We start from the raw sequence: 62335 nt of genomic DNA, 5'->3' as shown, positions 1-62335 counted from the left end.
CAAAGTTGGTTGTTCACGTCTTTCCAGGAACCCGTCCATTTCATCTAAATTGTTGTGTTCATTAGCGTAAAGTTGTTCATAGTATCCTGTTATTACCTCCTTTATTTCTGTGAGGTCAGTAGTTATGTCTCCTCTTCCATTTCTGATCTTATTTTTTTGCATCCTCTCTCTTCTTCTTTTTTTCAATCTTGCTAAGGGCCCATCAATCTTATTGATTTTCTCATAGAACCAACCTCTGGTCTTATTGATTTTCTCTATTGTTTTCATGTTTTCAATTTCATTTATTTCTGCTCTAATCTTTGTTATTTCTTTCCTTTTGCTTGCTTTGGGGTTAGTTTGCTGTTCTTTCTCCAATTCTTCCAAGTGGACAGTTCATTCCTGAATTTTTGCCTTTTCTTCTTTTCTGACATAGGCATTTAGGGCAATAAATTTCCCTCCTAGCACTGCCTTTGCTGCATCCCATAGGTTTTGATACGTTGTGTTTTTGTTTCCATTCGCCTCGAGATATTTACTAATTTCTCTTGCAATTTCTTCCTTGACCCACTCATTGTTTAAGAGTGTGTTGTTGAGCCTCCAAGTATTTGTGAATTTTCTGGCACTCTGCCTATTATTGATTTCCAACTTCATTCCTTTATGATCCGAGAAAGTGTTGTGTATGATTTCAATCTTTTTAAATTTGTTAAGACTTGCTTTGTGACCCAGCATATAGTCTATCTTTGAGAATGATCCATGAGCACTTGAGAAAAAGGTGTATCCTGCTGTTGTGGGATGCAATGTCCTTTAAATGTCTGTTAAGTCTAGCACATTTATTGTAATATTCAAGTTCTCTGCTTCTTTATCGATCCTCTGTCTAGATGTACTGTCCATTGATGAGAGTGGTGAATTGAATTCTCCAACTATTATGGTATATATGTCTATTTCCCTTTTCAGTGTTTGCAGTGTATTCCTCACATATTTTGGGGCGTTCTGGTTTGGTGCATAAATATTTATAATTGTTATGTCTTCTTGTTTAATTGTTCCTTTTATTAGTAGATAGTGTCTTTCTTTGTCTCTTTAACTGTTTTACATTTGAAGTCTTACTTGTTGGATATTAGTATAGCTACTCCTGCTCTTTTCTGGTTGTTATTTGCATGAAATATCTTTTCCCAACCTTTCACTTTCAACCTATGTTTATCTTTGGGTCTAAAATATGTTTCCTGTAGACAGCATATAGAAGGATCCTGTTTTTTAATCCATTCCGCCAGTCTATGTCTTTTGATTGGGGAATTCAGTCCATTAACATTTAGCGTTATTACTGTTTGGATAATATTTTCCTCTTCCATTTTGTCTTTTGTATTATATATCATATCTGATTTTCCTTCTTTCTACACTCTTCTCCATACCTCTCTTTTCTGTCTTTTCGTATCTGACTCTAGTGCTCCCTTTAGTATTTCTTGCAGAACTGGTCTCTTGGTCACAAATTCTCTCAGTGACTTTTTGTCTGAAAATGTTTTAATTTCTCCCTCATTTTTGAAGGACAATTTTGCTGGATATAGAAATCTTGGTTGGCAGTTTTTCTCTTTTAGTAATTTAAATATATCATCCCACTGTCTTCTTGCTTCCATAGTTTCTGCTGAGAAATCTACACATAGTCTTATTGGGTTTCCCTTGTATGTGATGGATTGTTTTTCTCTTGCTGCTTTCAAGATCCTCTCTTTCTCTTTGACCTCTGACATTCTAACTAGTAAGTGTCTTGGAGAATACCTATGGGTCTAATCTCTTTGGGGTGCGCTGCACTTCTTGGATCTGTAATTTTAGGTCTTTCATAAGAGTTGGGAAATTTTCAGTGATAATTTCTTCCATTATTTTTTCTCCTCCTTTTCCCTTCTCTTCTCCTTCTGGGACATCCACAACACATATATTTGTGCACTTCATATTATCCTTCAGTTCCCTGATTCCCTACTCAATCTATAGAATCCCTATAGTTTCTGTTTCTTTTTGTAATTCAGATGTTCCATCCTCCAAATCACTATTTCTATCTTCTGTCTCTTTAAATCTATCATTGTAGGTATCCATTGTTTTTTCTATCTTTTCTACTTTGTCCTTCCATAAGTTCTGTGATTTGTTTTTTCAGTTTTTCTATTTCTTCTTTTTGTTCATCCCATGTCCTGTTCATGTCCTCCCTCAATTTATCGATTTTGTTTTTGAAGAGGTTTTCCATTTCTGTTCGTATATTCAGCATTAGTTTTCTCAGCTCCTCTATCTCATTGGAACTATTGGTTTGTTCCTTTGACTGGGTCATATTTTCAATTTTCTGAGCGTGATCCGTTATATTCTGGCGGTGTCTGGGTATTTAGTCAGATTTCCCTGAGTGTTGGACCCAACAGGTTGAAAGATTTTTCTGTGAAATCTCTGGGTTCTGTTTTCCTTATCCTGCCCAGTAGTTGGCGCTCCTGGCACTAGTTTGTCTGCGGGTCCCACCAGCAAAAGGTGCTGTGGGTCCTTTAACTTTGGAAAACTCTTGCTGTGGGGGAGTTTCGCCAGCCGAAGTGGCTTGGAAGCGTGCCAATCTGAATCCCCCTGCAGGCCTGGGGATCCAAACGCAGGGAGGTTCGCCGGCCGTCACAGCCTGGGAGAGTGCCTGTCTGAATCTCCTAGCCAGTCCTGGGTGCCAAGCGTGGCAAGAGGGTGCCCACCGCCCCCGCCCAGGGGAGTGCACTGTTCCCAGCCGGACCGGGAAGCCACATGTTTGGATGGGACCCCGGCCACTGTTCTCCACGACCTGGTGATCTCCGATTCCATTCTCCCAGTTGGTCCGGGGGGCCACACGTGGTGGGGCACCAGCTGCCGTGGCCCGAGGGGACCGCCTGTCCAATTCTCCCAGCCAGCCCAGGAAGGAGGGAGGGAGGGACTCCGGCCGCCTGCCGCCCTGGCCCGGGGAAGCCCATGCCCCTTGGCGATCTCACCGGAGTGGGCTCTCCCAGCCAGTCAGCCACACCAGAACGGGGTATGCTGTCTTCTTGATCTCTGTCGTGGCTCTGGGAGCTGTTCTGTATAGTTTCTACTCCCCTGGTAGCTGTTCTGGAGGAGGAACTAAGACCTGCATGTCTTACTAAGCCGCCATCTTCTCCAGAAGTCCAAATCATGGCTGCCATGCTGGAGCCCTCAGTTCAATTCTTGGTGCCTGCATGCACATGGTCCAAGTACTCCACGAGCTATGGGTGCCTCCTCCGTCTCCAGGTGATTCTTCATTAATTTATTGGAATCCTTTAAAAAGGAAGCATTTTCTTGGAGAGAGCCACCAGAAGCAGAAGACCCACAAGAACAACCAGAACCTGGGCAACCAGAGACCTTTGGAGATGGAGAAGGAATATGCCCCTGAGAGAGTTTCATGAAATGTGAAGCCGAGAGAGAAAGCTTGGAGACATTGCCATGTTCTTCATGTGTCTTTCCAGTTGAGAGAGAATCCCTGAACTCCATCAATGTTTATTGGATGAAGGTAACCTCCTGTTACTTCCTTAATTTGAACATTTTTATAGATTTGCTTTAATTGGGGCATTTAATGGCCTTAGAAGTTTAAACTTGCAACTTAATAGCTTCCCCCTTTTAAAAGCCATTCTGTTTCTGGTATGTCACATTCCAAATGTTAGCAAACTAGAACACTCCTTAATGTTATTATTATAGTTAATATTTATTTAGAAATTTTATTAGTGAAGTTGTGGATTTATATAACAATCATCCATAAAGTAAAGGATTCCTATACACCTCTATACCATGAGCACTTGCATTGGAGAACAAAATTTGTTACAATTGATGATAATAATTTTGGCCTTCTAATTTTTTAACAATAGTTATTTTAGTTTTAATTGATGAGACATTATTAAAGTTGTGCTAGTCACTATTTTCCATAGTTTACATGGGGGAATTTTCTCTCATATGTTCAATCAATTACTATTTTTTTCATACATGTCTTTATTTTGTTACTCATCAACCCATACATGGATAAAGGGGATGTCAATCGGTGTTTTACAATCATGGTTACAAGATATAACCATACAGTTATACAAACATTATCAATGATCATAGCTACTGGATTACATTCAAACAATTTCAGGGATTTCCTTCTGGTTATTCTAACACACTATAAAAAAGAAATATCTATATAATGAGACATTAGTCATAATCATTTGTTAAATCCATACTTCTCAGCTGCAACTCCTCCTTCTTATCTGATCATTCTAACAATTTTCAAGATGAAAGTGAAAATTCCATATGTGAATCCTTCCAGGTATTTGCATGTTTTAGATGAGGTTAATAGCATTAAAATTAGTTACAAATTAACTTAATGTCAAATAAAAGCGTAGTGTCGAATTTCTTATTTTAAAACAAATTTAAGTTTTACAATATTGTGAAGGTATCCCTTATATTTCATCATCTTCCAAATAATATTTCAAGTACAGTAATAAAAGAAAGAATAGAAAGTAATAATTATATCTATACATACTTATTACACAGACTATTGGTATTCAGCTTCTTATTTAACTTGGCAATGTGACACTTGATCAGATCAGATTTTTTGAACAGGTTATGTTGTAGAAATATGTCAATGTTGTTGCAGATTTGGGGATGTGAAATTCATCTTTTCTAAAAAACTTCCTGATGTATTTTATTAAGAATAAGTGCATTCCCAAACCCAAGTTGAGAAAAGTTCACTGTAAAGTTAATTTATACTTTCAACTTCCATTTTGACAATAGTAGGACATTTGAATACTAACCTCCTTATACCAATGCTTTAAAATTTGCAGACAGATATTTAAAAACAATTGTTCAAGTCACATGCACAGCTCACAGTGTGTCCAGTGACCCCTTTGTAACTTTCAATTTCTACCTATGGAAATGGGAATATGTATCCTATGAAAGTTGCTCCTTGGATGTTAGCAGTAAATAACTTGTTTAAGTTTCACAGGACCAGAGCTAGAGAATAATTTTCCCTCAGGACAGACCTTGTCTGTAACTGACTTTGATGAGACTTTGTACTGGTTTCAACTTTGTATTGTGTTTATATCATTACTGAAATTGTTTAAGGATTTCTGATATTGTGATGGAATTAATGTATTTTGTATATGGGAAAATATCTTTTTGGGACCAGGGGGTAGAATGTGTCCATTTGAAAGAACCTATGTACCTTAGAAAAGCCATGTTTTAAATCTAATCAATCTAATGGGAGCAACCATTTATTCTAATCTCTATTCAGTACTATAGAGTGGTTTGAAACTTGATTTCTTGGCCTCAGAACTGTAAACTAGCAACATATTAAATTCCCATTTTAAAAAGCCATTCCACTTCTGGTGTGCTGCATTCTGGTAGCTAGCAAACTAGAACAGAGTCTTTGATGCAATGAAAATGTGACTCACTCAATAGTGGGCATTTACTTTGAATAGCAAGAGATGTGATTCCACCCATTCTAGGTGGATTTTGATTACCTTACTGGAATCCTTTAAAAGAAGGAGCATTTTGCAGAAAGCTTGATAATGACAAGAGCAACATAGACAAGTGAACAGGAGAGTAACCAGCCAGCAAACTTTGGAGATAAAAGAGAACGCCCCTGGCTGAACTTCATGAAAAAAGAGGCCTGGAGAGGTAGCTAGAAGACATTGGTATGCTCACCATCGACCCTTTCAGTTGAGAGAGAAATCTTGATCTTCATTGGCCTTTCTTGAGTGCTGGTAATCTCTTATTGGTGCCTTAATTTGGATATTTTTATAGATTTACTGTAATTGGGACATTTCCACAGCCTTTGAACTGTAAACTAACAATTTATTAAATTCCCCCTTTTAAAAGCCACTCTGTTTCTGGTATATTCAATTCTGGAAGCTAGTAAACTAGAACAGATTCCTTGATGCAATATGATGGACTAATCTCATCAAAATTAATACCTTCCTTACAAATTCAGTTGGATTTCACCATATATATTTTTGTACTGACATTTCTGCTCATCTAGTGGCCCTAAATCACATATAATAAGATGGAATAGTGATTGCACAGATTCCACACTGGCAAAGAAGAAGGAAGCTTAGGTGAATACCATCCATAACAAGCCTGACCAGAGAGCTGATGCTGAAGTTAAATTAAACTATTACATAATGTAAAATGTACACAGTAGGAAAATCTAGAGAGACTAAAATTTGATTACTTTTAACACATTGATAGCATGGGAAGGAAAGAGAAAGAATTTGTGTCTTTTGGAGTGATCAAAGTATTCTCAACTTCAATTGTTGTGATGGTGGCACAACTATGAATATAGTAAAAAACTAAACTGTCCACTACAATGTTGATTTTAAGGCTATGGAATTATATATCTGAAAAACTAAGGAAATACATTTCAAAAAAATTTGACTCACATCACGATTTCCAAATCCACCTTCTAATCATATCTATGAATTAATGACTTCATTGTTGATAGGTGTTCTAGTTTGCTAGCTGTCAGAATACAATGTATCAGAAATGGAATGGCTTTTAAAAAGGGAAATTTAGAAAGTTGCTAGTTTACAGCTCTAAGGCCAAGAAAATTTTCCAATTAAGACAAGTCTATAGAAATGTCTAATCTAGGGCATCCAGGGAAATGTACCTTGGTTCGGGAGGGCTGATGTTGTTCAGCACTTCTCTGTCTACTAGAAGGGCACAAGGTGAACATGAGCATGTCTGCTGGCTTTCTCTTCAGGCCTCTTGAATCATGAAACTCCCCAGGAGGTATTTTCCTTCTTCATCTCCAAAGGTCACTGGCTGGTGAACTCTCTGCTTCATGCTTCTGCAGCATTCTGAAGTTTCTACAAAATATTTCTTCTTTTATAAGATTCCAGTAAACTAATCAAGACCCATGTAGAAAGGATGGAGACATATCTCCATTTAATCAACCATCAGTGTCTACCTTACAAATTCAGTTGGATTTCACCATGTCTTTTTGTACTGACATTTCTGTTGGTCTAGCAGCCACAATGGATTGAATAACATCATCATGGAGATAACCTAATCAATTTTACCACCTGATCAAGGATTAGAAGAAACGGTTGCTCCCATAAGATTTATTAGAAATAAAACATGGCTTTTCTGGAGTATGTAAATCCTTTCAACTGGCACAACAGGTTTTATATTATGGAGGATCCACACAGAAAGACTTTGGTACCCATGATTCCTCTCAGAGATGAATCTCTTGTACTGTGATATCAATGAGAAAAGATTTTATCTGGGTGTTCCATAAACTCAATGTCGACCAGGATTTAGAAAATGCGAATTTTAAAAGGAACAGTATTAATGGGCCATGTTCTCTCAGAAAATTCTGAAGGAAAATGCTGTTTAGAAGATGATTGCTCTGCCAGAATTCTGGAGAGAATTTTACATTCTAAATAAGACCTTTAGAATGTACAGAACCTGGAAATGTCAGTGGCCTGCAATTGCCTTATAATTTGCCTGTGAAAATCAGAATTAGTGCAATATAAGGATGCAGTGGTGAATGCACCCCTAATGTAGATTCTGTGAACCACTGATTGCCCAGTTTGATTGGTTTGCACAATATGTAAGTATAATAATAAATGCCTAAAAATGATTGGACAGACTAGCCAACCTATAAACTTAAGGAAGGACAGCATAATCAGGAACTAAATCACAATATACATTATTGCAGACAGAAGGATAAGACAAAACTCTGAAATCAATAATACCAAATAAGAATAGAAATGTAAACTCATCAGTTGAAAAGAGCAAAATAATAAACAAAGTCTTCACAGTGTAATCAAGAAATAAGAGTGATAAATTTAATTGTAAATGTATGTAGGCCTGATCAATATAGAAAAGAAATATTGGATCATATAAGCAAATAATGATCAACTTTATTTCCTCAAATTTACGAATTTGGGAGGAACTAGTTGATCCAAAGAAAAATAAATTCCTAATATTAAGTCAAAATGAATGAGAGGAGTGGGTCACAATGGCTCAGCAGGCAGAGTTCTGATGTGAGACCTGGGTTCAATTCCCAATACTTGCCCATACAAAAAAGAAAAAAGAAAAAGAATAAGGGGTCTAACTCATAAATATGAATATAAAAATTGCAATGCAATGTGTGGAGACCTGGGACCAGACTCCTACTCCATATGGAGAGTAAGTTACTGCATGCAGCTGCCTACATGACCCAAACAAAGCTAAAGGTTAATCTATCTCCTCAGGGTATAAAATAATGTACAGATGGTATTGTAAACCACTTATCTTGTAAAATATAACCTTCTTCCAGGATATGTTATTAAGAAATCTCCAAACTCCTGCAGCATAAGACCCAGATAAAATTCAATACTCGTAACATATGGAAAGGCTTGTTATAAACTCTTATAGGTTGAAAATGTGGACACCCATATTTGCATGATGCTTGTGTTTATTTCCCAAAGAGCTGGGAATGTTCTCCTGTTTGTAAGTCCTAATGAGATCCATGTTTAACTCAATGCCTGTCGTGATTTTGGTCTGAGTCCATGCTGACCCATGTTCTTCAAGAACTAGATTGGAACACATTGATGGATATATTCTCATTAAGGGTGCATTCACCACTGCAATCTATTTGAGAACAATTTTCATTACTCCAAAATTACCCAAAATGTCCTGTACCATTCATTCTACTTCTATTATGAATCCTTAGCATTGGTGTAGTGCTTTCGTTACTGTGCATGAACACTATCTAAATATTAATTCTAAACCATAGACCATAATTTGCAATATATGCATTTCCCCATACACAACTTTATTATTAACTCCTTGTGATGGTGATGTAAATGCATTGAGTTCATGAAAGAGCATTTTTATATTTGTACTATGAATCGCAGTCATTATCCACCATGGCATTCACTATGTTATATGATCCTATGTTTTGTACTCTAGTTTTCCTTCAAACGATATATATGACTTTAAATTTCTCTCAAACACAATCACAGCAGCATTAGCAAAAGTCTGCTCATGCCCCTGCTATCAGTTCTTCTGAGTACATATCAAGTGTCTTCCATAGAGGCTGTTCTATTTTATGTTCCCACCAACAGGGATTAAGTGGTTCTATTTCTCCAAATCCTCTCCAACACTTGTAGCTTTCTATTTCTTTAATAGTAATCTTCAAAGTACAAGTAAAATGTTATCTCATTGTAGTATTGATTTCAATACCTGGAAGCTAATGATGAGTGTCTTTTCATATGATTTTTCATGATTTGTATTTCTTTCTTGGAAAAAACAGCAATTCAAAAGTTTTGCCCATTTCCGAATCTGGTTGTTCATCTTTTTAATTGTTGAGGTTTAGGTTTTAATTATATGTTCTAGATATTAGTCCATTATCAGATATATGGTTTCTAAATATGTTCTCCCAGGGAGGTTGCTGCCTTTTCAACCTTGTAGAGAGAGTGCAGAACAAATCATGCCAATATCTCTTTCAGGAATAAATATAAACCTGAGAAAAACACAAGGGCAATTGTTTCCCAATGATACACACCACTCAGTTCCATGCCAGCTTGCTTTCTAGAAATTTTCCGTGTGTGTATGTTTGATTCAATGGTGGTGAGGTCTTTGACAAATATATTTACCTCATAAGTCATTTGTTGAAGACTATTATTGCCAGGGCTGAAAACAACAGGATGAGGTGAAAAGGTAATGTAGATTGCATTTTCCCTTAGGTCCTGGACCCGTCTTGATGAAGTAATATCATCAGAACTCAGGGTTTACTTGTAAAGTCAGGTGGCTTTCTCCTTAAGTTCTGAGCTGAATTTTCTGCTGTGTCAGAGAGGCACAAAATCAGGTATAACAGAATGGATTTTGATTGCAGAGGTTCCACTTAGGCTTCTAAGAAAGAATGTTATGTCAGTAATATACAATATCCTGAATGAAGAGCTGATGCTTAAATGAAATTAAATAATTACATTGATATAAAAATCCAAAATAGGAAAATATATAGAGAAAGTACATTAGTGTTAGTGGAATGACAGAGAAATAGGAATGAGTTTTGTGTCTTTTTTGGAGTGAAGAAATATTCTCAAATTGTATGCTGGTGATGATGGGGCAACTTAGAATACAAAAAAAAAAAACTGGGATAGTAGACTTCAAAACTCAGTGTAGACCAGGATTAAGAAATTGTGAGTTTCAAAACTAGCATATTAATGAGCCATGACTACTCAGAAAATTCTGAAAGAGGAAAGCAATTAGGAGACTTGTCTTTCCAGAAAGCTGGAAAATGGCTTACTATTTAAAATAATTCAACTACAGAGCATAGAACCTGAGGCAGTACATAGGTTATTATTGCTTTAAAGTTCTCCTATGAAAATCAGAATTATTGCATTGGGGATATATCTTTCAATATTTTATAATGTTTATATTGCTACTGATAAATTGGCTTTCCCATTCATTTTTGACTAAATATGAGTAACATATTTTGCTGGGGAACATGAAGTTCATCCTAGATACAGAAATATCTAGAAATAAACCAGACCATTATTTATTATATTTGAATAACATTGCTTCTTAATGTTGATCAGGCATTCAAATATTTCCAGGGTAGTCTATGTCTCATATTTCTTGCATTCACATAAATGGTTAGTTTATTGCTTTTTCATATATGTTTACATTTATATTCTTATTGTCCAATGTTTCTTTTAGAGTCCTTTTTTATCCTTTCATTCTAAAAAATTATTGTGGTATTTGGTTATTGCTTATGCTCTTCTTTCCTTAGTTTACAGATTGGCTAATATGTTCAATCATATTTAATCAGTTTTACTGAGATATATTCACGTGTCATACAATCCATCCAAAGTATACAATCAAAGTTTCTCAATATCTTCACATAGTTGTGCATTAATTATCATAATTTAAATTTAGAACACCTCCATTATTCAAAAAAAACCCAAAACATACTGTACATACCATTATTGATCCTTATTAACAAATGCAGTAAATTTGTCACAGATGATGAAAGAATATTAAAATATTGCGGTTATGTATTTCCATAATTTGCAAAAGGTGCAATTTTCCCAAAAAGCACTCTTTTATTAACTCCTTATAATAGTAATTTACATTTGTTCTAGTTCATGAAGAACATTTTTATATTAATATTATAAATCACCATCACCCACCACAGCATTTTCTGGGTTGTATGGTCCCATAGTTTATCCTCTAGCTTTCCTTTTATGACATAAACAGTTCTAAATCTCCACCTTTCAACTACAGAAAGATATATGATTTAGTGTTATTACTTACACTCACCATAATGGCTAAAGCACCTCTATATACATCCTTTCATTTAAATTTAACCTTGTTAAAACTTCCTGGTCCTGTTTCAGCACATCCAGAATAGGATTAAGATTAAGTTTCAGCCAGGATTCTGGGATCCTGGTAGTTCAAATGCTAAAAATATACTCTGTTTTGTACTTACCAGGTCCAGTAATGGTGCAGGGAATGTGAATGTGCTCATTTCATTCTGGATCAACCCCAGGACATGGGCACAAGTACTCTCCCCACAAATTCTAATAAATGTCAATATCTGACAAGATATTGGAGCAATGAAATGTTCAGTATTAGGTACTTAAATTGAGGGGCTTAATTCAAACTTAGGAATTTTGAACATTTATCTGTGCTATCAACCATCAAGCCATATTTTCCTAAAAGTGATGAGGATAGTTCCCTTGTTAACCAGTTTGTTCCTGGCATTTAAAATATAGTATCAGATATCCTAGGCAGTTAATGATACTTTCCAGAAATGAGGAAAGCTATTGGTAATGCTATTTCCATAATACCCAAACACTGAAGCTGTTGTCTACTCCCCAACAGTCTATCCCTCAACAACTATGAAGTCCTGTCCTTCTGAAGGACTTGGCTGAGGTGACTTTGCCTAATGTTTATGACCACATCCTGGTGTTTAAACCAAGAGCCATAGATAAGGGGTCATTAATATAATTCTTATACTACCCACAGTCCTCTATTCTGTATCTTATTTAATAAATTTTTAGGATTTTTATTTTACAGGAGAGGTTTTGCCTCATGAGCTGAACCTGGATTGAACCATGAGACCTTCATCCCTACCTCCATCCTGACCATCCTCACTTCCTCTGTCTCCTCCAGAAGCCTTCAATCCACCATCCCACTACCCCAGTGACATTCAGACATTTCCTAGACCTCTACTACCCTCTTCTACTTCCACCTGACACACCTAGACTTCTATAATTGGACACCACCTTCATCCAATGGACTTTTGACTTCTATCTCTTCACCATCCTTGGATTTACCATTGCAGTAAAGTCAGATCAGTTTTTAGACCTCTCTGCTTCTTGACCTCAAAACCCCCAGTCCCCAACCATCAGGTGTCCACAGCTTCCCCACGACCCCAGGCATCACCTCAACCAAAAAAGCCCTGCCATTTTATCATGGGCCCTTTTTATCACTCACACTGATTTTCCTACCCAACCCTTGCATCATATTGTTCCCATTTTGGTTCCCAAGGACCATGGCCTTTCCCAATACCATTGTCCTTCCCACTGTCTATCTGTGATTTGAGTCACTAATTGCCCCTATCACCTACCAACCCACTTATTATCACTTCATCCCCTAATATTATTATAATTATTATTTATTAGAACGTGCTTATTAGAGAAGATTGTGTTTAAAGAACAATTATGCATAAAATACATGATGCCCATTTATCTCCATACTAAAAACACTTACATTGGTGAGGGGTACTTTTTATAATTGATAATAACACTTATGAAATTCTAATAAATATTGAAGTAGTGATATTTCTTATAATTGCCAAGAGATTATTAAAATAGTACTATTAACTATTTTCCACAATTTACATATGGTTATTTTCCCCATATTCCCAACCAATTATTATTCTTTTCATGCATGTCTGTATTTTATTAGTCATTCACCCATGCAAAGGATAAAGTTGATGCCAATCAAGGTTTTACAATCACAGTCACAAGATGAAAGCTATATAGTTATACAAACACTACCAAAGATAAAGGCTACTAGATTACATTGAAACAATTCCAGGTATTTCCTTCTAGCTATTCCAATACACTAGAAACTAAAAAAGAAATATTTATATAATAACAGAGAATTTGTAATCATTTGTTAAATCCTGATGTTTCACTTGCAACTCCCCCCTCTCATCTAATCATTCTTTCAATTCTCAAGAAGAAAGTTATTCCAGATATGTACACCTTTTTGATTGAATTATTAGCATTAAAAATAGTTACCAGCACATCTAATGTCAAATAACAGTACTCTGAAATTCTAGTTTTTGAAGAAAATATAAGATGTTTTACGAAATTTTGAAACTATCCCTTACATTTCATTGTCTTCCAAGTAACATTTAATGTATAACAATGAAACAAAGAATAGAAAAATTATATATGTGTGTGTGTGTGTCCATATGTTACAGAGTGAAAGTTTTCAGCTTCCTATTAAACTTGACAATGTGACACTTGATCAGATGAGATTTTTTGAGCAGGTTATTTTGCAAAAATCTGTCTCTTTTACTTCTGTATTTATGGGGAGGATATATTCATCCTTTCTAGAAACACTTCCTGATGTATTTTATTAAGAACAAATGCATTCTCAAACCTAAATTTATGAAATAATTACATTGTAAAGTTAATTAATACCTTCAACTTCTTTTATGATAGTAGAAAGTCATTTGAACACTAACATCTTTATCTTTTGCCAATTTTTAAAATTTAGAGATAGATATTTTAAAACAACTTTCCAAGTCACATTTCTCACTCTTAAGAGCAAAGCACTATGCAAAAAATCTTACAAACCGAGCACAACCCTGGATATAGTTCTTAGGTCCTGAAGCACAATATTATCAGACACACAGGCTCCTCCCGGAAACTTCCTCATCCTCAAAAGGAAAAACACTATGAGGACATCTGATAGGCCAGATCACAATTTGCAATTTGCATAAATGTCTACTCTGTATATGCCTTTTTTTCCATTCCATATATTGTTTGTGAATTTATCTTCACAAAAACAGGTTGCTATAGATCATTCAACCTATGTCACTCTTCTCTGCATGCTTGCATCAGTCACCTCTCCTGTGAAGTTTCTGTGGGCTTTGAAGCTCCTGTTCTTTCCTTAGGGCCTGTCATTTCTGAGGTTTCTTCCAAATGTTTTTAATGGATTCCAGTAAGCTAATCAAGACCTTAAATGAGTGAAGACTCATCTCTAGCTAATCAAAAGTTAATACCCACAGGGTAGTTCATCAGTGACTCAGTGGCAGAATTCTTACCTGCCATGTTGGAGACCTGGGTTTGAGTCTCAGAGCCTGCCCATCATATTAAAAAAGAAAGTCAATACCTACAATTGGGTGTGTCATATATCTGTGGGCATAATCTAATCAATTTCTAACCAAAAGGATTAAAATAAAAGCAGCTGCTCCCACAAGATGGGATCAAGATTAAAACATGGCTTTTCTGGGATACAAACTTTCTAACTGGCAAGCAAATTATGCTACATCCATTCAATGGATTACCTTTAAATAATAAAAATGAACAGTGATATACCCAAGAGCATGAATGTAAATCATAGACATCATTTGGAGTGAAATTAAACATGTTCCATAATTTTATCCTATATTATTCAATTTAATATGACATTCTGAAAAACATAAACCTATGTTGTGAGAATTCAGATCAGTTTTCAACCTCGGATGTGAGGTTGGGAGAAGATACTGATTTCCAAGAGACAGGAGGAAAACATTTGGGGCCATGCTAAATCTCTATATGTAGATTATGATGATATTACAGGACCATATGCACTTACCAAACTCATACTGCTGAGCACAAAAAAAATGAAGAATTTTATATTATGTAAATAAGCCCAAATATAACATAATTTAACATGGTTGTTATATATTCAGAAATCAAATCAAAATAAGTGTAGAAATAGGGCAATGACTAGTTTGTTAAATTTGCCAGAATGCAATATGCAAGAAATGAATAGCTGTTATAAAAAGGGATTTATTAAGTTACAAATTGACAGTTGTAAAAGACCTTAAAAAATGTCTAAACCAAAGTCCAAGAAAGACCCCTTGACTCCAAACATAGGCTGAATGGCATCCAGAATTTCTCTGTCAGCTGGGAAGGCATATGGCTGGCATCTGAGGTCCTTATTTAGCTTTTCCAGAGCAAAACTCTGGGTTCCAGCTTGCTGAGTTTTTCATGGGAATATGGTCAAGTTTGCTGGCCCTTTTGCTCCTGGCTTTTTTTTTTGGTTTCAGCTCCTGGTCCCAGTGGCCTCCTCTCTGAACTTCTCTCTTTTCTCCAATCATCTCCAAATGTCTGCATCTGTCAGCTCTGAGCAGTCTCTCTCTTTCAGTGAGTTCTCTGAAGACTCTAGTAAACTAATCAAGATCCTTACTGAATGCATGAAGTCACATCTCCATCTATTCAAAAGTTTAACACTGACAGGTGTGTCACATCTCCATGCAACAGACCCGATCAATATGTTCCAACCCTACAATATTAAGATTAAAAAACAAGGCTTTTCTGGGGTACATAAAATTTTGAAACCAGAAAAATGAGCATTCTCTACAATAAAAGTAAATAGGCATTTAAAATTTTTTTCTATAATTTATGAAGTCACTGTGTCTAAAGCCTTCCCTGGGTCATCTGTACGATTTTGAGCCATAGCAGAGCTTTGTTCTCACTGCAAAACTGTGTCCACCAGGGATTATGGTTGTATGTGTCCCTTCTCAACTCTAGTCAGATCCATTGAGGGTACTGGCTCATGCCTGTCTAAGGAATGAATGGGCCCTTTGTCTCTCAGAAAAGGGTTGAGCTGCTTCTCCATTGTATGCCTAATCCAGGGGATTCAGCAGTTGGGCTGGGATGAGCCAGCCTTCATCAGGGAAGCCATAGGTAATTTGTGTGGTGATGGCCTGCAATATTGCACACATATGTCCCCAGAGCTGGCTGAGGCCAGAGAGCTTCTTCCAGGTCATGAGGGAATGTATCTGCTGGGCCCACGTATGCACCAGGTCCTGATAAATGCCCTTGGGCAGAGCTCACAGGAATTATACTAGGCTCCTCCAAAGAAGTGGTGGCTGGTCTTCTGGGGACCAGGATTCGGACCACCTACTGTGGCCAGTGTGTGCTCTGGAGTGTCTTCTCTCACATTCATTTTGGGTTTCCTAGTGCTTGCTGTAGTTGTCAGCATCAGAGGTCCTTCATTTTTTTCCCTTCCCACAGTCATGTTTTCTCAGAGCCCAAACAAGTCCCTGCAGAACAAGCATATGCTTGAGGCAATGACCCCACCTTCATGTACCTCACTATGAACCATATCCAGAGCCCCAGTATTTCCCCTTCCTTCCAGTATACCTCAGCTGCTGGAAAGACACAAGACCCATCTCAGTCTCTGATGCACCCTGGACCTTGATGTCTCCAAACACACTTAAGCCACCCTTACCCTGGATAGATATATCTGCTTGCCTACCTATGTCCTCATGAACTATAAGTAACACCCTACCTGATTGACTGGGCTTACTGTCCTTAGAAATAATTTTTCTCTTCCTGGAGTTGTCTCCATGAGAGCTGCACTCTGATTATGTTGGTAAAGGGAGAGCAGATGAGTGCCTGAAAGTGAAACTCCACAAAACCTGGTTCATCGAACTACAAGTAACTGATGTTGCAAAAAAAAATTACTTGCCACCTTTTCCCCAAAGTCTAGGATCTGAAAGTTCTTGGCTGCCAATAAGATCCCACTTCACTGCCCAGGGGACACTGAGTCCCCTTAGGCCATGGAAGTCCTCATGGCAGAAGAGTAAGATCTTACTTGATAGACTAATGCATCAGATTCTGGCTTTGAGCCTATTTTTCTTAGGATCATTGCTTAGCAAACTTTTCAGGGAATTGAACTTCCCAGTTCATCCCTGTCCCATATTTGTGGGTCATTCTCTTAGGGAGGATATTCATCATTTACTGATGGTAAACTAGGACCATAGTATTCTCTACAAGGATTTCCACATTTTTCAAAGCCCACTGAATACTGTAACACCATTGCCCCAATCACTTTCCCCAAAACAAAACCCAAGCAAACATGTGTGAAATGGTATACATGTCTCCAGCTCTCCTTTCAATTTTATAGAACAACCCAAGACCCTACATTGTCCTTGGATGTGGCTCTCCCTTCACCTGCATGAGTGTACTCTGTTCTCCATCATGTGATTTTTTTCCCTCCATATCTAAGCTCACTTCTTTAAAAAAGCTACATTGGAAAAGGGGATGTTCTGCAACCAGATACATGGAGTGACATTTAGGGTATCCTTCTCCAGTTTCCATGCCTACCTTTGAGCCTGAGGAAAAGGTTCTCCTTCTTAAAGTGTCAAGTCACAATGAAGGGTTGCCTGAAGGACTTGTCTTTTATTAGCTTCTCAGACATCTGGGTGTGGTCTTCTCTGATGGGCTGTAAAGATTTCACACCCCACTTCTTCACTCCCAGTCAGTGGAGCCTCAGGGTTGAGAAGGTTTGGGTTGTGAAGATACTGGAGGCCCAGACACAGACAAAGTCAGGGATATGTGACGTTCTGACATGATTTCAAAAACCAGGATAACAGAAGTGGTAGGCAGGAGAGAAAGGATGTTAGGGACTCATCCAATCTCTTCATTTGTCCAAACCTTACCAGGATTTCTGAAGCTTCCTACACCATGAAATGAGAATTAAGGGTCATCCAATTGGCAGGATGCTGAAAGTAAAGGAGCAAATTTGAAAACTTTCCTCCATATTAGCAGATAATTTAGAGTTATTTTAATCCCCTTGTCTCCAATAATTTCATCCTATACAAGGTATATAAAAATTGATCTTCAAAACATAGGTGTAGATCACAATCCCCAAGCAAGGAGTATGTTTTAATCACCACTACAAGGCTTGGGAATAGATGAGATTCACCCAAAATCAGGAAACACTGGATTTCATACAAGGAACATATGCTAAAAAAATATTTTAGTGACAATAACACCAGCAATGAAGTATGAATAACTGATAGAAACATATTTGTGGTAGTGATGTGTTTATTTATTTTCAAACATTAAAAGTGGAATTCTAAGCATTCACAAATTTAACAAAATTGAAGAGACACTCTGACAGCATTTGGCTAGTTTTGTATCATTCACTCCAAAAATCTGCATTGGCCAGGGGGAATGGAGCAGGAATGATTTAATGCAAATCCTTAGTTTATGTCATTTCTCTCATAAGTAATTCCTATCTTATGAATGATTTTGGTGTCAATCAATTTCTCATTAATAATCATGGTTTTAAATGTCAAAACAATTTCCACTATGCTATTAAAATAAACAAAACCATATATTTTTTCCTGTTGATTAAGGGCCCAAGACTTAAAAATTATGTTACATTACACTCATTTAGTAAACTTTCAAGTTTGGAATAGACTTTCACTTCATCAACAATTTAATGAGTAAATTATCATTTAATACATGTGGATTTTAAATCTTTGATATAGAGAAACAACCACAAATTTTATATGAAACACACTAGGATCATTATACTAAAATCTTAGAGCACACCTAATGAGTCATGTTAATATTTTCATGACTTTAAAGGCTGGTAAACACAGAAGGAGACCCACAATCCCTTTTTTCATTGTCACTATATTGGCAGACATAGCCAGTTTTCTGAGCAATAAAATAATTACTGGAGATTTTCATTAGTGGCTGATGATATAATTACCTATTTGTAAATGTAAGCCAAAATGATAAAACTCTGGTATCACTAAGCTTAGCGTTCAGGACAACTCCTGTGCATAAAAGCGATGTGTCAAAATAAAAGGCATTAACATATATTTCCAAAACATCAAAATATACTTTAGAAGATAGGATATTAAGGACCACAGTCCAAGTTAAATAATTCGGAGTCTAGCTCTAGAATTAAGGTCTGAAGTGGTTTAGGAAGGAAATTATAAACTATTCCACATTGACATGATAGAACATTTAAATAATTTGACAATAACATGTTTTTCTAGTTGGAACAAAAACTGTTTATCTCCCCAAACTAATGTGGAATTCAGTCAATTTCAATAAAAAAGTTTTTTCTGAGAGTATGACAGAGCAGTTGAAAAAATTTCAAAAAGATGCATGTGAAATAGTAGAAACAAATTGAACAAATAACAGTGGGAAAGAAATTCCCTGCCAGTTACCATACTCTAGTCTAACAAACTTTTAAAAAGAAGGTGGTGATGGTAATTATAAAACAATGAAAACAGCCCTGAGAGTGATATACTTACATAGTGAATGTTGAAATATCTGAGGGGACTTTGCATGTGTGAAAGAAATAATGGATTTCTCAATAGTTGTGTATGAAAAGAAGTTTAATTATATTCTACCAGATATCACTTACATACAACAGTTTCACATGTATCATGGAACAAGTATGAAATTGAAGAACATGGTAAAAATCCATCAAAGTTTAGAACTTTGGACTATGTCATGGAGGGATATTTCTTTAAGAAGATTAAAATATAAGGGAGAAATCAAATCTTGTATGCCTGACAAAATGAATGCTAGGAAATGCTGTTGGAAAATGTATTTTAAGGACATCAGAATTTGGAAGAATATATACCCTATGTCTAACTCCCAGAAAAGAATTTTCTCTAGGATATATATGAATTTCTACATACCACAAGTGAAAGAAGGACCTACAGGAGAAGTAATAAAAGGAAAATGGAAAGGCAATTCACAGACCAGTAAACTCATATTCCTGTGACCAGCACGGCTCAGTGTTGGGACTGAAGAGAGGCAACCAGGAATTAAGGGAAAAAAGGCAAGAGACAAAGATATAGTTAAAGCTGGGACGATATGGGACTGATTTCTGATGGAGACTCAAAGACACCAAGAGGCTCAGCACTGTTTATTTCGTAAGGCTGTGAGGTAAAGAAAGTAACAAAGTGTAACTAAAGAACTGAGAAGGGGGAAGTCTCGCTGAACCATCTACTTCCCTGTGCTGGGATGGGTCAAAAGTTACATGTTTCCCAAGGTCTCCTTTCATCTCCAGACTCAAGCAGCTTTGCAATACTTCAGTCTTTTCAGGACATCAGGTGCCTATTACCACAGAAACAGCTTTGCTATATCTCTGCAGTGAGCATTTGTCTGCAGTCTCATCCATGCCTGACATATATGGTGAATGCATTTTATGTTATCTGCTGTGTTGTTAACGATAATATAGATGCTAATTCAGTCATTCCATTTCACTTATGAACAATTGCTAATAATCCCAACAACACACTGGGTCCATGATAAGTGGAATTGGACTCCCTTCTAGAATATGTGGACTTGATTTTGTTTAAACATCTTCAGAAACAAATATGGTCACAGTTCAAAATTTGAAGATGTTAAATTATGGATAGAAATTGACGTCCTCATTTTCCATTCATGAAAAGGACATTACCTGAATATATTGATGGAAGCATTGACAGTGGATTAAAATTACTGGAAACAACAAAACATTGTCACAAATTTAGGTATTAAAAACAAAGAATAATCCAGTGTATCTACAGAAGGAAAACTTTGTCAGATCGAATTTAACAAACAAATGGTGATGAACATGCATCATCAAGGAGGCTTTCCAGATAGTTATTTGCTTGGAAAAGCACTATGTAGAATCATTCACTGTATTTACCTGTGTATATTTACTTTAATCAGGCACAAAATAATTAATAGTATTAAAAGTACAGGCAGATATGTTTCCAAATGTAAAATGAATGGAAAAGAAACTATGGATGACTGTAACAGCCATACACATAGATAATAAATATAGCAGTGCATAGGAAAGTTGAACCCCAATAAAATTATTGTGGCAAATCTTGGGAGAGGATCGTTATATCAAACATGACTGCAGGTTCTTGATTAGGTTGGCACGAATGCAAGAATGTGCTGAAGCATCAAAATTTCCTGCTGGAGAGTGAAACTTCCCCTTTGCCTCACCGTTTCTTGATATTCCTGGAAGCCCCACTGCATCCTGTGGATTTCCTAAGCCTCCACAATCTCAAATTCTGAAGACAGTCAAGAAGAACGCTTTCTCTTACAATTCAGTTCCAGGGTTTATCACTCACAAAATAAGCAAATGGGAAATATCTATACTAGAAAGATTTTTAACATTAGTGAAATCATTAATTGCTTAAACTCTATCTCAGGATAGAATCAGATTCAAAATTTCCAAAGAATTTTCACCAGTGGAATGAGAAGTGCAGATCAACAGAAGACTTCTCAGACTAGTTTTGGAATTTAAAATCATCTTGCATCCACTTAATTGATATGAGATGGAGGAGGGCCAGTGGGCCAGAGAAGGAAATCTGGGAGTAGAGGAATAGGAGAAGATGGCTTGGAATCTTGGTTGTTATGTGGATGGTTCAGATGTTGAAGCATGAAGCAGCATCCTGTGACCTGGAATAGGTTATTAGGTAAATCTCAAATTTAGGATGTGCTCATCCCATGAACACAGTATTTAAATATTGGCATGTTTAGTTTTAGAAGTCAACCCTGAATGCAGTTAGAGTCTACATATGTTATTTATGACAAATTGAAGAAAATTCTCAGCACTCAATATGATGGGAATGTATTCAATAACTTTTTCTAACAAAACATCTTCTAACATATGACATACCTGCTTTCTAACTTTATTTTCAAAATGTTTTAATAAATTATTTTGTCTATATTGGATGTGCAACTTAATTGAAACTGTAAGTCAGGCTCTGAAGCAAAGTGTGGATTCATATTGTTTAGCTTGATGGTCATCACAGGAGGATCATCAAGGACATTGAAGAAAGTAAGAGGGACCAAAGAAGGAAAAATAGAGTGTGGGTTATTAGTCAGATTATTTTTATTTATAAAAATAATTTGGGGTTTTCAAGTCAAAAAATTAACATCCCTCTCATGCATAGTGTTCATTCCCAGTGTATTTTTATTCATGGTTTTTCAGGATAAATTACAATTGAACGTAAAGCTCTCAAAATTAGATTTATGAGATTCACCTGGAGGACTTATAAAACAAGGAATCAAAAGGTTCATCAACAGGGTTTCTGATTGTGTAAATCTGGACCAGGTAAGAAGAATCCTTATTTGAGTTTTTCTCTGGTGCTAGATTTTCAGATACTGGGTCACACTTTGAGAACTAGTGTCTCTTGGCATATTTATTGGTTCTTCTCCAATATGAATGTGGGTCCTAGGGAGAAAATGAAGTCAGACATGTGTCTGTCATTAGTTGTAACAGATTTCTGTGTATGGTGTGCCCATGTCTAGTTAGGTCAGGCAAATGCAGGGCTGCTTTCTCACATATCCCTGCTTTGATGGCTGTGTACAGACCCTGGGCCACAGTGCTCAGAGAAGGATCCATTAGGGATTGTGAGTACAGCCTGGGATGGAACTGTCAGTTTCCCTCCTTGGATCTCCCTGTCTCCTTGTGGAAAACAATTTGAAGTGAACAGTTCTCACAAGGGCTTCATGGAAAGAGGTGGAAAGGGATAGCTCAGAGGCTATGGGATGTGGAATGATGCTCAGACATGCCAGACATGTCTAGAATGTAATTTTTCCCATAAGTTACTTCTTCACACACAGGGGAGCAGTAGGGATAAGCTGCTCCTACGTCTGTGTATTTACAACAAACGACAAGCCTGAAGACTCAAGTGTGTGTACCAAGTGGTCTTTTATCTCAGGAAAATACATTTTAATGAATAAAAACATTTATAAATTTGAACAACAAAGTTTAGAAGTCAAATATATATATGCAATGTATCATATTTATAGTCAGTTTCTTTTCTTTGAATATAACTGAAAAATGTTAATTTACAATGATTTTTAATAACCCAAATACTCAAAATATATGAGACCAAGAGATTATTGCCATAATGGTTTCCACTGACATATTTATGTATAGTCAAAAACTCTCCTCAGATGGAAACTGCTTACAAGATGCAGAAAATTGGTGAGTGCTTTACCCATATTTTCTAAGCTCTTAGTGAGTATTTGCTGCAGTGGAGAAAGCTATTGCTCAGATTCCTTCCCTTATACCTAAATGTTGAAGCTGTCCTTTACTCCCTGACTGTCCATTTCCTTGACACCTATGAAGTCATCACCTTCTGTAATAGGCTTCTACCTACAGGATTTGGATGAGATGAATGTGGTCAACATCAATGACACATCCCAGTGTCTAACCCCAAAAGTCATTGCTAAGGTGTCTATTAATATTACTCTCAACCTACGCACAATCCTCTTCTCTATTTATAATTTAAGGTGGTTTTTATGTTTTGTTTTGTTTTGTTTTGTATAAGCAAGAATTCTTTGCCTCATGAGCTGAATTTGGAGTGATCCATGAAGCATTCACCATTCCATCATCCAACCTGCCCTTCCATACTTTCTTTGTCTCTCCAAGTGTCCTCCACCCTCCACCCCACCAACCCAGTGAGCTTTAGACATTTCCCAGACCTCTAATGTCCTGCCCTACATTCATCTGAGACTCCTTGACTTCTATCATTGGACTGCACCTTAATCCACTGGACTTTATGACTTCCATCCCTGCACTTTCCCTGTTCTCCCCATTACACTGAGGTTAGACCATTTCTCCGACCTCTCTGCCTCTCACCATCAAGCTTTCTAGTTCTCATCCCTCAAGCATCCGCAGCTTCCTAATGATCCACATGCATCACCCAACCCTAAAATCCCTGTTACTTTCTTGTGGGCCATTTATCTCACTCATGCCCAGTTTCCTAATCAGCGCCTTTCATTAGCTTGTTCTCAGTTTGCCTCCCAGTGCCTATTACTTTTCTCAATTCCATTTTCTCTTCCACACTCCACCTGTGCCTTGTGCCAGTACTAATTCTCAGGACCTGTATATTCTGCTGCTTTCCCCCTCTATCCCTCATTTAATTTAATTATTCACAGATATTAAGTCTTTTATGCACTTTAGCACTCCTACTCCTTGCCAAACTTTGCTTATTATCTCAACATCTGTATGACCCCCTGTCTTCCCATGACCTAATATTTTTAGCATTCAACACCTGCAGTTTCCCCAAATTCTTGAACACTGACCCATTCTTACCCTGAAACATGACAGCATACTTTAACCCAAATGTGGCTTTACCTGCTGACATTTAACCCTTTGTTGATTTTCTCTCCCCACCTTCAATCTTTATCCTCCACATACTCAGGCCCTAGGCTTTTCCCTCTTCTCCCTACTCTTCTGCCACTTCCTGATGGCCCTTATTTTAATGCATTTTTATCAAACACTCTTGCATTATTATTCCACCAACACCACAACTTTTTCTCTTAGTACTTAATGCTCATAGTATCTCTACATTTTACACATTGCAATAACTTCCTTGAGAGCTGTTAGACTGTTGGAAATAGTTTAAAAGTTAGTTTTGTAAAAAGCATGGGAATGTCATTATTCTTCCACATATGAACATGCTATTAATATATACATACACACATTGACAGAGTGAGTGTGATTTTATGAATGTGAGTAGGACTTGTGTGAGCTTGTGGGAGTGTGCATTGTCTATAAATTTGAATGTGTATTAATACATTGCATGTAGAAGAGTGTAAGTTTTTGAGGAAATGTGCTGTGATGTATGTTTGCAATTATGTGAGAATATGTGTGCATCTGCAATTGTGCATGCATGAGTGTCTACTCTGTGAGTAAGCATGTAAATGTAAGTATCTGTGATAGGGGTTGTTCTTTTTGAAGGCTCTAATCTTTGACTTCGAGATTTAGAGACATTTGATACTTGACCTGTGTTTATTATGAGTTTATTTCTAGGTAAAACCAAATAAATAATTTGAACTCATGTCAATTGGTTACAAAAAGAATGAGTGTTCATTACTGAAAATTCAGCCAAAAATTAGGCTTGTGAACTTTGATTACTATCCAATGCTCTCAAATTGAGGAACTAGCATCATTTATCTTTTAGTTTAATGAATAACATTAATGAATAACATTAAACTATGAGAATGTGGTGCTTTTATTACTGAGTCCCTTATAAATTTGTTCTTTCTATAGTCATCGAATCTTTACACATTTTATTATTACTTGGTGTTCAATATTGGTAAGGTATATTTTCCTTAAAAATGTCCATATCATATGGATTTTCAAATTAGCTGGCATTGATTGCTAGCTATCATATTCTTCCTTTGACCTGGATTTCTGAAAATGTTTCTCAGGTGCTTTGATTCCATATCTTATGTAGTTACTTAATTGACTGTGAGGCTCAATGATCTAAAGATTAGTAAAACACTCACTTTGAATTAATAAACCGTTTCAGGAAGACAAGCCACACTCAGAGACACACTCCCTGTTGCAATCCCTCACATGTCAGAACTTGGCCTCATTTGCCCCCTCCATAGGAGACCCTGCCTGCCCCCAGGACCTTGGAATTAGAAGAACCTGGACAATACCAGTCTCATGGTATCTAACTACAAAGTTGTAATTAGTTTTGGTAATTAGCAATTGAGTAAAACTTTTTCAGAATGATTCTCAGCTCCCAAGCCTGCATTGTCAAGACTGCATCAGGTGCAATGGTAATTGCAGTTGTGTGGGGAAGTGAGGTCACAGAATCTCAACCATATAACTCAGGAGCTGGTGCTTCCCTTCCACACACATCAGTTGTCATGACTTCACATGGCACCCACTGTACTCACAAATGATAGTACTCAGTGAGTGTTTACTATTTCAGCTTGAGTGGCAGGGTTACAGAAGAAAGAAGCTTATCAGGAAGGTGGAGAAGTGACTATATCAGCAAGCATCCTTCAGAGTTGGAATGGGTCTACTGTCAAAGCCACAGCAGAAGGAAGAACCATATCTCTGGGATGGGCTGAGCTAGTTAAGAGAGATGGGATCCCAGACCAGACACCAGTCCCTTACGGCCCCTAATGGGATTAAATGTAAACCTCACTGGTTGAGATTGCAAGTGATTAGTCTAGGTGACTAAAATCTTTTTTAAATAAAATGTGTTCAAGTCCTATAGTTCTGAAATCAATTGCTATCCAGCCACATTTATAGAAATCATGGAAATACTTTTCAGGAATACAAGAGGTGTGCCTCTAATAACTCTAGTCATGTAATAAACAGGATAAATCTCTGGAAGCATTTCATCCTGAGCAAAAACAGTGGATATGAATGGAAACTGCTGCGGTGCAAATTCTTCTCTCTCTCTGGGAGTATGATGCGCATAATGGAGACAGTAATTATGCATCTACTGAAAACACCTGGAGTCTGTGGATTATGTTTTGTCTATTTTTCTCTGTTGAAGTCAAGGAAACAGAATTTAAGGAAAATAGAACTTCGTATTGTGGGTTTCACACAGCAGCTGCCAGGCTCATACATATCTTCTGATCAATCTTTGATTTAAAAATATTCTAACAGCAATACAAAAATCTACTCTTTCAATTTATGATATGTACCATATTTTAAGGTTTACATATGTATTCATTTAAAAATCTATCAGAAATCTCACTGCATAATTAACAGTTTCAATTAAATTATGCACTAAAGTGCACTTTAACAGTAATTTAGTTCATAACTTCCAATGTTTTGTCTCAATTGGTGTTTTCATGGCACTCAGTATAGAAGAAAACATGAGCTTGTTCCATGATTTCTTTGAGAGACAGCATTTTACTTTTCTTCTTGACATGATTGCAAATGAGTCTTTCTGCTGCTATGGTAACATGGAAACATTGTTTCATTTATAAAGTCCTACTGGCTCCTGGGATTGAGTTTTGTACTACTTTTCTACAGTCTACATTTAGTGAGGATCTCCATTTTATTAAGCTCTCTACATCTTTATTCATAGTCAATATTGGCCTATAGACAATAAATTTATACATAAATGGAAAGTTGCTATAACCTAAATTGCAAAACAACATACCACCAAGACAAAACCCAATCACAAGGTATAAAATGAAAGCTAAATATGGCCTACATTATCAGAAGAACATACCTACCTAGCTTTGTTTCTATAGAATGGTCTTTAAAGGTGCTGTTTCTGCAACAAACAACCAGGTTCAATTCAACACTTTATGTTTAAGCAGCATGGGAATTTTGACTAATAAGTTAAATTTTCTGTATGTATTTTCCTCATCTATCCAACAAAACTTCTAGTAATGCCTGGCTGTGGATTTGTGAAGAACAAAGAAGTTACCTTCTTAGCACAGATACCTACCTTTAAATTTGCTTTTAAATATCATACCTTGAAACTCTTGAAAGCCTCTTAATCAAAGGGTAAATTTAAATATTCTAAGGGAGAATTAAAGTAAGTAGAGAATAGTGGATTTTAAGAGACATACTAATTATAGCATACACCTCCTATTTCCTTGCAGGCTCATCTGACTCTGAAGTTAAATATTAGTCACTGTGAAATTGCAGAATGTCCTCCAGAGATTTGGCAATAGGGATGGTCTTCTTATTCCAGACTACATTTGGAGTCCTTGGAAATTTCTCTCTTCTCTCTCATTATCTCTTCCTTCATTTCACTAGGTGCAGGTTAAGGAACACAGACTTCATTCTCAAGCACCTGATGGTAGCCAATTCCTTAGTTCTGTTGTTCAGAGGATTCCCCCAGGCAATGGTTTCTTTGGAGTGGAACCAATTCTCCAGTGATTATGGATGCAAACTTTTCTATGTTCACAGAGTGGGCAGAGGTGTGTCCATTGGCAGAACCAACCTCTTGAGTATCTTCCAGGCGATGACCATCAGCCCCAGGAACTCCAGGTGGACAGAGGTTAAAGTGAAAGATCCCAAGTTCATCAGCCTCTCCATAACCCTGTGCTGGATTTACATGCTGGTAAATATCATTATTCCTATGTATGTGACCAGCAATTGGAGAAATGATACCATCAAAAAGAAAAAAAAAGATTTTGGGTACTGTTCTGCCAAAGTTCATGACAAAATCAAGGTATTTATCTCTGCAGCGTTGCTATCATTCCCTGATGCTGTATGTTTGGGGCTCATGCTCTGCATCAGCAGTTCCATGGTTTCCATCCTGCACAGGCACAAGCAGCGGGTCCCATACATTCACACGACTAACCTCTCCATCATGTCCTCCCCTGAGTCCAGAGGTATGCAAATCATCATTTTACTGTTGGATACCTTTGTATCATTTTACACCCTCTCCTCCATCTTTCAAGTCTGTCTTTCTATTTTTGCTAATCTCAGCTGGTTGTTAGTGAATATGGGTGCACTATTTGCTATGTGTTTCCCAATTCTCAGCCCCTTTCTTCTGCTGGTCTGAGACTCCAATGTTTCCAGACTCTGCTTTGTCTGGGTAAGGAATATGAAGTCCCCTGCTCTTATCATTAATACATAATGCCTATATTTTTGCATTGATTATTTATTCATTCAGCCATCCCCACAGACTTGGAAGCAGAATTATGAAAACATCACAGTACAATACAGGGCAATCCTCTGCCTCTAAAATATAGCAATAAATAATAATAGAAGATGTAAATGAAATGTTAAATATTATTATGTAAATACTTATAGAATTGAAATTTTAATACTACTTGCAATGGAGTTATTCAGAGTCTGAACAAAAAAGAGTCAGTAGGTTCTAAAACATTCTGTAGATTATGGGTGAAATCTTTGTATGTGCATCTTTCAATCTGATATTGAGCTTCTTCTGAAATTAACTAAGCAGCGCTGTTGACAGAGTTCCTTGAGGAAGGATCACGTGAGAGAGTCATTCAGCAATCTGAAGAAAAACATGTTCTTACATCACATTGAGTTAGCAGGAGTAGAACTGGACAATAACTTCAGGTTCTTTATAAGCATTGAGGATAAAATCATGAAATTCATACCTTGAATACTTAGATAAATTGTAGCCATCTGAAATAAAATTATATGGAGTGGTATTACCATATTTAAGTCATCAACATGCTGAAATATCCAAATTTAACTGCAGTGGGGTAAAGGAAAACATAAAATATGTTTTGATTGATTAAAAAGTAAGCAGTAAATGTTGAGAGTTAAAAAAACAAATGATGTCAAGGATAAATTGAATTAACGTGGTGGGATTTTAGAAAGCAGATATTTCCGTATAATGTAAAGGTGTCAACTGGGCACATTAGGAAGAATGAATTTAAGGTTGTACTCTCAAATCTCTATGGTGAGGAATTAAATGTAAAACTTCATGAAACTAGAAGCAGTGTGGGAATAGCCACTTGGACAGGGTAATGCTATGAATTCCTTTTATGTTGAATTTGTGACTTGGGAATTTTCAAAGGATCAAAATGAATATTTATTGTGTGTAAAAAGGATTTCATTAAAGCTATCTGTATATTTACATTACAATGATTATATGAAAAAGTAATGATTCATATTGAAAAAGAAGAGTTCACCTAATCTAATGAATATTCAATGATATTATAGTACCAAAATAGAGAAACACATTTTTTTCTTTCACATGAGACACATAGAAATATTTTCCATATCAGACCACACAACAAGGTGCACAAAAGGAAAGCATAAATATATATATATGCACACATACACACAGAGAAGCATATATATACACACACTCACATGCACCTACATTTGTCAATGTGTAAATGTTTGGGAGAGTTTATATAGATATGTACATGTATATGTATATTTTGTATGTATGTATCTTTGTGCATAATCAGTGAGAAAATTTGTTCCAGCAAGCAATTGTTTTGGAAGTATTATATATTAAATGTAATGATACTAATTACAGTAACAAGTTAGTTTAAATTTAATGCCTTTTTATCTGACATTCAGACTGTCATGATTTTTGTTTAATTTTTTAATATTATGTATAAGGCAAAATTCATTATCCTACTTTATTCCAAATGTTTGCTATTTATGTTGAAAAATGCCGTTAAGTAAAGTCAGCCAATGATACTACCCAAATGGAACAAATATTCTAAGTATATTTAATGTGGAAATTGATAGTTTTTTGGGTTAGATATATCAACTTGTGTGTTCTTCCTTATTGTTCATCTATTTTGTAATTATTTTTATTAACTTCTGTGATTTGTAAGTTTTAAAAAAATTCTAATTTTTACTCTTTGATTTGGACCTTTTATATTCTGTATCTCAGAATTTTTTTAAACTGGAAATTGCAACATTTTTTAAAAATGTAATCTAATGGTTCTTCTGGGTTGCTTGGATAGAATTATAGCAATGGAAAATAAGAATCAGAAATCAACATTTTTTAAAATAGGATTCTTTAAAAGAGATTAAAGATGTCTTACTAAATTTGATATTGTCTTATATGTTCTATATAATATTTCCAAATACTGTAAAAAGAAAGGAGATTTGAAATTAATAATTGTATTTATACACATTTTCTTATTTCACAGAATAAAGGGATTCAGAATCTTATTGAAATTGTTGATGTGGCCCTTGATCATCTTAGATGCTTTCAGCAGCTTATAATGCAGAAATGTGTCTCTGGTGCTGCTGTAGTTGTGAGGAGGAGAAATTCTTCCTGTCTATAAACTCTTCCTGATGGCTTTTATTAAGAATAAATGCATTCTCAAAGATAAATAAAAAAGCAATAAAGAAATAAATTAGCATGCGATTTCTTTAACACCTTTAAGTTCCATTTTGATTACAGAGGTAAGTATCAACAGTAACCTGCTTTTCTTCCCTGACTTTTAAAATCTGGAGAGAAGGATTTTAAAAATATTTCTAATTTAAATGCACAGAACTTAATGCATAGCCCAAGGCAATTTACCAAAACAAAATCAACACTGGAAATAGCTCCTAGTTCATAAAACAGAATATTGTCAGATGAAGGACCATTCATGTCGCCTCTCTTAGTCCTCCAAAGGAAAACTGCTGTGAGGACATCTAATGGGACAGATCACTCTCATGCATTTACACCTTTTACTTATGGAATCACAGAGAATGACCATTCTCACTTTGGCTTTTTTCATTCTATATGATGTTTTTGAATTTATCTTTATGAATGCATGTTTTATAGATCATTCATTGACATTGGTGTAGGATTTCATTATGTGACACTCTAACAATTTATTTAATCATTCTATTCCCTGCACTTGTGGATAGTTTCAGTTTGGAGCTATTATAAATAATCCTTCTATATAAATTCCAGCACCTTCATGAAAACACAAGTACAAATGACTTCATCCCTGGATATTTTGCTGCATTACAGGGACCGACAGTTTTAGACCTTCCCCAGTCTTCATTTCAGTCTTCCTAGTCTAATCTGCCCTGGCTTCACATCAACAAACACATAGTTCTTAGCTCACTCATGAAGTCCCAAAAAGTACTCTTTACTTTTTTGGTAAAAAAAGTGTCATTACTAAAGACACTTTAAGGTGGAGTATATGTGTGTGTGTGTGTGTTTGTGTGTGTGTGCATGAGAGAAAGAAAGAGAGAGAGAGAGAGAGAGAGAGAGAGGGAGAGAGAGAGAGATACAGAGAGAGATGCAAACTTACCCTATGGCAAATGATGTAATATTCTCATAGTAAGTGATTTTCTTCCACGTTCCTTCTGAGTTGCTCTGGTCATGAGGGTTATTGGCTTATCTCCCTCTGTCCATTCTATGTCAATCTCTGTTGATTCAATCCTCCTATATACCAGTGACCCCTACCCCAATATTTTACATTTTTCTTTACATTTTCTAGAGCAATCCTCTACTAAGCCCCTTTTCCAAACTATGTTTTACACTCATCAAGATTTGATGAATGGATGAGAATTCTCTTCTCTTCAACATAATCAAAGTCTTAAAGTTATTGGTTGGAATGATATATCAAATACAAATTAATATCATGTTGTTTCAAATCATGCCTAATGCTATGCCCAAGAATTTCAAAGAATATACAATTAAACATCATCTAAAAGCAAAAAAAGTTCATCTACAAGAGTTTGTCAGTGCCAGCGGAGAGAGAAGGCTCCTGGGTCAGAGAAAAGGGTCTTTATTAGTCATGGCACAGCAAACAGCAAGAAATTAGCATATGTTTAACTTCCCTTGCCCTCCATGTCCACTGATAAAGATACAGAGAATTACATATAGATATAGGTCCTGCATTGGGTCAAGTCACTGTAGACTAAATCTGAACTTATGAAAACTCCAGTTTTCTCAAGTGGCCTGTTAGCACATGTGCCTTAGGTTTGCTTAGGAAAGCAAACTAGCCTGTACTCTGTCACAGAGTGAGCCTGTGTCTCTGTCTTCCAATTCTATTTTCTGTACAAACATCCCTGAAACAAACATGGCAATGCTTGTCCAGAACAAAACGTGGCAATGCCTCTCCAAGAAGAATGGTAAACCAGAGAGTATCCTATGAACAACTCTATCCCAACTGATTTCTAGACTGTCTGCCTTCTAGAAAATTTCCCCATGAGTGATTAATTTATTAAGCTGTCTGAGGGACTGGGAACAAATACTTACCTCAGGTTCCACTTGATGGAGACCATTATCACCAGGGTTCCAAGCAACAGGATGATGCCAACAGGTAATATAGACCTCAACATTGCCTTTTAGGTTTTAGTCCCAGTCTGATGAATAATGGCATCAGCCATCAGGGACTATGGTCATATAGACCTTATAGTACTCTCTCCTATTTCTGTACTAGTTTCTGTTCCTGCTGGTCCAGAGCCACTAATTCAGGTACAAAAGGATATATTAGTGATTGTACAAATTCCACTTTGGCCTGCCAGGGTAACGTTAAAGTCAATATCATCCATCAAAACCCCAAATATGCTGAAATGAAATGACATGATTCCATTGCTAGTTTTAAAAATCCACAAGAGGAAAATCTAAATAAACTGAATGTAGTTAGTGTTAGCCTAGCGACATAGTGGAAGGGAGGGAGGAGTTAATTTGCCCCTTTTTGGAGTGACAAAAATATTCTCAAATCAGATTCTGTTCATGGTGGCACAGTTCTGTGAATATACTATAAGATCGAATTTAGATCTTTAAATGTTGCTTTATGCTACAGAATTACATCTCTGCAAGCTGTTAAGAAAGTAGATAAACTTTTGGTTCGCTTCTTAAAATCCAAACCCACCATGTGATTGTCAGTATAAATTAGTGATCTCATTATTCACAAATTTCATCTTGTGGCAAATCCACATGGGAAGGCTTTGATATTCCAGATTCCTATATAGATGAGATCCTATCGAGGTAAATGAAGGGCTTTATCTGGATGCCCATGAGCTCAGTGCAGACTAGGAATAAGAAAATGAAATTTCGAATCAATGATATTAATGGGCCATGTCCTCTCAGAAAGTTGTGAAAGAGAAGAGTGATTAAGAGAGACTTGCTCAGACAGAAAGCTGGAGAAATTTTTAATATTTAAAATATGCAATAAAAGACTAAAGAACCTGTGATCTGTATGTGGCTTGTAATTGACTTAAAATTTGTCAATAAAATCAGAATAACTGCAAATTGCAGATATATCTAACACTGCCTGGTGATGTTATATGATATTGATAAATGTTTTAGTTTGCTAAAATGCTGGAAATATATCAGAAATGGAAGGGCTCACACAAAAATAATCCATGAAGTTCTAAGTTTACAGTTCTAAGGCTGTGGAAATGTCTATATTAGGGCACCAACAAGAGGTCACCTTCATTCAAGAAAGGCTGATGCTATCTGGAACACCTGTGTCGGTTAGGCAGTTACATGGTGACATTGGCTAACTTTCTCTCCTCATTTCACAAGGCTTCTCTGGTGGACTTTTCCTTTTGTATCTCCAAAGTTCTATAGCTGTGTGGGTTCCATCAGTACTGAAACATTTTCCAAAATGATTCCCTGTTAAATGACTCCAGTACGCAACCCTACCTTGAATGGGTGGGCATACATCTCCATGGAAGTCACCTAATCAAACTTACCATGCACAGTGGGCTGGGTCACATATCCATAGAAACAACAAAAATCTTCCACCCATAAATACTGAATGAAGTTCAAAGAACTGGCTTTTGGGGGGTTCATAATGGTTTCAATTCAGTGTATTCCACCCTCTGGACCCAAAAAAAGAGATGTTCTTTCTATATACAAAATACATTCATTCATTAAAATACAAGAAAGTCTTAAACCATTTCAGTAAAACTGCAAATATAAAGTCAGAAACTACAAAATATCATCAAAGTCAGCAAAGGCATGATCTGTCCTAAGGCAAAATTCTCTGCCTGTGGACATGTAAAACTCAGAACACATTCTCTACTGTCAACATACAAAGGAGGACAGTTGTAAAATATACATTTCCATTTCCATGAGGAGAAATTGGAAGGACCAAGGGGTCACAGGCCTCAAATAGTTCTGAAAACATATAGGGTAAATTTCATTAGATTTCACAGACTGAGAGTCATTTATCCTCATGGCTTTAGAAAACGGCACTCCCACCCTTTCTAAGGGTATATGCAGATGCCCTGTTCTCTCCAAAATGCAATCTTGGGGAACTTTGTGGAGACCACCTTTTTCTTGGCTTTACCCTCTCCAAGCATTGGAGCATAACTCTGGGTTTTTGCCATCTCCAGGGCACACATTCAATTCCCTCAGAAAAAAATGATGGTAACAAGGCTCTCCAAAATCCCCAAGGGATATTCTCCACCATGTCATGAGGCAGTACAAATTTGAAGTAGAAAAAAAAGGGCGGTGTTATATAGCATTTGATTTATGATGTTAAAAGTTAAACGTTTTCTGGAGGTTTGGGCCACGGTTAAACAGGATTAGAAGTTACTGTAAAACTATACTTTCCTCCCTTCTTTCATCAAAATTTCAATAAAAGATTTTAAAAGTAAATGTAGGGCTGAGGGATAGTGGCTCAGTGGCAGAGTTCTTGCCTGCCATGCCAGAGAACCAGGTTCAATTCCCAGTGCCTGCCCATGCAAAAAAAAAAAAAAAAAAAAAAAAAAAAACAGCAAATGTAAATTGTCCTACCTCCCAAAATAGTAAATGTAAATTGTAGATCCTGGAGGGCAAAGAAATATCAGTGATACTTGGTGCAGAAAGAAATGAAAACAGATAGACAGTGGGCCATGGTGGGTCAGCAGACAGAGTTCTTATCTGCCATGCTGGATACCTGGGTTCAATTCCTGGTGCCTGCCCAGGCAAAAAATAAAAATAAAAATAAAAATAAAAATAAATAAATAAATAACAGATAGACTTGAGATAAGTTTAACCAGATGGATGATGGCCAAACATCACCGAGTCATTACTGGGTTTTACCCATAGTAATTCTCTGTTTATTTGGATTTTTCTCCATGATGAAACCATCAGAACTGTTGTTGTGCCTTATTTATTAGGACTAAACAAAAGTATGAGCCTCAGTGAAATCACAAAATACATCCTTCTTATTCAGACATACTCTTACCTGGCACTGCCAATCTTTGTGCACATCCTCACTGATTATGTCTGCTACAAGCCAGTTGTCATTTTACAGGGCATCAGCTTCATTGTGACCTGGGTGCTGCTCATATTTGGTCAAAGATCAAGAGCCATGCAGGTGCTGGAGGTTACCTATGGCTTAGTCTCCACCACCGAGGTGACTGACTATGCCTACATATACAGAGCGGTCAGCTCAGAACATTACCAGAAAGTGAGCAGCTACTGTAGGAGAATGACATGGGTGGGTGGCCTACATAGTGGCCTTCATGCTGCCCCAGCCCCTGGTATCCCTGGCAAACCTAACATACTTTTACCTCAACATCATTTTCTTGGCAGCTGATTCTGTGACCTTCCTTTTCTGCCTTTTTCTACCAATGCACAAGAGCATGTTCTTTCATTCAAAACCCAGTGAAGAAATTACTCAAAAGTCATCAGGAAAATATGCTGTATTAGAAGAGCCTCATCAGGATCACCAACCAGTGTGCCAAGTGCCTTTCAACATCTCAGGACCTATGGATGATGGCCACTTGAACAGCCCAAAGCCAAAAAATATGGTGTCATGGTCAGGTTCATGTGTCAACTTGGCCAGGTGGTGGTACCCGTTTGTCTGGTTGGCTAAGTGCTGGCCTGTGTGTTGCAATGAGAACATTTCATAGAATTAAATCATAATCATGCCAGCTGCATCCACAGCTGATTCCATTTGTGGTCAGCCAAAGGGGAGTGTCTTCTGCAATGAGTGATGCTCAATCTAATCACTGGAAGCCTTTGAAGGAGAATTCAGAACAGACAGACTCTTCCTTCCTGCTTTGGCCAGTGAGCTTCTCCTGTGGAGTTCATCCAGACCCTCCATTGGAATCTATGGCTTCACAGCCTGCCCTGTGGATTTTGGAATCTGCATTCCCACAGCCACATGAGACACTTTCATAAATTCTATTTATGCCGGTGTTCCCTGTTGATTCTGTTTCTCTGGAGAACCCTAATTAATACATGTAGCTTTGGGAGTTTTTACATAGTTGTTCCAAGGTTTCAGGGAGTGCTACCCCTCAAAGGATCTTTTTACTGGTCCCTCTGGTTGGCTTTATCCATAGCAGGTTTTAACGAGTTCTTGAAGTATGTTCAAATCCTGTGGGACTACAAGCCACCATCTCATTGTAATATAATATATAATGCAGCCATGGAAGCCCTTTCAACATTTGGAGGGGCCCTGACAGCCTTTGCAGGAGTCTATGTGACAGTCAGCTGGAATCTTTTGGGAAAGTTGGCATTGGGGATCTTCTCAGCAGCAGATGTGGATTCTTTATTTCTCATGCATTACATAACTAATACTTGGGTGTGCCAGGCACATCGTTTGATATTCACAGATTTCTTATAACCATAGCAGCATTTCAGATTGCTGCAAATTTCAACATTGAGTGCTACACGTGGGTGTTTGGAATCAACACCTTTGTGCCCTTGACCATCCAGACCATCCTAACTGTGATTGTGGAAGACCAGGGCCTGAGGTTCACAAGCAGTGTTCAATTTTTGGTTTATGGAAGTTGTTTTTGAGTCATTGTTGGAATTTTCCTAATGAGAAGCATTTACGTGGTCTATTCAGCCAAAATACAAAAAGAAAGGATGGTCTTCTCATGATCAGAACCCAAATGGATCACTTGACCCAGCACTTGATATGAGCAAAGTAGCAGTTTTACCCCAGTCACATCTAACATAGTCTCAGAGGATGGGCGACTGATTGAAAACATATGGTGCTGTGCATATGTACTTAGGAATTTTAATGTTTTGTCCTAGATTAACTTATTTTGAAACTGGAGAGCAGATGTTTAATACATGCAGAACGTTTAATAGGTTGAATTTAAGTGTTTGGACATGTACAGAGGTAATGGTAACACATTATGATGTTGAATATAATCAACAGTACTGAATTAAGACTGTGTGGTTGAAAGGGGAAGTTTAAAGTCTAATGTGGAACTAAAAGGAAAGCTCGAGGGTAAAAGATGAGACTCTAACATAGTGAACCCTATGGTGGATGATGATGGCAATTAAATATACTGATACATAAAAATAATCTTTATGAACTAGAAAAATATAAACTACTAACACACGAAACTAGTAATAGAATGATGTAAGGGAAAAAATTTATCTTTTGCCAACTATGGACTGTTTTTAAGAGTAATATTTTAATATTCTTCCTTCAACTTCCATTTTGACAATAGTAGGACATTTGAATACTAACCTCTGATGCAATTAGAAGAACTTGAGGGTGTTTTTGTATAGGCTTCTCTTTCTTTTCACATTCAAACACACTTTCATATGAATGCATTAATAAAGTTTCAATTCCACACAAAATGAATTATCTTTTTCAAAATTTCCTGTAGCCATTGTACATTATTTAATAAATATCAATAGTGAAAGTAGCTTTCCTGACACATGTATATGTATATAATTGCAACCAAACTACGGAGTCAGAACAAGAAAATAATACCCTCTCCTTAACTTTTTTCATCTTTGTCTTCTCCCTCACTGTAGTCTTTACCATAAAATAAAAAAGAAATCTTCCTTTGGTGGGCAGGAGCCTCGGTTTCAGTGCCTTCTTTCTCCAACTTCTTTTCTAACTAACTTTTTCTTAAGCAAATGCAGACTAGTCTCATAAAGGCAGTCTACAGTATCTGGAAAAGCCTTTTTCTGCCAAAGAGAACAAAGATAACACAGCTTATGAAATTTATTTTGAACATAAGATGGGGGAATATCAACTTTGGCCTTAGCAATCTCTTTCTAGGCTATCCCATCAGCACTGGTGACATTTATTCCACAAAATCTCTCAATAATGCTGCTTTTAGCTGTACGGCATTGTCTCCATGTGTACATCCTGACATTGGCCATTCTCTTAGTTAGGATTTCAGTCCACTTGGTTTCCACTGCCTGCAATTTGTTTCCACTTTAGCTTCTACTTCTACCCATGACATGCTCTTGTAGAGCTTTTTCCAAACAATTTATACTCAGCTTTCAGGAATTTCTAGGAACTTAGTATCCACAACCTTTAACTCATGGAGAGACATTTTCTTTAAAATCACTTCTTCAATGACCTTGATTAATTTCTGAGTTTGTGTCTTAGTCTAAGTACTATGAATTTTTTGCTGATTTCTGAGAATTTCAGGACAACATAGAGACTACTTTGAGCACCATATCTCAAACATTTTTACAAACATTTCCATTCAAACCTCCTTTTAGATTATTAATATCAAATCGCTTCTTTGTGCTATAGCATTCTTGTTTAATGGTTGAGCAATGCCCTTATCAGTGTGTAATTTAAATGAGTACTTTCTTTTTTAGATGGTGATTATCAATTTTTCCTCTATGTATCTGTCAGTATACAGCATCTTGTCTGCATTCTCAGTTCCTCTCAGGTTTAGAAACTCTTGCATGTTTTTCTCCAATGACTTATTACCTTTTACCAAAACAGGACAAATTTAATAGAGACACATCTGTTATTTAAATCCTTTAAACCATCCTAAGTCATCTATTTAAGTGCATCTCTATTTTCTGTACTACTCATTTCACCCATGATTTCTGTTTTTTGAGGTTACACAAGTACCCCCATTCTCAGGTCTCTCAGGTATAGTCAGTGTTCAAATTCCTGGTTCTATGAATTTTTTTTTCATTTTTACTTAAATTTGTTTTTATCAGAAGATACTAGTAGGTCTGTAATTTCATCTTCTAGGTTCACAGAGAGTGGAGAATTCTGTTCATGTAATACCACCAGGGGCAAGTCGGTGCTTTCATATGGGTCTTCTTGTACATCAGAAGATAATTCTTTCTTTGCCTTTAAAAATTCTTTCCCCCTAATTTCATTATGCAGTTCTTCTGGCCCATTTTTACAAGGCTTAGTGTCTGAATGTAAGTCTTCTGCCCCAGACATTTTTGCTGACTTTTCTTTGCTCATATCTACATAAACATTGATATTCTTTTGAAATTTTTTTCTTAGCATGTTATCAACATTTCCGAAAGGAAATACACGACAACTGCTTCATCATGTACCCTATAAGCACTATTTCTTTTCTTTTTTATTATGTTTGGAGATGGAAATGGCATTTTCATCACAGATTCTCAATTTTTTCAAAGGAGAAAAAATGAGTTTCTGGAAATGTTTTCTCTTTTCTTTGCTCTTGGTCATTTGAGAATGTATATTTGCAAGGGAAAGTCTCTGAAGCTGTCATGGTCAGATTCATGGGTATACTTGACTAAGTGGTGGTATCTGTTTGTTTGGTTGGGCAAGTGCTGGCTCATCTGTTTTGATGAGGTCGTTTCATAGAATTGAATCATGAGCATGTCAGCTGCATCCACAGCTGATTCCATTTGTGGTCAGCCAAAGGGGAGTGTCTTTTGCAGTGAGTGATGCTTAAGCTAATCACTGGAAGCTTTTTAAGGAGGATTCAGAAGAGACAGGCTTCCTTCCTTCTTCAGATGGTGAGCCTCTCCTGTGGAGTTTCTCCAGACCTTCCATCAGAATCTTCGGCTTCACAGCCTGCCCTTTGGATTTTGGACTCTGCATTCCCACAGTCATGTGAGACACTTTTATAAATTTTGTATTTGTGAGTGTTCCCTGTTGATTCTGTTTCTCTAGAGAACCCTAATATAGAAGCTTTCACTGGAAAGCTTCTGCTGTCTTTCCTCATATACAGAATACTTTTTTCTTTTACTTGTCCAAAACTGGAATGTGTATTTCACATATGCTAGATTTACATTCTATTTTACTCCAATAAACAAATTTTAGTTGTTTTTACCTGGAAGTAATCTCTAGGTTCGTCAGATGGATGTTCTTATTCACAATTCAAATTATGTGAGTTTGAAAGGCTTCTCCTGCAAACATCCAAAGTTGTCACCATCCTTCCTCCAACCTAGAAGTGCTGTGGCTATCTTTATAACGTTTCCATCTCATTCATTCTTTAACAACCAGGCATTTTAATTTAGGACAATACTAAACTCTGTTTCCTTAATAAAACACATCATGTATGCCTTACATATTTATGTTACAAAAACGATCTTGGAAACTGTCCCTAAGCTGACAACCTACATAACATGATTACTGTCAAAATAAGTCTTGTCAGAATAAAGACATATTTTCTTTAAATGCAAACACATTTTTTATCAAAATTATCAATTTTTATCATACAAATATCTAGTAGATATAATACAAGTTTAGGTGATCAAGAGACCTGTAAATGTTAAGGAGGAATATATTCAAAACTGCATGACTTTTTTTTGTACTAAGCTCCAGTTAGAATTTTAAATGCATTATATAAATCTTTGGATCATTTTAAGATTAGGAATTAATTTCTGACATCCCTGAGCACTGCTCTTAATCATGGATAAAAATTACTGAGGGACAATTCTGGCAGTCTCAGAAATTCTGGCCTTATGAGGCATTTCCAGAATTTCATTTGGACCTTCAGGGAAGGGTGCTCTAACCCTGTAGCCCCTGCCTTTTACTCCAGTGCCCTCTATCCCAATCATTCCCACCTTTCTCCCAAGCTCACCTCACTGTCCTCCTCCCATTTTTCTTTCCTACTTTCTTGGGCACATTTATTCCTCAAAATTCATCTCCCTTCTCACCCTCCATCTTTTCCAGTACCTGCATAACCCCCTGTTATCTGTTTCCCCAACATGTTCTTTAACCTCTGATAGACGTGAAAGTCCTTATGACTTTTACTTACCCTGCCTTTTTTACATTCCTCCATCTATTACCTTCCCACCATCACCATCCTCTTAATCCCCATGTTCCCCACTACCATTTTATCCTCATAATCCAATATTCATCATGCCATTAAATTTCCTGCACACATTTCTTCATTGTTCCCTTAAATCTAGTGGTTCACTTTAACCCCTCTTCCTCTTTAATGAGGTACTGCATTTTACCCTCTGTCCACCCTCTGCCACTGAGATCTCAATGCCCCTCAGGTCTTCAGGCTCTCTGATCCCTCATCTGATTCCTATATGCCCTTTTCCTATGTCTTCATCTTTACTTCACCCTATCCCACACCCTCACACTATCACTCCCCTAACACTCCATATTTTCTACCATGTTCTTAGACTTAAAATGTACATGGTCAGCACTAATAAATGTAAAACAGTGCACTTATTGCTCTTTGGGTCATTGCACAGTTAGAAGGAGAACAATGGGTAGAATGGACCCTTTACATCATCTATAAGGCTGAAGATACCATTATTTCTCCCAAAAAGGACACATCATCAAAATATATATGCATAGGATGACTTTGTGCGTGTGATTTTATGAATATGGGTAGGACTGTATAAGTTTGCATCAATGTGGGCTGTAGTGAGTGTGTATAAATGCATGTGTGTTTGTGTGAATGAGTGTAAGAGTTGCTACAGAATGTGTACATGAGTGTGTACATGGAAAATTATGTGAGGGTATGTGACTATGCATTTGGTTGTGTGGGTGCACATGCACATGTGTTTCATCTGTGTGTAAATGGGTAACTGTGTGTGTGTTCACATGAGAAGTAGGGCTTGTCCAACACTATGGTTCTCATCCCTGACTAGGATATCAGGATCATTAGATAGTAAACATGGATCAAATTGTAGATTTTGTGGTTGATGAAAAACCAAAACCTAATTGGAACTATTATTTTAAATGTCTTAACAAATTACATAGTCAACTAGTGTTCACTACTGACAGTTAAACAAATGTGTGTGTGTGTGTGTGTGTGTCTGTGAGTGTAGAGAACTGTGGTAACTACTCAGTGCCCATGAATTGAGTAGCAGCATTGGCTTATCTGATAGTTGATAAAAGTAGACTCTGCCTGTTAAGCCATCTGATCTTTGTTCTCTTAGTTTTGAGGGATCCATAAACTTTTATATGTCCATGGATATTGTTCTATTTATATTTCTTATCACTATTGGGGGAGAGAAAATGGGAAAGTACATTTTCCAAAAAATGTGTGCGAATGAATAAAAATTAATTGGTATTGAGCTGTTCAGATGAGTTCCTAACTTTTTAATACAAATAATGGGCATCATGTTCTTCCTTTTACTTGTATCACTTTACAAATACTTCCCAGGTATATGGCCTGATTCCATTTCTCTGGTCATAAAATATGATGAAGCTGAGTGTACTGAGGATTTGGAAAGAGCTCTATGCTGCATGAAGGGACATCTCAGAGAAGCAGGGCCTGCAGTGAGATGCACCTACCTTGCTGCCTGTCCCTCACAACCAGACCTCAGCATTACTTGCAACCTCCATATGAGACTCTCTCAGCCTCCAGGGCACAAGTGTAAAAAAAATAACCCTCTCCCAAACTCTCCAAATTGTCTTTGAAGTAGCTCATTAGGGGTTGGTAATGTTTTTCTAGTAATTAGTAACTGGGAGAAATTTTTTTCAGAAATATCTTCAGATCCATAATTCTGCAGTCTCATTGCTGCTACAGGTGAAATGTTAATTACAGTTATGTGGGTAGGTGAGATACGGAGCCACAAACCCTTATGTCATCATCATGCTGCTCTTATGACACTTGCCTGGCTCTCATGACTGTCCCATTGAGCCCACTGGCTTGGGCCCAGAAAGGAGCAGGGTGAATATTTTGTATATCAATCCAAGGAGACTCTGTAAAGAAAGAAGTCATATGAGGAATCTTTGTAAGAAAACCATATTGGAGAAAATGGAATCTACTGGGGTTGGAACTGATCAGTGTCAAAGTCACAGGGAGAGAAGAATCATTCCTGAAGCCTGAGCTGAGAAGGTATAGAGAGATGGGGGCCCCAGACTTGATACCAACCCCTGAGGGCTCCTAATGAGATGTGGTGTCGTCCTCAGTACAGTGAGTCTTGGTGTGTAATCCAAGAATAAGATAATCTGACCTTATAGATTCTTAAATGTGGCAGTTCTGAAGTATATCTACTATTGTGCCACCATTATCACTACAGGAAACAGAAAAAAGATTCATGATCACTAGAGAAGAACATATAACACATTCATGCATGCAATGTAATGTCAGATGAATCTTCTAACATCATTTAATCCATTGTAGAAACAGTTTATGTGAATGACAACTGGTGGGATGGAAATGTTTTCTCTAACTGTGACTGTACAAAGTACTTATTGAAGACAGTAATTGTGTCTCTGCTGAAAACACATGTGGTCTGTGAATTATGGGGAGACTGTTTTCCCTATTGAATTAGGGAAGAAACATTTAAGGAAAAGGAAAGTTTATAATTATGGACTTCATACAGCAGTTGTCATGTTCATATCTTCCTTGTAACATTTTCTCTGTTTTAAAATATTCCAATATCAACCCTAAATACACCACTTTGATTTTAAAATGCACAAATCCCATGACTTGTATATTTAATTTTCCATATGTGTCTTAAGGTTTTAATAGTAGTCTCATCTCATTGCAAGTAATTTTAACTCATTTATTAGTTAACTGATGAATATATGAATTGCAAAGACTGACATTTGGTTTCTAGCTTATACTGCTGTTTTTTTTTCTTTTTTACATTTTAGAGTTTTAGGTTCTATAGTTTAGGGTGTGATATTGATTGTTGAACAATTCTGAGAAAGGTACTGCCATTTCTTTGCTCCTGGCATAAAAACAAATGAGTCTTTCTAATGCCATCCTGATATTGGCATAATCTTGCTTTCTGAAATCTACTTTGTTCATGGGACAGGTTCCTGTAGTACTTTGTTCTATAAGCAGGGCATCTACATTTTACTAAGATCTTTAAAGCTTTATTTATACTTAAGTTAGGCCTCTGGATTGAATTTATATACATTACTGGAAGTTTGCTACCACCAAAATGGTAAAGTATGATGTCACCAGTGTAAAGTCAAATTAAAAAGCATAGAAACAGAACTCAACCAACATCTGTGTTACTGCAAGAACACAGTTAACTAGTTTTGTTAGTAGAGCATGTGGGCCAACTGCCATGACAAATTCAGGTCTCCACTTTGCCCTTAGCCAGCACGTGAACATAGACAAACCTCCCTGTGCCTAAGTTCTCATGGTCTTTATAATAAAACAATAGTAAGGACTAGGTGAATGGATAGTTAAATGATACAATGCTTTCCAAAAACAATAGTAGTTACTACCAGAAAGATTTGTGAAAAATAAGGACATTATCGCATGTACAGTCTTCATAGCAGTGATTCACTCATTAAAAATACTCTTTAGTTTGATTTCCGGTGCCTGCCGATGCCAAAAAAAAGAGACTCTTTAAATGTTAAACATTCAACTATTGTAAAGCTGTTAATTAAAGACAAATTTTAAGCAATTCTTTCTTCATGGGCACTAATGGAACATGGAACTGGCAAATGTACTTGGGAGATTTCACTTTAAGCTCTACTCACCTGGGGAGATATAGCCCACATCTCCTATTCCTGTGCAATGTCTTCTGGCTCCGAAAATATAAATGACATGGCCAAGTACGTTTGCCCCTCCATATCCATGTGTTGGCTCTTCTTCATGCTGGTAAATATCACTTTTCCTGTGTATTTGACTGACAATTGAAGAAATAGTACCATCAAAAAGAGAAAGACAGTATTCTGCTCTTCTATAGTTCATGACAAAATTGTGGTCTCACTGCACATGCAGTGTATTCCCTGAGTGCAGAATTGTAGGAAGGAACTGCAGCGCCAGGAGTTACTGGGACAGAGAATGGGTGACACTTCCCCATGGGACAGTCATGGACCTCACGTGAGACAATGCTCAATGGTTTGGTCTTTGATCTCGCCCAACTTGCCCACCTGGGGACTTTCTTTGACTCTTTCCCTCTTTTAAAAGATCTGCACATCCTTTGCCTATAAGCTGTCAGACTTACAGACCACCTGTTACCTGGTCTGCTGTAGAAACATGGTGTGCTGGTTTGAAAGGATGTATTTACACTAGAAAAGCCACTTTATAATCAAAATCCTATTTCATAAATGCAGAATAATCCCTCTTCAATATTTCTTTTTGAATATGTAATTATATCATCTCCCTGGAGATATGACTCAATGAAGAGTGGTTGTTAATATGGATTAGGTGGAGATGTGTATTTCCCTATTTGGGTGGGTCTTGATTAGTTTACTGGAGTCCTATAAAAGAGGAAATATTTTGGAGAATGGGAGAGTTTCTGAGAGAGCAGAATTATGTAGCTACAAGAAGCAGACTCCACCAGCCAGTGAAAATTGGAGATGAAGAAGGAAAATACCTCTCACAAAGCTTCATAAAACATGAAGTCAGGAGAGAAAGCTAGCAGATGATGCCATGTTCACCATGTGCCCTTCCAGATGAGAGAGAAGCCCTGACTGTGTTCACCATGTGCTTCTCACCTGAGAGAGAAACCCTGAATTTCACTGGCCTCCTTGAACCATGCTATATATCCCTGGATACCTTTGATTAGACATTTTAATTGGGACTTTTTCTAGTCTTAGAACTGTAAACTAACAACGTGTTAAATTCCCCATTTTTAAAGCTGTTCCATTTCTGGTATATTGCATTCTGGCAGCTAGTAAACTACAACACATGGTCAGGTATTCCACAGACCCCCACAGCCCTTTGTCAATTAATGTACCAGGAGACACTGACAGTGATTGGAGGGGGAAGAGATATCAAGGTGGGAGACCCTCCCCTGTTAATGGTCATGGATGCTGGGCTCAGGTAACTCAACCTCTCCCATGTCATCCCTTTAGCACTGGGATGGGAAGTGTGTGTGTGAAGAGTAGCTTCGAGGTGGGACTAATTGCCTCAATATTTCTTGTGAATAAAACACCCAGAGTGGATTCTCTTTCCTCACTGGACCTTAACAAACAGAAAGTAAGATAAAATTAGTGTCTCATAAATAATGGCACATTAAATTTAATGAATTAGCCTATGTAAAAATTCGAGTAAAGAGAAGTCTGTTTATTTTGTTATGTGTTATGCTAAATATGCTGTTTCTAAACAATTTGATTCAATTATGTAACAATCTTTATAGAAGTATGGTTTACTGAGATATAATTTATATAAGGAAAATTCACCCAGAGAATTTTTGACCGTTCTATTAGTTTTGACAAATGTATATAGTCATGTAACTACAACCAGTAGTTAGGTAGAGCTTTTTCAGTACTCCAAAGATTTGTGTTCTCTTTGAAATCAATACCTTTCCCTTACATTGTACTTTGGAAAACTTTGATAAGATTTCTTTCTCCATGTCTTTAGCTTTTTTGGAATGTCATATAAATACAATCATATAGTATATGATATACTGAAACTTATTTCTTTCACTCAGAAAAATAACTTTTATGTTCACCCATGGTGTTGCATATATCATTCATTTGTTTCTTTTTATTGCTGAGTATGGATCCTTTGTATGGAAATAGATCAGTTTATACTATGATGGTTAAATTCACACATCAACTTGGCTAGATTTTGATTTCCAATTGTTCAGTCAAGCAAACACCTTTATTGTTATTGTGAGAGTTCAGATGGAATTAAACCATTACTCTGTTAATTGCACTTACCCCTGATTATGTCTACAATCAGAGATGAGAGGAGTCACCTTATACAATCAGTTGGAAAGCTTAAAATGAGAACTGAGGATTTCAGCAGTCAGAAAGAGTAATTACTATGTCTGCTTGAAGCATCCAGGGTCTCCTTGGGAATTCAACATCACTTTCATCAAGTTTCAAATTTCAGACTGCCCTACAGAATGCAAAATTGTCGATCCTCATGGTGGTGTTGCTTCGTTTCTACAACTATCTCTCATCATTTTCACAGGGATGTATCTCTTTATCTCTTTGGGAGTCCTGACAGTGCTGACTAATACATCATCAATCAGTTGTTAAATGTTTTCAGTTATTTCCACCTTTGTAAACTTCACTTTAATGTTATAAGCATTCCATATAGGTCTTTTCTGGGTTAGGTAATTTTAAAAATATATTAGGCATAAACATTTAATATATGCTAAAAATTGTTTGCAATTATTTTCTCCATAGATTAGAATTTTAGATTTCATCTAAATCAGGTCACGGTATTTTAAAAATCTTTAGATTATACAGAAACAAAACTTTTTGTCATACTGATATATCACAAAAATAACAAATTTTCTGATGTGAAAAACCTGTAGCTTTAAACACCTGCCAAGTTGAGAGGCTAGTGGTGCTGTTGTAGAAGCAGCCTCATGTTTTTCTGAGTAAGAAGAATGCTTCTGTGATGTTAGCCTTTTACCAAGTACAAGAGATACAAGAGACCATAAAACAATGCAGAAAAGTCCCAGCTTGGAGACTAAGGTAGAGATTTAATGGGGGTTTATATGGGGTCCCCATCCTCAGTGGCAAGAGGAGCGACAGTAATTCCTTGGTTTGGTGGCCCACACTAACCAGAGGACAGGGCAATGTTTTTTGAAATTTGAACAAAGCACATGGGGTTGAGGCACAGCTCAGCATGGCTCACTGTATGGATTCAATTGAGAATGACAAAGTGGCCTATCAAGCCTCTACACACTGTATGTTTTCCTCTTGGGCATAACTTCTAATGATAAGGCTGTTTATCTTACTGGGCATAACTTCTGACAACTCTGCTGTTTTCCTCACTGTAAAATTTACTGTTTTACTGATAGGGTGACATCTGTTCTCTAGGGCCCATGGGAAAGGAAAGAAAGCACCGGGAGTCTGGTAATTAGATTCAGGGGTCAACTTGGCTGGGTGAACACACCTAGTTTTCTTGCTGCAGACATGAGCCAATGGTACGTGAACCTCATCTGTTGCTGATTCCATTTGCAGCCAGCTAGGAGGCATGCTTGCTGCAATGAATGATGTTTAATTTAATTGGCTTGTGCTTAAATGAGAGAGCACAATGTAGCACAGTCCAAGCAGCTCAGCATACCTCATCTCAGCACTCACAGCTGATCCAAGACCTTGGCGATGCAGAAAGTAATCACCCCAGGGAAAGTTGTTGGAACCCAGAGGCCTGGAGAGAAGGCCAGCAGAGATTACCCTGAGCCTTCCCACATAAGAAAGAACATCAGATGTAAGTTAGCTGTCTTTCTTCTGAAGAACTAATGAAATAAATCCCCTTTTATTAAAAGCTAATCCATCTCTGGTGTGTTGCATTCTGGCAGTTAGCAAACTAGAAAAGGGAGCTAATACAAAAGTTCATGTATTTTATGCACAGGAACTTTCTATATTGTCTCTTATCTGTTTTTTAACTCAGTGATCTTTGCAAAGAAAGACACCTTAGATTAATTAGGAGGAGAAAAACAGTGGGATGGTCTTTATAAATACCCCAACAGCAGAACTCAAATTGAGGTAAGGAGTAATGGGAATATATGGCATAGATATATTAATAAGTATCTGTATTGGCTACTGGATGAGGTAATTCATGATAGTCTTTGGAGATTTTTATCCCACTTTAAGTTAAAGTGGAATTTTAAAGGACAAAGTCATACAATTAATATTTTCTCAATGTACTTCTAAATTTGCCTTATTTGGCATACAGATATCCTTGAAAGCATACAAAGTAATTATGCTTGATAAATATAGATATGTGCAAATAAGGAATGGAGGAAAGGATAGGAAGAAACTTATGGTACTGGATTAGAGTCAGAGATATCAGGATGAATGCATATACAAACAAAGATGTTTAGATCCATAAAAAATGATACAATTAATGCAAATGCATATTTCAAAGCTCTGTTGGCTTAGAGGGCCTAAGATCAGTGACAGCCAGTAAAATGGAATGCATTCAGAACCAGTAATTTATTTCTAATACCATTGTCTAATGAAAGGTTCCCTAGAGAAAAGGATGATTACATGTCTGGAGCACAAAAAGTAAAAATCAGCCTAAAACATATTGTAATGCCAAAAAAAGAGGAACTGCCCAAAAACCAAAAGATTGGGTTTATATCAAAGGGACCCAGGTTCCAATGTGAAATATTCTGAATGGACAAAACAGAAAATTTTGAAGCATAAAATAAGTAGTATAGTATTATATTATAATTTGAAGGATAAAGCAAGTGTGGATAAGTCCATCCTAAGGTGAATAAGTAATTTAATAAATGAACAATGGAGATTATGTCCACATAGATTGTGTCCCTTGTCTTCCCAGACTCTCTTCTCCCTGCTTGAGTTTGGGCTGATCAGAGTGAGTTCTTTCTAAAAATATAGTAAGGAAAGGGAAACATATTAAATTTACAATAGGAAACCTGACAAAACTTATGTTAACAAATTGATGGGGTTATCATCACTAGAATTTAAAATAAATCTTCATTAAAAATTATATTAGCAGGGGCCAAGATGGTGGCTTAGTAATGTGCACATGTTTTTAGTACGTCCTGCAGAGCAACTACTAAATAACCAGAAACAGTACAGAACAGCTCCTGGAGCCACGACAGTGACTAGACACACAGCATACCCCAGTCTGGACCAGCTGGACTGGCTGTGAGTGAGTTCCCCAAGCCATTCGCACTTCCCCAAGCTGTACGCACTTCTCCAAGCTGCAGCGGCTGGTGCCTGGTGCGCCTCCCCCACAGGCAACTTCCCAGAAGGAAATGAAAGAAACTCTAATAGTAGCAGAGACTGAATCCAACCAAACACCAATAATGGCATTAATAAACAAATTCTGACTACTACAAATAGTCAGCTATTTTATTTTGCCCAGCTCACGCAAAACTGGTCAAGGCTGAGGTCGCCTATTGGGCTAACAGAAAAAGAGGAAAGGGGATGAAATGGAGCCTTCTGAGGCTGTTTCTATGGAGGCTTGGCTACCTCTGGATTCAGCGGCGAGATTACACATTTTGCAACTGCACCAAACGCAGAAACAGGCTGCTTTCAGGGCTGTCTCCCACCTGAACCATCCCTATGGGAGGGGTGAAACACAACTCAGGTGGAATCCTTCTCTCAAGGAATTCAGACCCCAGGGCTTTGCAATTTGAAGCCATTAAAACAAGCCTACAACCTTTCCTCTGTCTCCACCAAGCCTCCAGCAAGGAGAGCCTTCCAAAGTTAAAGGAACCACAACATCTTTTGCTGGTGGGACCTGCAGACAAACAAGCACCACGTACTGGGCAAGACAAGAAAAACAGAGCCCAGAGATTTCACAGGAAAGTCTTTCAACCTGCTGAGTCTCACACTCAGGGAAAACTGACACAGGTGATTCCTTCCCCCCAAAAGGAGGCCAGCTTAGTCCGGGAAAACCTGGTTGGAGTCTGTAATACCTATGTAGACCCTCCTAAGGGTGGAGAGGGAAAAGGCACAATACAAGGAGGACAAGAAACAAGTAAACAAGAACTGAAAATTACCCTCTGTTAAACAAAACCTAAGCTAGAGGTTCAGAAAAAATTGAACTGAAGGTCAATGAACAGATAGACAACAAACTCATCTAGCAAGAAAACCCTAGGTAAGATAAGTGAAAGCAATCTCCAGAATAAACTAATTAAGGTAATTAAATGTCCAGATGCCAGCAGAAAATAATGGATCATGCTAAGAAAATTGAAGATATGGCCCAGTCAAAGGAAAAAAACAATAGTTCAAATGAGATACAGGAGCTGAGACAACTAATTCTGAATATACGAACAGAAATAGAAAACCTCTTCAAAAACCAAATCAATAAATTGAGGGAGGACATGAAGAAGACATGGGCTGAAAAAAAGAAGAAATAGAAAGTCTGAAAAAACAAATCACAGAACTTATGGGATTGAAGGACAAAGTAGAAAAGATGGAAAAAACAATGGATACCTACAATGGTAGATTTAAAGAGACAGAAGATAGAATTAGTGATTTGGAGGATGGAACATCTGAATTCCAAAAAGAAACAGAAACTATAGGGATTCTATAATTTGAGCAGGGGATCAGGGAACTTAATGATAATATGAAGTGTGCAAATATACGTGTTGTGGGCATCCCAGAAGGAGAAGAGAAGGGAAAAGGAGGAGAAAAGCTAATGGAAGAAATTATCACTGAAAATTTCCCAACTCTTATGAAAGACCTAAAATTACAGATCCAAGAAGTGCAGCACACCCCAAAGAGAATAGACCCAAATAGGTATTCTCCAAGACACTTACTAGTTAGAATGTCAGAGGTCAAAGAGAAAGAGAGGATCTTGAAAGCAGCAAGAGAAAAACAATCCATCACATACAAGGGAAACCCAGTAAGACTATGTGTAGGTTTCTCAGCAGAAACCATGGAGGCTAGAAGACAGTGGGATGATATATTTAAATTACTAAAAGAGAAAAACTGCCAACCAAGACTCCTGTATCCAGCAAAATTGCCCTTCAAAAATGAGGGAGAAATTAAAACATTCTCAGACAAAAAGTCACTGAGAGAATGTGTGACCCAGAGACCAGTTCTGCAAGAAATACTAAAGGGAGCACTAGAGTCAGATACGAAAAGACAGAAGAGAGAGGTATGGAGAAGAGTGTAGAAAGAAGGAAAATCAGATATGATATATATAATACAAAAGACAAAAATGGTAGAGGAAAACATCCAAACAGTAATAACACTAAATGTTAATGGACTGAATTTCCCAATCAAAAGACATAGACTGGTGGAATGGATTAAAAAACGATCCTTCTATATGCTGTCTACAGGAAACACATCTTAGACCCAAAGATAAACATAGGTTGAAAGTGAAAGGTTGGGAAAAGATATTTCATGCAACTAACAACCAGAGAAGCGCAGGAGTAGCTAAACTAATATCCAACAAATTAGACTTCAAATGTAAAACAGTTAGAGACAAAGAAAGACACTATCTACTAATAAAAGGAACAATTAAACAAGAAGACATAACAATCATAAATATTTATGCACCAAACCAGAACGCCCCAAAATATGTGAGGAATACACTGCAAACACTGAAAAGGGAAATAGACACATATACCATAATAGTTGGAGACTTCAATTCCCCACTCTCATCAATGGACAGAACATCTAGACAGAGGATCAATAAAGAAACAGAGAACTTGAATATTACAATAAATGTGCTAGACTTAACAGACATTTATAGGACATTGCATCCCACAACAGCAGGATACACCTTTTTCTCAAGTGCTTATGGATCATTCTCAAAGATAGACTATATGCTGGGTCACAAAGCAAGTCTTAACAAATTTAAAAAGATTGAAATCATACACAACACTTTCTCGGATCATAAAGGAATAAAGTTGGAAATCAATAATAGGCAGAGTGCCAGAAAATTCACAAATACGTGGAGGCTCAATAACACACTCTTAAACAATGAGTTGGTCAAGGAAGAAATTGCAAGAGAAATTAGTAAATATCTCGAGGTGAATGAAACGAAAACACAACATATCAAAACCTATGGGATGCAGCAAAGGCAGTGCTAGGAGGGAAATTTATTGCCCTAAATGCCTATGTCAGAAAAGAAGAAAAGGCAAAAATTCAGGACTTAACTGTCCACTTGGAAGAATTGGAGAAAGAACAGCAAACTAACCCAAAGCAAGCAAAAGGAAAGAAATAACAAAGATTAGAGCAGAAATAAATGAAATTGAAAACATGAAAACAATAGAGAAAATCAATAAGACCAGAAGTTGGTTCTATGAGAAAATCAATAAGATTGATGGGTCCTTAGCAAGATTGACAAAAAGAAGAAGAGAGAGGATGCAAATAAATAAGATCAGAAATGGAAGAGGAGACATAACCACTGACATCACAGAAATAAAGGAGGTAATAACAGGATATTATGAACAACTTCATGCTAATAAATACAACAATTTAGATGAAATGGACGGGTTCCTAGAAAGACGTGAACAACCAACTTTGACTCAAGAAGAAATAGATGACCTCAACAAACCAATCACAAGTAAAGAAATTGAATCAGTCATTCAAAAGCTTCCTAAAAAGAAAAGTCCAGGACCAGACGGCTTCACATGAGAATTCTACAAAACATTCCAGAAAGAATTAGTACCAACTCTCCTCAAACTCTTCAAAAAAATCGAAGTGGAGGGAAAACTACCTAATTCATTCTATTAAGCCAACATCACCTTCATACCAAAACCAGGCAAAGATATTATAAAAAAAGAAAACTACAGACCAATCTCTCTAATGAATATAGATGCAAAAATCCTCAACAAAATTTTAGCAAATCAAAATCAACAACACATTAAAAGAATTATACATTATGACTAAGTAGGATTCATCCCAGGTATGCAAGGATGGTTCCATTAAGAAAATCAATTAATGTAATACACCATATCAACAAATCAAAGCAGAAAAATCACATGATCATCTCAGTTGATGCAGAGAAGGTATTTGACAAGACTCAACATCCTTTCCTGTTGAAAACTCTTCAAAAGATAGGAATACAAGGGAACTTCCTTAAAATGATAGAGGGAATATATGAAAAACCCACAGCTAATATCATCCTCAATGGGGAAAAATTGAAAACTTTCCCCCTAAGATCAGGAACAAGACAAGGATGTCCATTATCACCACTATTATTCAACATTGTGTTGGAGGTTCTAGCCAGAGCAATTAGACAAGAAAAAGAAATACAAGGCATCAAAATTGGAAAGGAAGAAGTAAAACTATCCCTGTTTGCAAATGATATGATACTATACGTCGAAAACCCGGAAAACTCCACAACAAAACTACTAGAGGTAATAAATGAGCACAGCAAAGTAGCAGGTTACAAGATCAACATTCAAAAATCTGTAGCATTTGTATACACCAGCAATGAACAAGCTGAGGGGGAAATCAAGAAACGAATTCCATTTACAATTGCAACTAAAAGAATAAAATACCTAGGAATAAATTTAACTAAAGATACAAAAAAACCTATATAAAGAAAACTACAAAAAAACTGTTAAAAGAAATCACAGAAGACCTAAATAGATGGAAGGGCATACTGTGTTCATGGATTGGAAGAATAAATCTAGTTAAGATGTCAATCCTACGTAAATTGATTTACAGATTCAATGCAATACCAATCAAAATCCCAACAACTTATTTTTCAGAAATAGAAAAACCAATAAGCAAATTTATCTGGAAGGGCAGGGTGCCCTGAATTGCTTAAAGTATCTTGAGGAAAAAAAACGAAGCTGGAGGTCTCATGCTGCCAGACTTTAAGGCATTTTATGAAGCCACAGTGGTCAAAACAGCATGGTATTGGCATAAAGATAGATATATCGACCAATGGAATCGAATAGAGTGCTCAGATATAGACCCTCTCATCTATGGACATTTGGTCTTTGATAAGGCAGTCAAGCCAACTCACCTGGGACAGAACAGTCTCTTCAATAAATGGTGCCTAGAGAACTGGATATCCATATGCAAAAGAATGAAAGAGGACCTGTATCTCACACCCTATACAAAAGTTAACTCAAAATGGATCAAAGATCTAAACATTATGTCTAAGACCATAAAACAGTTAGAGGAAAATGTAGGGAGATATCTTATGAAACTTACAATTGGAGGCGTTTTTACAGACCTTAAACCTAAAGCAAGAGCACTGAAGAAAGAAATAAATAAATGGGAGCTCCTCAAAATTAAACACCTTTGTGCATCAAAGAACTTCATCAAGAAAGTAGAAAGACAGCATACACAATGGGAGGCAATATTTGGAAATGACATATCAGATAAAGGTCTAGTATCCAGAATTTATAAAGAGATTGTTCAACTCAACAACAAAAAGACAGCCAGCACAATTACAAAATGGGAAAAAGACTTGAACAGACACTTCTCAGAAGAGGAAATACAAATGGACAAAAGGCACATGAAGAGATGCTCAATATCCCTGGCCATTAGAGCAATGCAAATCAAAACCACAATGAGATATCATCTCACACCCACCAGAATGGCCATTATCAACAAAACAGAAAATGACAAGTGCTGGAGAGGATGCAGAGAAAGAGGCACACTTATCCACTGTTGGTGGGAATGTCAAATGGTGCAACTGCTGTGGAAGGCAGTTTGGCAGTTCCTCAAAAAACTGAATATAGAATTGCCATATGACCCAGCAATACCATTGCTATGTATCTACTCAAAGGACTTAAGGGCAAAGACACAAACGTACATTTGCACCCCAATGTTTATAGCAGCATTATTTACAATTGCAAAGAGATGGAAACAGCCAAAATGTCCATCAACAGACGAGTGGTTAAACAAACTGTGGTATATACATACGATGGAATATTACGCAGCTTTAAGACAGGATTAACTTATGAATCATGTAATAACATGGATGGACCTAGAGAACATTATGCTGAGTGAGTCTAGCCAAAAACTAAAGGACAAATACTGCATGGTCCCACTGATGTGAACCAACATTCAAGAATAAAATTGGAATATGTCATTGGTAACAGAGACCAGCAGGAGTTAGAAACAGGGTAAGATAATGGGTAATTTTAGCTGAAGGGATACAGACTGTGCAACAGGACTAGATACAAAAACTCAAAAATGGACAGCACAATCCTATCTAATTGTAATGTAATTTTTTTAAAACACTGAATGAAGCTGCATCTGAGCTATAGTTTTTTGTTTGTTTGTTTGTGTGTGTGTTTTTTATATATATATTTTTATTTTTTATTATTATTATTTTTATTTTTTCTGTATATTATCATTCTATGTCTTTTTCTGTTGTTTTGCTAGTTCTTTTCCTACATCGATGCAAATGTACTAAGAAATGATGATCATACATCTATGTGATGATATTAAGAGTTACTGATTGCATATGTAGAATGGAATGATTTCTAAATATGTGTTAATTTTTTTAATTAATAAAAATAAATAAATAAATAAATAATAGGGGGAACAAATTTTAAAAATAAATTTAGTTTAAAGTGTTAGTGATAAATGAAAGTGATGGGTAAGGGGTATGGCATGCATAATCTTTTTTTTCTGTTATCATTTTATTTCTTTTTCTGTTGTCTTTTTTATTTTTTTCTAAATCAATGCAAATGTTCTAGAAATGATGACTATGCAACTGTGTGATGATATTAAGAATTACTGATTGTATATGTAGAATGGAATGGTATCTTCATGTTTTGTCTGTTAATTTTTTTTAATTAATAAAAATTTTTTTAAAAAAAGAAAGTAAAAAGACAGCCTACGCAATGGGAGACATTAATTGGAAATGACATATCAGATAAAGGTCTAGTATCCAGAATTTATTAAGAGATTGTTCAACTCAACAACAAAAAGACAGCAAATCCAATTACACAATGGGTAAAAGACTTGAACAGACACTTCTCAGAAGAGGAAATACAAATGGACAAAAGGCACATGAAGAGATGCTCAATGTCCCTGGCCATTAGAGAAATGCAAATAAAAACTACAATGAGATATCATCTCACACCCACCAGAATGGCCATTATCAACAAAACAGAAAATGACAAGTGCTGGAGAGGATGTGGAGAAACAGGCACACTTATCCACTGTTGGTGGCAACATCAATAGATGCAACTACTGTGGAAGGCAGTTTGGTGGTTCCTCAAAAAGCTGAATATAGAATTGCCATATAACCCAGCAATACCATTGCTAGGTATCTACTCAGAGGACTTAAGAGCAAAGACACAAACGGACACTTGCACACCAATGTTTATAGCAGCCTTATTTGCAGTTGCAAGGAGATGAAACAGCCAAAATGTCCATCAACAGACGAGTGGCTAAACAAACTGTGGTATATATAATACAATGGAAAACTATGCAGCACTAAGGCAGAATAAACTTTTGAAGTATGTAACAACATGGATGGACCTAAAGAACATTGTGCTGAGTGAGACTAGCCAAAAACTAAAGGATAAATACTGTACGGTCACACTGATATGAACTCACATTAGTGAATAAACTTGGAATATGTAATTGGTAACAGAGACCATCAGGAGATAGAAACGTAAGATAATGGGTAATTGAAGCTGAAGGGATACAGACTGTGCAACAGGACTGGATGCCCAAACTCAGAAATGGACAGCACAATACTACCTAACTGTAATGTAATTATGTTAAAATACTGAATGATGCTGTATGTGAGAATGATAGAGGTAGGAGGGCTGGGGACATAAATGAAATCAGAAAGAAATATAGATTTTAAAGATCGAGATGGTATAATCTAGGAATGCCTAGAATGTATAATAATAGTGAAATGTACAATGTACAAATTTTAAAAATGTTTTTTACATGAGGAAGAGCAAAGGATTGTTATTATTTCAGGGTGCTGAAAATAGATGATAACTAATACTTCAAAATGTCACATTATGTGTAAGACTACAGCTAAAAATGTTTATTTGTTACAAAATTTAGATTTTGACTAGAGCATTTCCTAATATAACTCATGTAGATAGTTTGATTGAATGTCATAAGTTCTTGGAATCTCAGGTAGCACTTTAGATTTTGTTGGTTTGTCCAGAGTGACACCTCGATGAATCCCAGAATGATTTCATCAGTGACTGGAAAAGTATTTGCAAGTCCCCTTCAGGGAATGGTGAGAGTGGGGAGAAATTCAACTTCCCCAAGTTGAATTCTTGATATTCTCACAAGCAGTGTGGACAACCAAAGCTATAGGCTGAGCCCCCAGTCTTGGGGTTTGTACACATGAAACTCAACCCCACAAAAGATAGGTCAAGTCTACTTAAAATTTAGGCCTAAAAGTCACCCCAAAGAGAGCCTCTTTTGTTGCTCAGATGTGGCCTCTCTCTCCAGCCAATATGATGAGCAGTCTCACCACCCTCCCCCGTCTATGTGGGACATTACTCCCAGGGGTGTGGACCTTCCTGGCAATGTGGAACAAAGATCCTGGAATGAGCTGAGACTCCGCATCAAAAGACTGAGAAAAACCCTAGAATGAGCTGAGAATTAACATCAAGAGACTGAGAGAAACTTCTCGACCAAAAGGGGGAAGAGTGAAATGAGACAAAGTGTCAGTGGCTGAGAGATTCCAAACAGAGTCGAGAAGTTATCTTGGAGGTTATTCTTACACATTAAGTAGATATCACCTTGTTGTTCAAGATGTAGTGGAGAGGCTGGAGGGAATTGCCTGAAAATGTAGTACTGTGTTCCAGTAGCCATGTTTCTTGATGATGATTGAACAATGATATAGCTTTCACAATGAGACTCTGTGAATGTGAAAACCTTATGTCTGATGCTCCTTTTAACTACTATATCAACAGAAGAGTAGAACATGTGGAATAAAAATAAGTAATGGGGGAACAAATGTTAAAATAAATTCAGTATGAAATAGTGGTAAATGAAAGCGAGGGGTAAGGGGTATGGTACATATAATATTTTTTTCTCTATTATCATTTTATTTCTTTTTCCATCATCTTTTTATTTCTTTTTCTAAATAGATGCAAATGTACTAAGAAATGATGAATATGCAACTATGTGATGATATTAAGAATTACTGATTATATATGTAGAATGGAATGATTTCTAAATGTTTTGTTTGTTAATTTTTTTAATTAATAAAAAAAGAATTATATTAAATGCATGAAACCCAGGTAATATATTGCTGGAGAATGAATTATGTTCCCACAAAAGGTGTATGCAGGTTCTAATCCCGGATCCAATTGGTTTAAATCCATTTGTAAAGAAGGCCTTTGAAGATTTCATGAATTAAAGCATGCTCAAATGTGGATCTTAATCCAATAGGGCTGATATTCTAATAATCACAGAAAAGTGGATAAAGAAAGAAGAGCCAAGGAGTACAGCCAATGGAACCTGGAAGAAAAATAAGACATTTCCATGTGGATTACCATGTGATGGAAAAGCCAAGGTCCCAGAAGATTGATGGCCAGCCAAAGATTTTGAACCCCAGTCAGAAGCAAGTATTCCATCCTCTGAAACCAGAAGCCAATAAATTCCTGTTGTTCAACCAACAATTTTATGGTATTTATTTAGTAGCTAGGAAAATAAAAGATATGATGTGATGAGATGTTATATTCTCCATCAGAAGAAGAAGAAATTAGTCTAATCATGAGAAAAGATGAGCCAAGCCCAAATTCAAGGGTTTTCTAAAAATTCCTGCTGGTATTTGATCAATCTGTGAAAGTCAAATAAAGCAGGTAAATACACAGAATCTGCCATAGTGCATAGGAAACTTGGGCTGCATGATGGCAAAATAAAATATGGTATCCTAAACTGGATCCTGAAATGACAAGAAAAAGAACTTTTGCATTAAATCTGATGATGTACAAATAAATTCTGAAGTTTATTAAAAAGTGACATACAAATATTGGTTTTCTAATTTTGCCAGATATACCAGGGTAATGATATCACAGTCAACAGAGTGAGGAGTAAATGTATTCTCTTTGTAAATTTTCAGCAAATATAGAATTATTCCAAAATAAAAAGTTTACCTTAAAATTCTAATATTTTATCATTTAAATACTGCACTGGGAGTTTTATTAAAAGTATTTTCTATGTTTGCATTTATATCCAGATTTTGTTTTTGAGGGTATGCATCTTGTTTCCCTGTCATTTTCAAAAGCAATAAAATTCTTCATTAAAAAAGCTTGATTCATGTCTTTCATTAATCATCTACTCTTCCAGGGTCAATGAAAGTCACCTCCATAAACTTGTTTCTTCAAATTGGAAGCACATCAGAACACTTAGAAGCCCCTTTATTTTCATTACAGCCATCTGTCCTAAAGGCATAAAACAAAGAAATCTGAATCCTAAAATTCCAAATATCTGTTTATTTGTTGCTTCCCATCTTATATCTTTCTATGTTTTCTTGCAGTGCATTTTTCCATTGTTTAACTAAAGATATTTTAATATGCTACTCTTTTGGCATAAGCATTGTGTTCATTTCTTGGTGCTACTATAACAAAGGATCAAAACTGGGTGGCTTAAGCAATAGAGATGTATTCCCTCACAGATATGGAGGTGAGAAGTCTGCTATTAAGGTATGAGGAGGGCCATACTTCCTTGGAACTCTCTAGGGAAGTAGACTTGCCTTTTCCCAGCTTCTGGTAGCTGTTGGCTCTCCTTCATGCATCAGTCCATATCCTGCCTCCATTGTCACATGGTGTTCCCCCATGAGTCTGTGGATGAATTACCCTGTCCCTGCAAGGAAACAGTCACATTGGATTAGGACCCACTCTCATCCAGTGTGATGTATTTTAACTTACCTATGCTTGCCAAGAACCTATTTCTACAAAAGGTCACATTCACATGTTCCAAGTGGACACACACTTGGTGGAGAGCATATTCAACCCAGTTCATGCATTATCATATTGCAAATGATCACCATATTTCTTAGTATGTAAAGTACAAAATTCTGATATTTGCCTCCAATTCTTTAAAAAAATCAGCCTATTATTTCATCCAACTTTACCTCTGATAACTTATATTCTGATACATAGCCATGCCTACTTTTCCCCCTGTTTCTGAAAGGATTGTCCCACATGCTATTCCTGTTTTTATGGAACTGCCCTAAAAATTCAATAAGCAGTTAATTATTTGGAAAATTTAACACTAAGATAAAAATTTATGTATTTAAACACAATGCCAGTGCTTCCACATTATTTCAGGATTAACTATTTTATTACTGCATGGAGTCTGAACTTCTCCATTGCCATCACTGAAAAATATAATTATAATAAATAGTTTTATCATAATTATATCACACTTCAATTATCATTGCTTCTATTATTTAATATAGGTCATTGGGGTAAAATATCAGTCTGTCTTGTTCATTTGACTCTCTGCAATGAGACTTAACTCATAATTGTGCCTAAGCTTGAGTAAGAATTGAATTCATCAATGATTAAACATGGAGCAAAATAGGCAATTTATATTTTTCTGATGAAGTGAGTGAATTGTGCATTCCTTCCACAGCAGAAAGCAGAGCCTGGAGGAATGGATTCATGGCCCTTGAGAATAAAGGGGTTGATTGTTGGGAAAAAGCCATTAACTACTGCAGAGATGTTCACCAGCCACAAACTGGAATTACCAAAAAGAGCCACATAAACAAATGATGGAGGATAGGGCATACCATGTTACAAAGCTTACTAGGGGAAGAGTGCTCAGGGTGACTCTGTTCTCAAGGAAAGATGTGAAAAGATTTTTTCCTATGAATGTACTGGACTTGTTGTTTGTGCCTGTACAGGATAAAACCTGTGGAGCCACTGGCCAAGATCATGAGTCCAAAACATAAACCATCATGGAAAGAATAATGCTGCATGCAATTTGAGCAGGACAGTGTCCCAAATAATATTTCTCTGTGATGTTTAGTTAGTCCACTTGCCACCTACATATGTAGAAAAAATTATATTCAAATGTATGTGAAATACCTAACAGAAGATATTGGTGGGACCAATGTGCTTTTGGGGTTTTAATTTAAGCTGTGACCACCCTGAGTTCATAGGGAGATTGTGAAAGCCTGGATGCTACTCAACAGTCAGCTGCTTCCAAGGGACACACCTTTTGTCACTCTGTGTACATATAAAACAAGTTGCATTCAAAATAATTGAGGAAATATTTCATGTCAAAAGCTACCATTGTGTCTGGAATTCCTCTAGAAAGATTGACCAAAGAGTTGGCTACTGACCAATTCCTGAAAATCAAATCTGTGGTCCTTAGCCTACATCCACTGAAGGAAAAGAAGATGTAATGATATTCAAGAGTGAGAAGTTTCCCAGGATTCCAATGACTCTCTGGAATAGAAAGATGGTTCCTATTTTCATATCAGTGGCAGTCATTCAATGATTTTCTAAGACTTGCCATTCAAATTCATAAGCAAAAGTGTCTGGAAGTTCATGGAAACATGAGTTGTTTGTTACATTTTCACAAAAAAAGAAATCCAAAACTTTAAACTTAACATTGCTTTCAGCTGATAAGTAATTTCTAACCTATATTTTGTTTTTGTTAAAGGATTCCCCTAGTTTTATGTTTTTCTTTTATAGCACCTACAGTGTAATGATCACTCTTATATTTGCTACTTTATAGGTTAGAAACTAATATAATGCTCCTTTTTACAATCAAGGAGAATTTAGCCATGAGTAGTCTAAGCTATTCATCTAAATAAGGGTGGAATCAGGATTTGA

General features: G+C 36.7%; 1 protein-coding gene and 3 pseudogenes across 1 annotated transcript; 2 read left to right on the top strand and 2 right to left on the bottom strand.

Annotated features, from left to right (window-relative positions):
* Window positions 1–27412: 27412 nt before the first annotated feature.
* On the top strand, window positions 27413–28276 carry LOC143660142 (vomeronasal type-1 receptor 4-like). Its single transcript, XM_077133559.1, has one exon. It carries the CDS (start codon window positions 27413–27415, stop codon window positions 28274–28276), a length of 864 nt encoding a protein of 287 aa, XP_076989674.1.
* A 6884-nt stretch (window positions 28277–35160) lies between these two features.
* On the top strand, window positions 35161–36994 carry LOC143658276 (thiamine transporter 2 pseudogene; annotated as a pseudogene).
* Window positions 36995–37851: 857 nt separating this feature from the next.
* Window positions 37852–38826, bottom strand: LOC143658275 (transcription termination factor 1 pseudogene; annotated as a pseudogene).
* Window positions 38827–38879: 53 nt separating this feature from the next.
* LOC143658274 (transcription termination factor 1-like) lies at window positions 38880–41025 on the bottom strand (annotated as a pseudogene).
* Between the last annotated feature and the right edge of the window lie 21310 nt (window positions 41026–62335).

This window comes from Tamandua tetradactyla, chromosome 16 (genome assembly GCF_023851605.1).
Source record: "Tamandua tetradactyla isolate mTamTet1 chromosome 16, mTamTet1.pri, whole genome shotgun sequence".
Lineage (NCBI taxonomy): Eukaryota > Metazoa > Chordata > Mammalia > Pilosa > Myrmecophagidae > Tamandua > Tamandua tetradactyla.
Note: the sequence above shows the minus strand (reverse complement) of the source record. Positions and strands in the feature narration are given on the sequence as shown.

Bases quoted from the DNA above. Each gene is read 5' to 3' on its own strand.
- LOC143660142 (XM_077133559.1), top strand. From the start codon at position 27,413: ATGTCCTCCAGAGATTTGGCAATAGGGATGGTCTTCTTATTCCAGACT.